The following is a 70,750-nucleotide window of genomic DNA, read 5'->3' on the forward strand; positions in this document are numbered from 1 at the left end:
GATACAGTGATGGGTAGAATATAGAAAGTCTATCTTCTCATGGGGCTCACATTCAAGTGGGAAGAGAATTTTAAAATGAGCAAATAAAGGGGTGCCCGGGTGGCTCAGTTGGTTAGGCATCTGATTCTTGATCTCAGCTCAGGTCTTGATCTCGGGGTTGTGGGTTCTACTTAATAAAAAAAAAAAGCAAATAAATATACAATTAATGAGAAGTGCTTAGGAGAAAAATAAATGAGGCTAAAGGGGTAGAAAGTGAAGAGGGGTACCATGTCAGAGAGAGTAGTATAGTCTTCAGGATAGGGTATCATCTGAGAGTAACCTAAAGGAAGTGAGACATCAAGCCATAGAGAGAGAGAGAGAGAGAATGGTCCAAGTAGAAGAAATACCACTGGGAAAGGCGACAGCATGCTTGGTATGTTGGAGGAACAGCTGGGAAATCAGTAGGTATGGTATAGAACGAGCAAAGAGGAGAGAGGTAGGGCATGAGATCAGAGGGGTCATGGGCCTTGTAGGAAGGGTACAGACATGGGACTTTATTCTGGCACCAATGGAGAGTCTTGATTTTTTTTCTTTAGAACGGTTCTGGCTACTATGGGGGAAACAGAATTTAGGACAACGGTGGAAGCTGCGATGCCGTTTCGGCAGCAAATGGAACAGTCTGGAGGAGAGACTTCAGTGCTAACCACAAGGATGGAGAAGAGTGGCCCCACTGTGAACATATTTCAAAAGTGGCAGCAACGTATTTGTTGCTGAATTGACTCGAGAAGAAAAAAATAGGTCAAAGATGATTCCATGAATTTTGGCTTGAGCAAATGGGAGAATTCGTGGTGCCATTTGCAAAATGAAGATTTGAAGGGGGAGCTGGTGGGGAGGGATCAAGAATTTGGCTTTACCACGGGTGTGCCCTGCCCCCCAGTGCTCTTACCTGGCCTCGCTAAAACCAAGAGCGTGCACTGTCCCAGCACTCACCCCTTGCATCAATAAAGCTGTGGACATGCCCCACCCTCAACACTCTCCCACAGCCTTGCTAAAACTGGTGGGAAAGTACGTTCATTCAGGAAACACCTAGTGATCGTCTGTCTATGCTGGCCAGAGGGGGCTTGTGTTCCTGGGCCCCCTGGGACTACAACAATCAGAAAGACAGTTTAGAGCACGCTCAGGACACTCATGCACAGAGACTAAAACACATATCCATTCTGCCTGTGAAAAAGGCCCATTTACTTGTGGATAGGCTTCGGGTTTGCCACACATTTAGAGGTTACAAAGGCACTCTCAGGGAATGTAGGCAGAAAGACATCATTTTTACAGTCTCCTGTGGCCTTGCCAATGCTTGCAGGTACTTCCCAGAAAAGAGCGTATATACTTGTCTGAAGCCCTGATTCTTTCAACTGTCATCCAGGGGATACCTCCAGATCTCCAGAGGTCAACAGTTGCAGTTCCACAGGACTGCATATACCTACAAGCTGCTGCCTGAGGACCTGGCCTCCAATCAGCCTAAAACTAGGTGCTAACTGAGATCACTCCCTCTGGAACACACTTGGCACACCCTCAACAACTGGAACCTACTGGAACCTATCAAGAATAAATCAGAGTACTTTGACCATAATAAAGGTACAAGAGACAACTAAGAAGTAGGGCAAGGTTGAAAGATAAGTTTCCCCTCCTACACAAGGCCACTGCTTCAAGACTGGGAGAGGCAGCTGTTTTGCATAATACATAAAAACAAACACAGAGAGTCGAGCAAAATTAGAAAACAAAGGAATATGTTTCAAACAAAAGAACAAGACAAAAATCTCAGGGGGAAAAAAAAACACACAAACCCTTAATAAAACAGAGATAAGTAATCTGTCTGATAAAGAGTTCAAAGTAATAGAAAGATGCTCGCTAAACGCAGGAAAAGGATGGATGCACACAGTGAGAACTTCAACAAAGAGACAGAAAATATAAGAAAGTACCAAACAGAAATCACAGAGCTAAAGAATACAGTAACTGAAATGAAAAATACACTAGAGGGGTTCAACAGAAGAACAAATCAACAACCTGGAAGACAGGGCAATGGCGCTCACCCAAACAGAGCAACAAAAAGAAAAAGAATTTTGAAAAGTTAAGATATCTTGGGGCGCCTGGGTGGCTCAGGCAGTTAAGCATCTGCCTTCAGCTCAGGTCATGATCTTGGGGTCCTGGGATCAAGCCCCATATCAGGCTCTCTGCTCAGCAGGAAGTCTGCTTCTCTGTCTGCCTGCCACCCCCCCACCACGACTTGTTTTCTCTCTCTCTCCCTCTCTCTCTAATAAATAAATAAAACCTTTTTTTAAAGTAAAGATACCTTAAGAGACCAATAAATAAAATCTTTTTTAAAAAAAGTAAAGATATCTTAAAAGACACCATCAAGCAGAATAACACTCACATGATAAGGGTGCCAGAAGGAGAAGAGAAAGGGGCAGAAAACTTACTAGAAAAAATAACGGCTGAAAACTTCCCTAACCTGGGGAAGGAAACAGACATCCAGATCCAGGAAGCAAAGAGAGTTCCAGATAAGATGAATTCAAAGGGGTCCACATGAAAACACATTATAATTAAAATGTCAAAAATAAAAATAAAGAATCTTGAAAGCAGCAAGAGAAAAACCACTTGTTACATACAAAGGGATCACCATAAAACTAACAGCTGATTTTTCAGTAGAAATTTTGCAGGCCAGAAGTGAGAGGCTTGATATAGTCAAAGTGCTAAAAGTAAAAAACTTTCAACCAAGAATACTCTAACCATCAAGTCTATCATTCAGAATTTAAGGAGAGATAAAGAGTTTTTCAGACAAGCAAAAGCTAAAAAAGTTCATCACCACCACACTGGCCTTATAAGAAATGTTAAAGAGACTTTTTTTTTTTTTTTAAGCAGAAAAGACATTAACAAGAAAACATACTAAAGTAAAAATGTCACTGGTAAAGGTGAATATACAGAAATGGTATGAACCACTTATAAAGACAGAATGAAGGTTGAAAGAAAAAAGTAGTAAAAATTAACTATAACTACAATAATTAGTTAAGAGATACACAAAATAAAAAGATGTAAAATATGACATCAAAAACATAAAATGTGTTGGGGGCAAATAAAAATGTAGAGGTTTAAAACGTATTCAAATTTAAGCTGCTATCAACTTAAGATAGCATATAAATAAATAATATATAATATGAACTTATTATATATACAGCCTGCTGTATGTGAATCTCATGGTAAAAAAAAAGAAAAGCAAAAACCACAAAGCAAAAACCTATAGCAGCTACACAAAAGATCATGAGAAAGGAACATAAGCATAACATTAAAGAAAGTCATCAAACCACAAGGGAAGAGAACAAGAAAAGAAGAAAGACAGAGAGAGGAACTACAAAAACAGCCAAAAAAGAATTACTTTAAATGTAAATGGACTAAAATCTCCAATCAAATGACACAGAGTGGCTGAACTGAGTAAAAACAAAACAAAACAAACAAAAAAGACTCATCTATATATTGCCTATAAGAGACTCACTTCAGATCTAAGGATGCACATAGACCAAAAGTGAATGGATGGAAAAAAGATATTCCCTGCAATGGAAATGTAAAGAAAGCTGGTGTAGCTATTTATACCTGTGTCAGACAAAATACACTTTAAAACAAAGACTGTGATAAAAGACAAAGAATGGCATTACATAATGATAAAAGGGTCAATCCAATGAGAGGATTTAGTTGTAAATATTTATGCATCTAACACAGCAGGACCTAAATATAGAAAGCAAATATGAACAGACCCAAAGGGAGAAATTCACAGCAGTACAATAATAGTAGGGGACTTTAATACTCCACTTACATCAATGGATATATCACCCAAAGAAAAAATCAATAGGGAAACACCAGTCTTAAATGACACCTTATACTAGATGGACTTAACAGTTATATACAGAACATCCCATCCAAAAGCAGGAAAATATAAATTCTTCTCAAATGCACATGGAACATTCCCTAGGATGGATCACATGTTAGGCCATGAAACAGATCTCCATAAATTAAAGAAAACTGAAATCACATCAAGCATCTTTTCCAACCACAATGGTATAAAACTAAAAGTCAATGACAAGAAAACTGAAGAAATCACAGATATGTAGGGATTAAACAACATGCTACTGAAAAACCAATGAGTCAATGAAGAAATCAAAAGGGAAATTAAAAGAAAATACCTTGAGACAGATGGAAATGGAAATAAACAATCCAAAATTGAGGGGATGCAGCAAGAGCAGTTCTAACAAGGAAATTTATAGCAATACAGGCCTACCTCTTGAAACAAGAACTCAAACAATCTAGCTTTACACCTAAAGGAACTAGAAAAAGAAGAACAAACTAATCCCAAAGTTAGTAGAAGGAAGGAAATCATTTAGAGAACAGCAAAAATAAATGAAATAGAGACTTAAAAAAAAAAAACAATAGAAAGGATCAATGAAACTAAGCTGGTTTTGAAAGGATAAACAAAATTCACAAACTTTTAGCTAGATTCACCAAGAAAAAAAGAGAGAAGTTTCAAATAAAATGAAATGAAAGAGGAGAAATTACAACTGATACCATAGAAATATGAAGGAAGGATCATAAGAGACGAGTATGAACAATTACATACCAACAAACTGGACAACAAAGAACATATGGATAAATTCCTAGAAATATACAATCTTCCAAGACTGAATCATGAAGAAATAGAAGATCTGAATAGACCGATTATTAGTAAGGAGATTCAATCAGTAATCAAAAGCTCCCAGCAAAAGTCCAGGACCAGATATCTTTACTGGTGAATTCTACCAAACATTTGAAGAAGATTTAATATGTATCCTTCTTAAACTATTCCAAAAAATTAAAGATGAGAGAACACTTCTAAACATGTTTTATGAGGCCAGCATTACCCCAATTCCAAAACCAAATAAGGAGACCATAAGAAAAGAAAATTACAGGCCAATATCCCTGATGAACATGGATGTGAAAATCTTCAGCAAAATATTAGCAAACTGAATTCAACAATACATAGAAAGGATCAAACACCACGATCAACTGGGATTTATTCCAGGGGTGCAAAATGGTTCGACATCCGCAAACCAATGGGATATACCACATTAAAACAATAAGGAATAAAAATCATATGATCATCTCAAATGCAGAAAAAGCATTTGATACAATTCAACACCATTTATGATAAAAACACCCAACCAAGTTGGTAAGAGGGAAAGTGCCTCAACAAAATAAAAGTCACGTATGACAAACCCACAACTAACATCATGTTCATATTCCTGAAAGCTTTTCCTCTAAGACCAAGAACAAAAGAAGGATGCCCACTTTCACCACTTTTATTCAACATAGTATTAGCAGTCCTAGCCATGGCAATTAGGCAAGAAAAATATATAAAAGGCATCCAAATGGGGGGTGGGGAGGAAATCCCACTATTTGCAGATGATTCAAATGATACTATATACAGAGAACCCTAAAGGCTCCACACACATACACATAAAAACCCTGTTAGAACTAATAAATGAATTTAGTGAAGTTAGAACTAATAAATGAAATTAGTGATACAAGAATCAATTTACAGAAATCTGTTGCATTTCTATAAACTAATAGTGAGCTATTGAAAAGAGCAATTAAGAAAACCATCCCACTGATAATTGCATCAAAAGGAAGAAAATACCTAGGAATAAATTTAGCCAAGGAGAGGAAAGACCTATACACTGAAAACTGTAAGCCACTGATGAAAGAAATTGACAAAGACACAAATAAATGGAAAGATATTTCCTGCTCACAGATTGGAAGAACTAATATTGTTTACATGTCCATATTGCCTGAAGCAATCTACAGATTCAATGCAATCCCTATCAAAATTCCAGTGGCATTTTAAACAGAAATAGAACCGATAATTTTAATATTTGTAGGGAGCCACAAAAGACCTGGAAGAACAACAATCTTGAGAATGAAGAACCAGACACAAGGCATTATGCCCCCTGTTTTCGAATTATACTACAAAGCTGTAGCAATCAAAACAGTATGGCACTGGCATGAAAACAGACACATAGATCAATGGAAAAGAAAAGAGAGTCCAGAAATAAACCCACATATATATGGTCAATTAATTTGCAACAAAGGAGCCAAGGGTAAGGGTAGTCTCTTCAATAAATGGTGTTGGGAAAACTGGACAGTTACAGGCAAACACATGAAAGGAATTCGCTATCTTATGTCATACACAAAAACTTACTCAAGGTGGGTTAAAGACTTGAATGTAAGACCTGAAACCATAAAACTCCTAGAAAAAAACACAGGCATAAGCTCCTTGACATCAGTCTTGGCAGTGAATTTTTAGGTTTGACTCCAAAAGCAAAGGTAACAAAAGCAGAAATACACAATGAGATTATATCAAACCAAAAAGCTTCTGCACAGCAAAAGGAACCATCAGTGAAACAAAGATGCAACCTACTGAATGGGAGAAACTATTTGCCAATCATACGTCCAATAAGAGGTTAATATCCAAAACATATAAAGACCTCAAACAACTCAATAGCACAAAACCCCACAAATAATCTGATTGAAAAATGGACAGAGGATCTAAATAGACATTTTTCCAAAGCAGACACAGATGGCCAACAGGCACATGAAAAAATGTTCAGCCTCAAGAATCATCACGGAAATGCAAGTGAAAACCACAATGAGGTATCACCTCACACCTGTTAGAACGGCTTCATCGAAAAGACAAGAAATAACAAGTATTGATGAGGATGTGGAGAAGAGAGCTCTTGTGCCCTGTTGGTAGGAATGTAAGTTGGTGCAACCACTGTGGAAAACAGTATGGAGGCTCCCCAAAGAATAAAGAGTAAAACTACCATATGATCCAGCTATTGCACTTCTGGGTATTCAACCAAAGGAAATAAAAACACTAATTCAAAGAGATATCTGCACCCCTATGTTCACTGCAGCATTATTCACGATAACCGACACATGAAAATAACCTAGAGTATCCACTGATGGATGAATGGAAAAGATGTGGAGCGTATATACAATGGAATACTACTCAGCCATAAAAAAGGAAGACAACCTTGCCATTTAGAACAACACAGATGGGCCTTGAGGGTTGTTAGGTTGGCCGGTGGTGCAGGTGGCAAAGAATTGCTCCAAGAGTAGACCAACACACAGGACAGAGTTGATTCACTTTCCAAGAGAGGAGAGGAGTCAGACATTAAGAGAAATGTCGGCCCCAAGTTCCTGTGAGGCTGGGCCTTTTAAGGGGTTTTCAAAGATGTGAGAGGGTTGCAGCTGCATTCACGGGGAGGGGCTGGTGGGGAGGGAGTCCCATTCTTGGCAGGGGAGAGCAGAAGGTGGCAGGTTTCCAAGGGGCTCTGTCCAGGGCTCCACCAGGATGCCGGTTGTGGTCAGGCTAGAGAAGATGTTTTGTAGTTGGGGTCTACTTTCCAAGAATGTAGGGCACCATGGCCTGGGAAAACAAAGTTAGAGCCAAGTGCAGACACCTGTGAGTTTTGCCTGGAAGCATGGTTGGGGGTGGCAGGGGAGGGCGCACTTTGAATAGACTCCTCTCAAGGGTATTATGCTAAGTGAAGTAAGTCAGGCAGAGAAGGACAAATACTGTATGATTTCACTTATACGTAGAATCTGAAAAACAAAAAGGAAGAAACAAACCAAAACTCATAGGCACAGATAACAGACTGTTGGGTATCAGGAGGGTAGAGGGTTGGGAGGTGGGCAAAAAGGGTGAAGGGGGTCCAATGTATGGTGACAGATGGCAATGAGATTTAGTGTGTGTGATCACCTAGTAATGTACACCAATATCAAATTATTATGGTGTACACCAGCAACTAATATAATGCTCTATATCAATTTTATCTCAATTTTTATTTATTTAAGATTTTTATTTATCTATTTATTTGACAGAGAGAGACAGCAAGAGAGGGAACACAAGCAGGGGGAGTGGGAGAGGGAGAAGCAGGCTTCCCGCTGAGCAGGGAGCCCAACGTGGGGCTCGATCCCAGGACCCAGCAAAAGAGGCTGCAGGAGTGGCCAGGGAGGCTGGGCTCTGTGACTGAGGGAAGCGAGTATGTCAAGGAGGGGGGCCTGATCAGCAAGGTCAAAAGCTGCTGGTAAACAGCAAACATGGGAAACTGAGGCTCCACCTTGGAACCGACAAGACGGACAGAAATGGAGGTGGTAGCTGACCTTGACAAGGTCATGATCTGTAAGCCAACATGCAGGCTGCCAGCTAAACATTACTGTCTCCATTTTACAGATACGGAAGCTGAGGCCAGGAGGGGCCCCGTGAGGCACCCAAGGGCCACATAACCAGTGAGCGGTGGGAACAGGACAGGCACGCGGATGTATCTGACATCACTCTACTCACTGTCAGAGTTGTCTCGTTCTGGCCATCCAGGCTCCTCACCCCTGCAGCCCCTGAGAAGGTGGCCTTGAATTTAGGGCCAAGTGAGCAGTGTCAGCATGAGGTCCTTTTAGACAGCAGCTTGATCCAGCTGGAAACATAAGCCTGGTGTTTCATTTTCGTGGTTTGTATTCCTGGAACTTACTAGGCTTTCTCTCAGCTCAGCTCTTAAGAAAAATGTCATTGATTCTCACTGGACCCACAGGTGAGCAAGTTTTGAGGGCCAACTCTGCCACCCTTGATGTCCAGTCCCGAATTCTGTAACCTCTCCAGCCCAGAGAAAAGTCCGCTGGGTCCTGCCAAGGCTTGGCCCCGCCTGCTTCCAACGTGCTCAGCGCCTTCTCTGGGTCTTCCTTGTCTATCATCCCCTTGAAACTAGGGCAAAACGGCAATGAGTGCATTTCGATTTCTTCATCTCTAGAGCATCTTACTGATTACGGTGAACGTTAGCTACTTTGGAAATGCATTTTTCAGCTTTCTTCATCTCTAGAGCATCTTACTGATTACGGTGAACGTTAGCTACTTTGGAAATGCATTTTTCAGCTTATAACACTATTTTATCAATATTTTATGATGAAAAACTTCAAAGAGAGAGAGCAAAGTTGAAAGTATTGTGCAGTGAACACCCATATGCCATCACCTCGAGTCTACATTTAACCTTTTCTTCTGCTTTCCTTCTATTCCTCCCTCTGTCCATCATCAATCTGTCTTATTTTTTTTAAGATTTTTTTTATTTATTCATTTGAGAGAGAGAACAAGAGAGAGCAGGAGCATGAGCAAGGGGAAGGGTCAGAGGGAGAGGGAGAAGCAGACTCCCCACTGAGCAGGGAGCCCAATTCGGGGCTCGATCCCAGGACCCTGAGATCATGACCTGAGCAGAAGGCAGACACTTCACCGACTGAGCCATCCAAGCACCCCAACCTGTCATTTTTTTTGACTAGTTTTCAAATAAGATGCAGACGTTAGGACCCTTCACCTGTAAACACTTCAGCGTGTATATCATTAACTAGAGTTTAGTATTTGCTTACGGCTTTCCTTTTTTGAGATAAAGTTTGCAAACACAGAAATTAACAAATCTCAAGCTTAACGTATGCTGAGTTTGAACAAATACATACACACTCGGGGAATTGAAACCTCCATCAAGATACAGAAAGTTGTCATCACCCCAGAAAGTTCCCTCATGCCCTTCCCCCACCGCCACCCCAGAGGCAACCGCTGATCGGATGTTTTTCACCATAGATGATTTTGCCTATTCCAGAATTTCCCGTAAATGGAATCCTCCAGCATGAGCTCTTCTGTGCCTGGCTTCCCTGGCTCAGCACAACGCTTTTGCAACTCACTAATGCAATAGCATGTTATTAGTAGTTCATTTCTTGGGGTTTTTTGGGGTTGTTTTTGTTTTTGTTTTTATTTTTTTTTGCTAGTAGCATTCCATTATGTGAATATATCACAGACTGTTCATCCATTCTCCTGTTCACTGCAATAATTATTTGGATAGGGGAAATGATTCTTTAGTGAATTTCTAGTTGGGATGCTTCTGCTTTTCTGTTAAGAATTCTCTCATCATTTAAAGCAAACTGGGTCTGAATCATGGCTGTTAGAAGCCGTGTCTTTGACATCAGAAATCTATGGATTGCTATTTCAGTGCCGACCATTACTAACTGGGTGACCTCTTGCCAGTCACCTCGCCACCCACGCTGCGTCTTACTTTTCCCATCTGAACACTGGGCATGAAAACATCTAAAGGATGTGAGACGCTTATCAGAATGAGAGTAGCTAGTTCATTCCTTTGCTCATTCAGGTAACAATAAGTAACAGGTGCCTGCTCTGTTCTGACCCTGCTAAGCCCTGGGAAAGCAGCAGGAATCAAAAGGAGGCAGGTCTTCATGGGGCTTTCAGACTCGGTGGGTTAGGGAGACACCAGACAGCTAGCTACACAGTTAATGATTTAATTGTCATTGTTATCAGCGCTGCAGGGGGAAAAGGGGCAGGTGCTGGGAGCCTGTAACAGGGTTATTCAAGAGCAGAAACAGGAGCCAGGGTTAAGTAAGCTTAAGGGGAAGCCTTCCAGGCAGAAGGAGCCGCAGAGCTCCAGGCTCCCTGGAGGGATGGAGCAGTATGTGCTGGAAGAACTGGAGAAGGCTGTCAGGAGAGTGCAGGCGGATATGGGCGGTGGAGGGGAAGGCCAAGGAGCATGGGACAAGGGGAAGCTGGCCAGACTGGGTTTTGTAGATGGCGTTCAAAGCTCAGAACCATAGGCAGCGAGAGCCGGCTGGACTGGATCCTTCACACAGGACTGTCAGGGGGGCGCTGTCTGCTTTGTTCACTGTTAACAGCCCTCGTGCTCAGAACAGTGCCTGGATAGATTTGGGGAAGGAAGGGAGAGTGGGAGGCTTGATTTAGCCGAGGTTTGGGACTTGGGTCTGACACAGGTTGCGGGCTGCATTGCAGAGTCCGGGTAGGAGGAAGCTCGCAATGTGCATGCATTTGCTTGGGTGGCCATTAGCAAAATACACAGGCTGAGTGGCTGCAACCACGGAAGTGTATTTTCTCACACTTCTGTAGACAGGAAGCCCGAGACCAAGGTGCCATCAACGTGGCTTTTTGGAGAGGTCTCTCCTCCTGGCTTGTAGATGGCTGGTTTTCACTGTGTCCTCTGACTTTCCACCGTTCCTGCCCGGAAGAGATCCCTGGTACTCTTCTTCTAAGGATGTCAGTCCTGTCAGATTAGGGCCCTACCCTTGTGACCTCATTTAACTTTATCTAAGGAGAGCCCCGCCTCCCAAAGCAATCACCACCGGGGGTCAGAGCTTTGATACAGGAGTTGGGGGGGCAGGGCCACAGTTCAGGCCACAACAGGGCGGACGCAGGGAAACCGGTTAGGAGGTTAGGGAAGAAATGCTCACGGCTTGGGTTAGGTGTTGGCACTGAGCAGAAAAGTCTACCAGCATCGGCGGTCCACTTTCACAGGGAGGGAGGAGTCGGAGGTGCCCAGGAGAACACATAGGTTTCTGCAGCGAGTGTTAGTGAATTGAGGGGTGGCCCCCGAAAAGATCTGTCCCCGTCCTAACCCCTGGGACCTGTGTATGTGACCTTATTTAGAAAAAGGGTCTTTGCAGATATCCAGGTGAGATCATCCCGGATTACGGGGGTGGGGGGTGGGGAGGCTACATCCAACAATCCAGTCCATGTGTCTCCATATAAGAGACAGAAAAATGAAGACAGGGACCAGAGAAGGCGTTGTGAAGCAACAGAGCCTGGAGTCACGTGACCACAAGGAGCACCCCCCCCCCCAAAGGTGAAAGAGGCAAGAAAGGAGTCCCCAGAGCCTTCGGTGGGGAGTACATCCCTGTCGACACCTTGATTTTGGACTTGCCATGTCCAGAAAGGTGGAAGAATACATTTTTGTTGTTTTAAGTCACCAGTTTTGTGATAACCAGCTATGGCAACCCTAGGCAGCTAATCCAAAGAGTAACTGAATCTCGGGTGAAGGTGTCACCTGGGAGAGGGGCGAGCTGGGGGGGGCCAGGGCTTGTAGGATGGGAGGGAGAGTCTAGATCGGGTGTGAAGGACCCAAGGGCAGCAGGCCGGCTCACCGTAAATATGCAATACCTGATGGCTAGTATCATTATTATTTACTTTCGGCGTGCCCTGGTGTTAGAAGAAGTGATTGCTCCCCTGGAACATACCTGATCTGCCCGGAATCTTGGGGTGGCAAACAATCTGCCAGGACACGGCGGAGCTCGGCTCTTCCCCTGCAACACTCCCCTTTGGACACCAGTATTTCCGGGTACAAAGTTCTGTTTGCACCTCTTCACCTCGAGCTGAGCCCAGCTCCACACCCACCCAGAAAGTCTCTGGCACAACCAGGCAGGTTGAACCAATGGAAACAGCCAGCCGGCCCTGCCCTCCTTCCCTTCTTCCGCCCACAGATCCACCATTGGTAGGAGTCCGCCATCTTGTGGACACCCACCGTCCTAACAGCCTGGTCCTAAATCAGGTCGGGATGAGAGAGAAGACGGCTCCAAAGTCCCTTCACGTTTCCCATTTCCAAGTACAGCTTCGTGTCATCAGGCTCCAAAGGTCAAGGGTTTGGGCGGAACCATCGTTCTGGTCTTTAAAAGAGCTAAGAGGCAAGCACAAGGGCGTGGAAGCAGGCCATGAGGGATTGCCCCTTCCGCGTCTGGTGGGTCTGCAGGTCATCCTTCAAGCCCCCCCTCTCCAGTTAATGGGGTGGGAGCGGCTGTTTGGTGGGAGAGAGAGCGTTGGGCCTACTTCCCTCTCCGCTTTCATAAACCTACAGGAGGCCTCTCTATGCCCCTGGACACGTCCAATTCTGAGTCACAGGTCAACAAGCTGGGGTCTTTCTCAAGGACTGTATTTAAAAGCTAGTGTGTGCCTCAGTGTCTTCATCCATTAAATGGGGATAATAACAGTACTTACCTGACTGATGTGTTGTTGGCATGAAATGAGTTCCTCTACACACAGTGCTTAGAGTGTTGCCTAACACCGCAGGCTCAGTACAAGTTAACTACCACAATCTACACACACAACCTCCCCCCTCAGCAAACCCAATCTTCCAGCAACTTTCTTACAGCATTTCGATGTATCCCCACTCATGGTTGGATACCACCAGTATCCAAGTAAGCCAGGTCCTGTGGGAGAGAAATACAAATGAGGGAGTTACGGTCCTTACCTCCTGCAATTCATGGGCTAGTCCGGCAGCAGGAAAGGTGCCCATACACTCAGAATGATGGCTGCAAAGTCAAAACTAAGTCATGCTTTTAAAAAGCAACAAGAGCAAGTGTAAGGAGAAGCAGAAGATGATGCTTGGTCCCACCTGAGGAGACCAGGTAAACTACTCCCAGGTGCTCACCCTCAAGGGAATCTGTCTGGAGCCGAGAGGGGGTTCTCATGTTTTATTCCCCCCATGGAGTCCCGTTGGCTTTATGTCCTCGGCCACTCACTCACGTGAGCTTCTTTCTCCCCGTGGCCACTGCCTACCCTCCCAGCCCAGCCAGCGTCACGTCTGTCCTGGTCTATGGCAAGTGGGTCCTAGCCAATCCCTGTGCATCCTATGGGCTCTCCCAGCCTTCACCTAAGTGCACCTCCCACCCTGCCACTCCTGGCTCAGTGTTCTGGGGGCTCTTCACAGCACTTGAGAGAAAACCGACCTCTTTAACCTGCACCCTTCCAGCATCATCTCTCTGCACTCACACGGGGCCCTGCTGAGCTTCTGGATTCGGGGCCTTCTGACATGCTCCTCTGTCTGCATGAGGCACTGCCCCACGCCTTCTCCACCGGCACTCGCCCTTCATCTTTCGGGGCACCCCCGAAAGTTCCCTCTGCAGGAAGTTTCTCGAAGCCCTTGGAAAAAAACCCAATTCCCCTTGTTGCACACATCCCCACAGCGGTCCGCGCTTTCCCACAACTCCCTGCTGGGATCACCAGCCTGTGTGTGTGATTATTGTTCAGTCTGTCCACACCGCGGGGCAAGGACCGTGTCTGTCCTGTTCACAGTCACATCCTCGGTTATCAGCATAGCGCCTGACACGTAGGAAGGCCTGAATATTTAGTGACTATGTGAAATCCATGGCCCCAGTGATAGGGAGCAGAGTGATGCGTTGAAATACATGTGGAGGGTACGCTGAACCGTACATATTCTCGCTCTGGTGTATGAGGGGACATCCAGGATTTCGGGGAACATTATCTGAGCCAGGTATCTTTCATTGTCAATCAGTGCGAATAAGCCGTAAGGCTTGCATACCATGGTCTTAAGTTTTGCTAATAGTAGAAACCAAGTCCTTTATGGAGACTAGACGGGTTTTGCAAAAGCAAATCAATCCTTGCCACGGTGAGACACACGTCTGATTTCAGAGACCTTGGGAGGAAGCGGTCTTTACAGCTGGGAGTAGAATCCCTCCATTGTCCAGCCCCACTCCCGGGCCAACAACAACGCGCCCCTTATGCCGACCCAGCAGACTGGAGAGAAGGCTGGAGATTCAGTGTGGTGGACGGAGAAAGGTGGATGGGACACTCTCTGGCACAGGGCAGGATTCTCGTTCCCTGTCATCTCTGTCCCCAAACACGTCATCCAGGGGGCATCACTCACACCCACGTTCTGCACGACTGATGATAGGAACAGCTACAAGGTCAACGAGTCTATACAGGAGAACGGCACTCTCAGGATGAAGCCGCACTGAGCAACTGACCAGATGGCTGGCGCCGACAGGCCAGCTCATTCTCCACTCTGTAGGCCAGGCGGGTGCGAGGCCATTCTCTCTGGAACTGGAGCTCAGGAATCACAGCAAGGAGAGGAACGGAGCTTGTGAATTGCCTCTGAGTCCCCATCAGCCTCCACGAGGATGGCCTGGCAAGGAAATGTGAGTGTCCGTGGCCAGGGGAGCCAAGCACCTCTCCGGCCTGTGCCCAGACGGGCTGGGCCTGCTCTTGCCCCCCGGATGGAAACGACTCTGTGGGTTTCCACTGCCTCCAATCCCCCTCTCCTGACACTCTTCTTTTAGATCTGTTCGAGCCCTAATCAGCTCTCCCTCGATCCCGTGGCCCCAGAGGCCGGCTGTGTCTTCGTGCGGGTTTGCCAGTCTCTGCTCGGTCTCTTAGCAGTGAATTCATAATCCCACTTGCAGAGAACAAGCAAGCCCCTCTCTTTGCAAGTCTTCTGAGGACAGATCCCCGTGTGCTGCCCAGTCCCCTCACTTGGCACCGGAGGCTCTCACTGCTGTCATGATGCTGTCGCTGACCTGGGAGCTGGGGGGCAGCCCAGCAGGATGAAGGCCTTTGGAGCTACCCCTTCTGCAGAAGCCAGCAGGAAAGCCCCTGCTCCCATCCACATGGCCTCACCCCTGCGGCAGTGTGACATTGCAATGAAAAAGGAAGATGAAGTGACTTGATGAAGAGGTCTCTGGGAGACTGGATTCATTTAAACTTGTTTTGTTTCTCATTACTTTTCAGATGAGGCCTCCTGTTCCCCATCTTTGCAAAACCTGGACAAACAGGATTTCATCGGCTTAACTACCGAATCATGATTTTACAAGTCACCATTCGGTGTCATGGGGGACAAAAACCCAACTCACATAGGCTCATATGTAAAAGCGGGACTTCATTGGCTAACAAAACTGAAGGGTGGAGAGGCAGTTCCCAGCGATAGATGTGGATGGTTCCAGAACCTCAACTGATGGCATCAGGTACCCGCACTCTTTATCTCTGAGCTCAGATCCCCACCCCCTTCAGGGAGGCTTGCTCCTGGTAGCCTCAGCATACACAACATCAGCCCAACACACTCAGCAAAAAAGAAAGCCCCTCTCTAATAGTCCAGCTAGGGTTACCAGTCTCTGCAAATACTGGGGACCCACTTATACTAAAAAAAATCATTCCCTGTTGATCTGAAATGCAAAATCTGTACTTTATCTGGAGCACAGGTCCCAGGACTGAAGCTGGCCAGTTTGAAACACATACCCTCCCAGACCCAGGGCGCTGTGGTCAGGAGGATGGGTTATGCCAACTGGCAGGCCAAGGTCACCTCCCTATCTTTGGAAAGGGGGCAGCATGGTCAGCCCTCTGAATATCCATGCCCCGACAGTGGGAGATGGGTCCCCTCCCAAATAACTGGGATGCTAACCCTAGAAGAAGGGGAAAGAAGCCTGCACACGTGAAAACAACCCATGTCCACACAGTGATCCGGAAGGTCCCAGACAATAGTGAAAAGTATAAAACTCCACGGTGGCTTTATGGCACACCATTTTTCACACCGTTCCTTCCTTGCCATGTACACTCCTGTTTGGTTGGCCGAGCAGGTACTAGAATCCCTCCCTATATGAGTTTGCTATCGCCGCCATGGCAATGGGGAGCTTAAGCACCAGACAGCTATTTTCAGACTATAATTCTGGGGGCTGGAAGTCCAAGGTCAAGATGTTGACAGGGCTGGTTTCTTCCGAGGCCTCTCTCTTGGGTTTGTGGGTGGCTGTCTTCCCGCTGTGTGCGTCCTGTGTCTGTGTCCTAATCTCCTCTTCTTAGAAGGTCACCAGTCATATAGGATTAGGACCCACGCTAATGACCTCATTTTAACTTAATTACCTCTTTTAAGACCCTTGCTCCAGTGAAAGGTGAAATAAAATGGAGTCACTTGTGTCAAGGGGTTTGACAAAGGGAGCCAGGAGATCATTAAGGAGGTGGGCCTTAAGCACATCCTCACTGGGTAGAACCCCTGCACCTGGCCAAACCACAAATATGCCAAGGACTCTGCATGATCACCTGCAGCTGGCTATAGTAATGGGCTTTTGCTTCGTGATAGCCTCGGCAACCAATTATGTCTAGCCAACATTTGCTTTCTGCCACCGACACCAATCAAAAGTCTTTGTAAACGACCTATGCAAGCATTCCCTCGTATCTTTGGAAACCCAACTGGTGTTCTCTCATGCGACACAATTTGGGCTGCGACCCGAGCCTGTGCCCCCCAAATTACAATTAGGGTCACAATGTCAACATATGAATTGGCACGGGGATGCAATTCAGCCTAAAACGCTACCGTCTCCTTCATTTATTTATTTATTTTTAGGTAAGGAATTGGGCAGTGAGGGTGGTCACAACTTGTTCCCAGTCCCAGGGCTGATTCGGCGGTGGAACTCACTAAGGAGCCATGTCCTCTGCCTGGGCTTTATCCTCAACGCGTAGCCAGCCCTTGGCCAGCCTGCATGCTCCCTTCCCGAAAAGCACTCAGCAAATCCACCCTCCTGAGGCCTGCACTCAGCACAGGGCCAGGCACCCAGCAAGTGATGTTCTTGAAATAAGCATTCCTTAAAAGGAATGAAACAGGAAAAAAAAAAAAAACATCCCTGAAGCATTTTAGGAGATTTAGCTAAAAGGAGAGGAGAACAGGAGCACGTGCTCATGATCTGAAGTGATAAAGACTCCTTAGAACAGCAAAAATGATGAGGCCTATGGATGTGTAAATGAGCCTGGGGAAGACTAATCAGAGGGTAAATTACAAAACAAAAAAAGACCCTAAAACAAGTGAGAGGGGAGAACAGTGAATATTTCAGTGTCTTTTAGTTCATAAGAAATTCATGAGCCACGCGTGTGGAAATTTTGTTGGTTTTGGTGGTGGGAAAGAATTGTAAATATGTATAATATGTAAATACCTTTTATAATAAAAGCCCATGAAGATAAATGAGCCTGTCTGCAGAAAAGCTGGGAGCTGTGTAAGATGCCAGAATTAACTGTCCTCACTAAGAAATTACCATAATGCTTACGGGGCACTGAAAGTTCCTCCCACTCTGGAAAGAAATGCATAAATACTAATCAGAAAATGCACACAGACCCGGCGCCTCTTTCTTTCTCCACAACCCTCCCTCCCCAAATCTCTCTCTCTTTTTTTTTTTTTTTTTTTTTTGTCATGTGAGGAAGGCAGCCTTGATGACCAGGCAGCAAAGACGGACTTACCGGGTTCAAATATGACCTCCTTCCACCACCCACGCCTTATGCTGAAAGTGGACTCCAACCACCTACAAGCTGACCTCAAACTCTCTAACTGATCGCTTTCTCCTTTCCAGCTTCTCTCTCAACTGGGGCAAAAGACCCTGCCGCAAAGCACCCGGTGATGGGAACCGAAGCACCGGTTCAAGCAGTAAGGACTGCCCGGAGCCAGCAAGACCCGGCCCACGACTGACCCCAAGACAATGACCCACCCGACCTGCACGCCCCACCCGCACTGCACCAGAACGCGCACACGCATCCCTGTCCCTCAATTTCCTTATGTAAACCTGGAAGGGTTTTCAGCACTTTGGAGACAGACTTTGAGTCTGGGGTCTTCCCGGCGTCGGCCTCCCTGAAATAAATTCCTTTGTTTCCCCACCACTCCGCTCTCTGCCTTTGGAGTTTGTCAGCGGAGTAGTGACCAAATCTGGTCTGTTTGGGGCCCCCGGAGCCAGGTGCTCTGCGCCCCCGCTACACTGCGATCTTGGCCAAGTCATCCAGCCGCTCTGGGACACGCTCTCCTCGTCTGTGAAATGGGGACACCACACCTTCCTTCCCCACGTTTTGGGGAACTCTAATGGGAGAAGTAGTAAGGCTCATGTAGTGCCACCTCCCTACCCGGCGAGCGGCTGCCAGCGGCCACTCAACACCTGGGGACCAGAGAAACTGGCGCAGGGTAGGTCAGGTCCCAGGGTAAGCAAGGGGCTCAGCTGGTGCGCGCATCCCCGCTCAGGCGCCCGCCGCGCGCCAAGCCCCGCCCCATCTCGACGCCGAGCCCAGTCCGAGCCCCGCCTCCAAGCCATCACCACGCCCTATCCCCGTCCTATCCCCGCCCCACGCCAAGCCACATCCCCCGGTGCCCCGCCCAGTGCCAAGCCCCGCCCCGAGCCGTCGGAGCCCATGGCGCCTGCGGCGGGGCGCTGGGCCCCCGTCCTGTGGCGGGCCTGCAACTGGCTCATGGCCGCGTTCTTCGCGCTGGCGGCCTTGGTGCAGGTCAGCGCCCCGGCCCCGGGCGGCGGGCGGCGGGCGAGGGGCCCGCGGGCTGTGCAGGGCGCCGGGCCTCGAGCTCCGCCCCCGGGCCCGGCGCGCGGTGTAGACTAGCGCGGCCCTTGCCGGCCGCAGGGCGGGCCGTGTACGCGGAGGACAGAGATTGGGGGTTACGCCCCGGGGCCCCCACCCCATGCCCCGGCCGAGACGCAGGTGTCCACGTGACCGCCGGCCCCATCGCCCGAGCCACGTGCTGGGAGGAGCGGAGGAGAGGACGAGCAGATGCAGCCTGGGATGGGGACCCAGCCTGGCTGACGGCCGAGGCCAGGCGGGAGGCAGACAGAATCCCCTGTGGCGCGGGTACCCTCCCAGGTTTGCTTTGGGACCTCCTTCGTAAGAGCTGTCCTTATCTTAAGACTGGAGGCCCTTACAGTACCTTTGTCAGACTTCTGTGCGGTTCTGGACACAGTCGCGTGGCTGTGCTCAGCCAGAAGCCCCCTCGACCACCATGATCTGCTAGACTAGGTCTTTTTCCCATTTTGCATCCTCGCTGCCTAGTGCAGCGTCTGGCATGAAACACATCACTAGGATGGATCCAAGAGCAGACCAAACGGAGGGCTGGAGCACCACAGAATGTCTGCTAATGCCTGATGTTTTGTCATTCCAGGTAAACGATCCAGACGCAGAACTGTGGATGGTGAGTATGAGCTGCTTTCCTCCGTTTCCAGACACTGCGGAATGGCACGAAACACACAGTTTTATCTATTTGGCCCGCTTCCCTGCCTTTTGTACATAAAAACTTAGAAATCAGATCATTTGTAAGCCCTTTTCCCTAAAATATCTGGGGAGAGGGATCAGAGTGGTAATGTAATGTGTGTGTGAGAATTCAGAATCTTACAGAGACATTTAGGGGCCTTTTGGCAGTATTCCCTTTGAATAAAAATGGGCCAACTGAGGACACTTTTCTGAAGACACACAGTACACCTCCTAAAGTCAACTGAGCCCTTCCTCATGAGTTCTTTTTACCCAGAAACTCCAACAAACACTTGACCAGAAAATGGCAGGCTTTGGGTTTGCAGTTCGTCTAATTCAGTGAGTTATGTTTATAAAAAGTAACTAAAGCCCATAAAAATCTACAGAATACATTTAATCAATGCTCTGGTTGAACTGTTTGGAGGAGGGGGAGATCATTCTGTACATTTTCTGAAATGTCTGGATTTTGCCCAATTTCTTTGAAAACAGGTACATAAGACTGTGCAATATCACCAATGAGATGATTTTCTGCTTTGGAATAATATTGACTGTGTAAAGATTAGCAACAAATGAAAGCATCTGGATCTGTAATGCAGAATTCTGGTCAGTGTTTTAAGTGCAGTAGAACTCATTCTGACATTGCTTATTGTCCAGATTCACATGCCTTTGCATCGAATCAAATTGCCTCTTCCTCAGCACTCTGGCCCATATCCTGAGTTCCAAATATTATTTCCCTGCAGACAAGTCTCCAATACCCAGCTTAATGTAGAATTTCCAACGCTGACCCCTCCAACACCCCAAACTCCTACAGCGTCTTTCCCTCCTAAACCCCCTCCTCCTCCTGACTCACTCCTTTCTGTCAACAGCAGAATCACCCTCGGGGTCATCCTTGCTCCAAACCACAGGCATCTCTAACATCTCTCGGTTCCTTACCACTGCCTTTGAGATCCTTTCAAAAAATAAAACGAAGAACAAAGCAATCCAGCAAAACCCAAGCTAGGTCTAACTGCTCATCTGTACGGTATGTGTATACTTTACCTCCCACTTCATGCTTAGGTGACATAGCATGAATAATAATAGACACCATGTCCCCACAGACATCCTACCTCCTTGCCAGTTTCACTCTCCATCACCTCCCACGTGGACTCCTGTAGTAGCTTCCTAATTCTTGGAGCTGCCTCTAATCCCCTGCTCTCCTTGAACAATTTCCACATTATCACTTCCAGCTTCAAAAACTTCCCTCATTTCCCAAGATCACTGAGTTACAACTCCCCAAGTTGGCACTCAAGGCCCACCACAGTGTGGCTCCAATCCACCTTCCCACCGTGGTCTTGGAACCCGATCCACCTGTAATACTACTGTGTCTTGCCCCTAGAATTCCTGTATGTCCTACCCAAGCTTCAAAGTTCATCTCAAATGCTGTGTCCCTCAAAAACTCCCTCTCCCTCTTTCCGATAGGTTCCAACCATCCTTTCTCTGAACCTTTAATGCTAACACATTCTGCTTTATGTTCGAGTTGGTTCTGTACATGCCAGCTCCTAGGAGACCAGGGACCAGTTCTTCCTTCTTCTTGGTGGTCCTCAGGCAACCTAATGCAGAGCCTTCCTATGGCAGCCCTTCCGTATTGACTCTTGAATGCACAAATGAGCCAATACTAAGTAAACGGTGCCTGACTCATTTTCAAGTCCCTCACTTCATCTTGCTCATGGAGGATGCCTGTATCAGGATGCATACAGGAGCAAGTAACAGAAAATCTGACTAGCATCAGGTTATAAACAGTAGAGTATCCTCACTTAACAAGAAGTCCAGAGGCAGCTGCTTAATGGCCAACAATGTCATCAAAGACCTAGGCTTTCTGGGTTCCTTCTCTGCCACTTCCAGTGTATGGGCAATATATTCTCTCACATCTACAGAGTGGCTGCTGCAGCTCCAAATGTCAGGCCCAGACCAGTGCATCCCAAGTAGGAAGAAACAAGGCAGGAGCAAAACATTTTTTCCTCCCATGCTTTCTTCCCTGTTATCAGGGAGGAAACGTTATCCAAGAAGCCCTTCAGACATGCTGCTGTTCAGTGTGTGCATACCAATACAGTTTAAGGTCTGGGATTCATCCTGCTTGGTCAGTGTCCCTGCAGAGTGGTTGTTAAGATGCCCTGAGTATCAGCCTTGCCCCTACAAGACTTCTTACATTTTATGGCTGGAGCATGATCACCCCTAGCTGAAGATACTGGGAAAACAAATTGGCTTTTTCTGCTTTTACAATGGCAGGTGGACAAGGGAGAGAGACATGAAGAATGAATGCCACGGGGGGGCACCTGGCTGGCTCAGCCGGTAGAGCCTGCGACTCTTGATTTCAGGGTTGTGAGTCCGAGCCCCATGTTGGGTGTAGAGATTACTTAAAAAATAAAATCTTGGGACGCCTAGGTGGCTTAGTCAGTTAAGCGTCTGCCTTCAGCTCAGGTCATGATCTCAGGGTCCTGGGATCGAGTCCGTCATCAGGCTCCCTGCTCAGCGGAGAGCCTGCTTCTCTCTCTGCTTGTGCGCACTCTCTCTCTCTGACAAATAAATAAATATATTTTTAAAAATCTTTAAAAACAACAAAAAAAAGAATGCCATGGTACTCAAGAACTATATAGTGAATTAAATATTGTAAATAAATGATACTCTACGTTTAAAAAAATACACCAACATAAAAATAAAAGTCCATTATAAGTGGGTTCTACGGAGTTCATTTTTGAGTATGCTGTGTATTAGTTTACCTTGTATACTAGAAACCATTATTTTCAGTCTCTTGGTCCTCAAAAAGAATTTTTTAATCTTATTCGAGATAGAGAAAAGCACTTAAGGATTAAGATGGCACAACTGCCGCGAGAAACCACTGTTTAGTTCAGAGGGTTGTTTTGTTCATATGTTTACAATATAAAGAAATAAGAAGGTCTCAGACCCCTTAATCTGTTAATGACAGATATCTGATACATTTGAGTACACATTTAAAAAAAAAAATAAATCTCTGCCGAACATTTCTTACAGAGAGCACAGGTAAGTGTTGTATGGTGTGCGTGCAACTTCTTTCTCTCTCTCTTCTTCTCTTTCTCAGTGGCTAGTCATGCAGGTTTTCATTAGGGGATAACTATCCCCTTGCTGCTCCAAGTATGGACCTCAGAACAACAGCATCCCGTGGGAGCTTGTTAGAAAAGCAGAACTTGGGCCACACCCCAGACATCTAGAATCAGATCTGCATTTTGACAAGCTTTCCAGGCGACTTGTATACACACTGAACTTTGGGAAGCTCCGGTCTTACCCCTCAGTAGCATGAATGCCTTTACCTGTGAGAGACGACCAGACTTGCAAATGTCCATCCTGGCCATCATTAGGGGTGCAGTAGGAGAGATGAACACAGGGTCTGTAATCCAGATGCCCTCTCTCCCCGGGATCAAGACAGACCTGTTTCTGTGGTGAAAACAAACCACTTAACATACACAGCTCTGACAGCTCCCAAAAAGGGAAGATGTCTGACATGCGCATCACAGTTGATACGGCGAAGCAGCTACGTTTCTTGGAAACTCACCATGCCTCCCGTATACCCACGAGGCCTATCCCACTTGCCCTGTGCCCACAACACACACGCCACAGCAGGTCTGACTACAGTCTGCTTGCTGAGCATGAGGCTTGAAAATGGGGCCTCCACAGGGCCCGCCCGTCTTCCAAACTCAAACAGCTTGTCAGCAGTTTCCAGAATGAAGAGCCCAATCTTGCCTGATGCAGACACTGTCAGTCAACTTTCTGAGGTCTCACCATCTTTCTGTGCTTCCTAGACTCCTCTGAACATCTAAATCGGGCATACTCCCTAACCCCTGTCATCTCCCTCCTTGCTAACAGGTGGTATACATGATACCTGCGCTGCTGAGCCTGCTTGTGGGACTTAACCCTCTTGTCACCGGTATGGACCCTGGATTCTGCATGGACACGCAGCAAACCAGATTTCTGACAATAAGGACAGACTCCTGGGAGAGAAACGGGGCCCTACAGGTCTCCTCGTTTCTGATGACAAGAAGGGTGAATTCTAATCTAGATCACCCTCACCCGTCTTCAGGCAGACTTCACAAGGACCTGCCACACCAAGACAGCCTTTTTAGCAGCTCAGAACCCGAGACCACTTACACTGCTGTAGAACAGGGGTTCTGCAGTACAGCCCATGAGAGAGAGGGCCTTGGTCACCATGCTGATTTCTTACGCCACCACACGAATGGAAAATCAGCAACAGGGCACGAACCTTGTGTCTCTCTAGTCAGTGGCCCTCAGTGTCCAGTACCACTCCCAGTAACCACTTTCTTACTTCGAATCCATTCAACACGTGTGTATACGGCCTGCTACTTGTTTAGGGAAATGGTTTATAATGTCCATACAAATTTCTAGGTTTTTCATTCATACATCTTGCTCTCCCTGACCTTCCGCTGTACCGTCGAAGTACATACAGCAATTTACTGCATGCTTTTATATGTTTTCCCCTGCTAGGCTGTAAGCCCCTTAAGAGGGGGGCTATGTCTAGCCCATCGTTGCCCAAGCCTCCCTGAAATATGGCCAGGAAGATGGTAGGTACTTAATGCTTGTTGAATGTGAATGGATGGCTCTAAGAAAGAGGCTTTAGCATATCGTTTCCTGCTTCTTGGAATATATATATACCTCCATCCCAGGTGGGTATACAGGTAAAAAAACATCGCTTAAAATAGCTGGTTTCTATTACCCACAGGCTGCTTACCTCAATGCTGGGCAAAACATAGTGGCTCTGCTTTTTAACGGCCCTAAACTCTAAACAAACCTTAAGTTGGACAGTTTTATACCATAGAACAGTGTCTTATAACCAAAAAAAGTACATTTTATATTGTGTGCTAACATTTTCTTATTAATAGGGACTGTCAGTCCTGATGGGTTACTCTTCACTGTCATGAAAATAGCTTCCCGACCAGTGGGCCGTCAGACTTCTTGGGCCTTAGGAGAAAGACCAGCGGTTCCCAGCTGGGTGGTGAAAACTCTTGTCCCCTGGATGCACGGGCTCCTTGTACAGGTGCCTGGAACTCTTGTCTGCATCTTTAAGGTGTATTAGTTCGGGCTCCATTAGTTGCAGGCAAGGAAGAAACTCAGCTCCAATGGGCTCTGAGCTGAAAAGGAGGCGTACTGGGGTACCTGACTGAGAAAGTCAGGGGTGGTGCTGGCTTCACACGCTGCTGGTGGCTCAGAACTTGAGCTTTCCTGCACCTCGCAGTCCCACCATATGCCACTCTGACTTCAGTCCTGGGTTCCTCGATGGTAGCCCGGCAGCTCAAAGTTCACTTCTTCGTGATGCTCCATCCAACAGAAGATAGAACCTGCTTCCCAGATAGTTCCGCAGAAGTCTCAGAATTGAGCTGTGGTTCCTGATCTGTCATCTGTTCATCCAGAGCCAAATCACAGTTGCTAAAGGGATAAATGCCAACTCATCAAGCTAAGGTCCAATGGTCTGGGACACATGGCCTGGGTGTGTGGGAAGGGTGGCTCCTCAAGGAAAATAAAGGGTAGTTGTCATAGAAAGGGGACACGTTGGACAACAAAACACTAAATGTCCACCTAAGTTTATTCCAACTGCTTTAACCTCTGTGATGTCCCTCAAAACAAAACTTAAAGAAACCCCAGCTTTTTTTTAAGAAGGCTCCACACCCAACGTGGGGCTTGAACTCATGACCCCGAGATCAAGAGCTGCACGCTCTGCTGACTGAGCCAGCCAGATGCCATCCCAGCCTTTTCTGAAGGCTTTACCTGAAAGCAGACTATGGCAGAGCAGATATAAAGAGATCATTTTTCTCTGGGCTGTGGTTCCATGATTAACAGCACGGGAATCTCTAATTTTAGGCAACTTAATTTGGAAGAGTGCCTCTGCAATACACATATTCTTTTGTATCGCGTGGGCTGTCGGCTTGGCTTGCCATCTCTGGCTTCACTCCCAACAGAACATCTTACATGAGGAAGAAGGCAGGTGAGCCGTGACTTTTGCTCCTTGGAAGGGGTGGGGTAGAACTGAGAAATCTGTTCCTCTGTAACCCCGTATCTGCACCACGATGACTCAGCTCCCCCAACTATACCCTGAGGAGCAGGGGAGGTATTAGCTCCTTCATAAGCTGAAGAAGCAGGAAATGAGCCAGGGTTCACACCCAGCACCAGGTACCACGTTCCGCAACCACGGCCAAAGGCAGTCAGCACACGCATTCTATTACTGTCAGGCAGTTGACCTTGGCTCCTTACAGTGAACAAGCAAGGACGCCATACAGTACTACTCAGTCCAGAATGCTGATCATTCCATCAGCATTCTGATTTAGTTGTGGTTCTGGCCAAAATCTCTACAAGTGTGATCGGCCACCTCAGAGGTCAGTATGTTAAGTCAACCTCTGTCAGCCTTGCCCAGCTACGTCCCATGTCATCTCCTCCCTTTGCCAAGGCCATGTGTTCCTATTTCATCACCTCTTCCTTTGCTTCCTCCCACCTTTGACTCCCTGGCCTCATGCATAGCCCCTTTTCCTTCCTGTCCATCCTACTGCTAACACTAAGATTTAGAGACGTAGAAGGTAATCATCCCTGGCAGGGTGCTACTTTGTTAGAGGCCCTAGTCCTTGGGAAACTGGAGAGCAAACCAGATTCGGCCTGCCCATGGGATCATCAACCCAATGGGTTGAATCAGTTCCACCAACTTGAGGCCCATGAGTTATGGTGGGCTTCCAGTGGTACCATGGCCAAATATAACTTTTCTACTCTATGTAAAATATGTGTGCTTTTAACACAGAAGCATATACCCACCCCAAAACCATGTCTGACTCATACTACAAATCATTCCTCTCCCCTAAGATGTGACCCAATCTCCTGCAGCAGGTGCTCCATATTTATGGACCTGAGTTCATCCTAACACTGAACACTCTAAAACAGTGTAAAATTGATGCCTGATAATCTGGGATAGTTTTCTTGGTTGTACTATATTCCTTCTAATGACCTGAAATAAGTGATTTATTTGTGTTTTTTGTTTTGCTGGGTTTTTTTGTTCATTTAGAAGCTGAGGAACAGAGATGGAGCTCACATCCGTCTCATAAGATAAAACTTATTTTCATATAAGGCGTTAAGCTATCTGAATAAAAGTAACTTTTGAATCATGGCCAGACTTGAAAATATTCTGTAGATGCTGTGTGTCTTGGGAGAAGGTCATTCAATAATCAGCAGAAGCTAGTGGTCATGGGAGAGAATGGAATGATACGCATCTCACTCATAGCTACTTCAAAAATCTGAAATGTGTGTTATTTTATAGGGAGCTGTTTGGTCTGGTGATTATCACAGTATGGATGGGCCTATGTCACAGTTCATCAAAGTAAGTTTTCAACTCATTAGCTAAAATCAGGTGTCTTCAAGGTTGGTCAGATCAGATAGGCAGGAGAAAGTATTGACATCCATATGCAGACAAGAATCTTTTGAAAGAAATCTTTCCTTTTCTCAAGGAAAGCCAATGGTAGTTGAATCAGAGGTTCATGATCACCCACACTTGTCTAAATGCCAGTTTCTGATGTGGCCCAGTGTAATAGGGAGCTGTCAGCCAAAAGGGTGTTCTTTAGGGAGAGGGAAAATGATCTCACAGAGAAGCTTAGAGATTTATGAAAGCATGAAGAGCAAAGAAAATATAAAAGTGTGGGTACATATAGATGAATATTAACTTTATAAAATAGTAGTCATAATGTTTCGTGGGGCTTAAACATGTAAAGAATAAAAATACATGACAACAGTAGCATATAAGAAAATAAACAGAGTGAAAGTGTTCTAAGAACCTTGAAACAGCAAATTAAACCCAAAGAAACAAGAAGAAAATAATCATAAAAGCAGAAACCAATGAAGTGAAAACTCAGCATAAAAAATGGAGGAATCAGAAGGCCAAATACTGGCTTTATAAAATGATTCATAGCTTCGATAAGCCCTGCCAAGACTACAAAGGAAAAATAATAAAAGTGAGAGCAAGGAAGAGGAAGCAAAAATAGAGAATATCAGGAATGAAAAAGAAAATGTTACTACATATCCGATAGATCTTGCAAGAATCACAAAAGGATATCATGAACAACTCCTTGGAAATAAATCTGAAAATGTAGACAAAATGGATAAATTACTTTAAAAATACAAATTAGCAAAACTGACACAAGAAGAAATTCTCCAGAACAGTCCCATAGCTATTAAAGAAACTGAGTCCTCAATTTAAGTTTTTGCTAAAAGAAAACTCTAGACCAGATGGTCTAACTGGAGAACTGTACCTAATATTTAAGGGAAAAATAATGCCAACCTTTAACAAACACTTCCAGAGAACAGAAAAAGAAGAAACACTTTACAATTCATGTTATGAGGACAGAATAATCTTGATACCAAAACTTGATAAGAACATTTAAAGGGGGTGGGGCAAAGAAATTACACAGCAGTCTCCTTTATGACTACAGATTGAAAAATCCTAAACAAAGCATTAGGGAATCATATCCTGCAATATATAACCCAACCACCAAGTTAGAGTTTATTCTAGGAACACAGTTTAACATTCAAAAACCAACCAATGTTTTCTATCACATTAACAGAATAAAGGAAAAAATAAACCATCTTCTCAATCTGTTCAGAAAGAGCATTTGGTAAGATTCATCATCTGTTCACAAGAGCTGTTGGTAAACAGGTGTAGAAAGGAACTGAACCTGATAAGTGGTATCAGCACCAAAGCTTGAGACTCAGTGGTGAGCAGCTGAAAACTTTCCTTCTGAGATCAGGATTGAGAAGGGATTAGCTACCACTGCCACTTCTGCTCAACACTGCTCTAGCTAGGATCGTAGCCAGTCCAATAAGGCAAGAAAAAGAAATAAGAGGCACAACAATCGGAAAAGAAAAACGTTCATGATCCATGGTGACAAAAAAAATCAAACAGAATCTAAAAAGTTAGTAGAGTGAGTGAGTTTAGCATGATTGCTGCACACCAGGTGAACGTACTGAAACCAACTGCATTTTTATCAACAAGTAACAGAAAATGATAAAAACAAAAAGTTAAACATAAATTAATAACCTCAAGAAATCAACTCCCTAGGAGTAAATCTAGAAAGAGGCAAAATCTCTATAAATAAGACTGTAAGACACTATAGGAGAAATTAAAGACCAAAATAAGTAGAGGGATAGATAAACTAATGAAAGAGTAGAATCTAGGAACAGGTCCACACACAAGCAGACCCTTGACTTATGACAGAGCCACGTAGCACTGCAGCTGCAGCAAAGAAAGGCAGACTTCTCAACACATAGTACTGGATCAATGGAAACTCATACGGACGAACTTTCCCCAGCTAACTTTCATAAACCTCAATTCCAGGTGGATTACAGCTCTAAAGTGAGAAGCAGAACAGTTAAGACTTTTAGAGAAGATGACCCCAAATCTCCAAGACCTTGGGAAGAAAAGCTTTCTTAAACATGACACAGAAATCATTAGGAAAAGATCAATTTTAACACTGCCTAATTAATCGGTGACTTCAGTTCCTCAAAAGACATCATTATGTGAGTGGGAAAAGCTATTTGCAATACACCCAAACAACAAAGATTTGCATTAAGAATGAAGAACTCCTGGGGACGCCTGGGTGGCTAAGTCGGTTGAGTGTCTGAGACTCTTTATTTCAGCTTAGGTCTTGATCTCGGGGTGGTGCGTTTGAGCCCCATGTTGGGCTCCATGCTGGGCATAGAGTCTACTTAAAAAAAAAAAAAAATGTGCTCACCAAATTCAATCTTTGTACTTGTTTCCAAAGCAACCCATTATTTTTATTGGATTTTTATGGTTAATAATTCCTGTATGTCTTTATAGGAATCCGGTTGGTGGAAGAATTCAGCTGGCCACTGCCATTGCAATCGCTCTCCTCCCATTTATCTCTTGGACCTACATCTACATAAACAAGGAGATGCGATCCTCCTGGCCAACTCACTGCAAGACAGTAATTTAAATGAAGTCAAGAATCCTCTTCTTCAAATGAGTATTGTCAGTCAATTGTTTATAAATGTGGTTGTAACAAGCCAATTTCCTAGGAGTTTATTTTAAAGGTAATTTGAGCTAATTTTAGAGGTGATAAAAAAAAAAATCCTAAGAACTTTGTGAGGATGCCTACAACACAGCATGAGATTGCATGGGCCTGGTAAGAGATGGGGGTCTGACATTCAGTTGTCACAGTGTAGTAGAAAAGGCAGCAGAACGCAAGTTCCAAAATGTGAATTCTAACTCAACTTATCACTACCTATATGCCTTGGGCAAATATATGAACCTCCTGGTGGATGTCTTCATCTGTAAAATAGGATTAATACCAGATCTCCTACTCACTTGTACAGTTGCAAGGATTGAACTGGAGAATATGAGAGCACTCCAGAAATACCAAATGCTTATAAGGGGCTACACATGATTAAAGCAGAGGAAAGCAGGGTTTGGGTGATAGGATAGACACAGAGGTTCAAGAACGGGCTGTGCCCCTGCACTGAACTCACTGTATGGGACCAGGGCAGCACCATGAACTAAATGGGGATGCCAAATGAACGAGTGTGTCTTAGAGAGAGAGGAGAGTTAGGTAGAATAAAGGAATTCGGGACCAAAAGGAAAGAGGCAATATTAAATGCATTGTAAATAAAAAATAAGACCAAAATCTGTACACATTTTTTAAAAAAATGAATGTCAAAGGTCACCCAGGGGAGAAGACCGTGCTTTCCAACGTGGTAACTATAGTACCATAACCATGATGCATACGCACACACACAACATGGGAACATCACTATGGTGCGCGTACATATATCATAACATAACATAACATAACCGTAACATGTTGCATTGAGCACCTGAAATGTGGCCAGATTGAGGAAGTAAAATTCTTTTTTCATTTTAATTTTAAAACATGTCAATTCAATTATTAGAAAACTTATAAATGTGTTTGGAACGCTTGTGTTTGGAACAATTGGACATGTGAATCTACTTCTTTAACTGCAGGTTTTATATCTAAATATAGATCAAGTATTTCGAGTGAAAATGTAATGTCAATGGATGGGTTATTAAATATAAAATACATCCTGGATTTTAAAGACACAGTACAAAAAGAATGTAAAATATTCTTATATTGATTACATGTTGAAATGATATTTTAGATATGAGTTTAGATATTTTAGAATTGAGTTTAATATAAAATATATCATTAAAATTGTTATGTTTCTATTTACTTTGTAAAATGTGACTGCTTTCAAATACTTCTGTGGCTCACATCGTATTTTTGTTGGATGGCGATTTTTTTACATCTACTAGCATCAAACACTGGAGTCAAGATTCCATTTCATGAGATTTAGGAAGTATTTCACTCAAAAAATATTCATATATATATATACATATCAGGAGAGGGGAATAAGTCAGGCCATTTGTCTATTTTTACAGCCTTTAATACAATATTACATATTCTACAAATATTTGTTAAAGGAGGTATGTATGGTTTTTGTTTTACACAATGGCCACTGGACAGGCAACATTCTCTGTTAAGACTGAGAGGAAGGAAAAGGAGAAAAAAACATCTAGTCGATATTAAAACAAATAACATGAAATTTATTTTAAGGGTCAATAAAATACATATAAAGGATTCCGGTGCTTCAGTATACACTTAGCTTGCATGATGCTTCTGGTTTTTATATCTCTTTTAATGTAACTACTAAAATCACATAGGAAAAAATGGACTCATTTGCAAATTCCATCTAGGATCTACCTATCCTCCATGTAATGCTTGATTCTGTGCTTAAAAGACAGAAATGTTGCAATTTAAAAAAAAATAGTGATGTTCAAAATATCCTTTCACCCCATCTGCACCTCCAGTATCACACTATGAATTCTGTGATGACACGCAATTCCCTTTATGTATCTATGAGCACGGCCTCCTGAAAGGAGTCTTTATTACTGAGATTGTTGTAGACTCCAGTTCTCAACTGAATTTCAGGAAGCTCGATGTCTCTATTATCCAAACCTCTGCCTTCCCACCCATCTTTTTTCTTCCCTCTGGTGGGATCTCCATCAGCCTCTCATTACCGCTGCCGGGACTGAGACACAGATCTAATCACAGCTTCCCTGCTGTCTGACAAGCCCAGTTCTAAGTGTGGGCTCATCACTCAAGGCTCTTCACGACACAGGCCTGTCGGCTCTTGTGCTACGTCTTGCCATAACCCCAGGCACCTTTCGGTGAAGCTTCACAGCGTTACTCCCCACTCCTCAATTCAGCATGCCCTTTCACCTCTGCTGATGCTATTCTGCCCACCTGTCGAAACCATTTTCCTCCTCCTTCAAGTCATTCCTCATCTCGTTAAACAAATTTAAACACCCCTCCACATTCCCAGGCCTTTCTTCCACATTTGGTATCTATGGATGGTAAGGCCGGCGAATGCAGGGAGCACGTGACAGTCGCCTCTCCCGTGGGCTGAATCATGGCCCTCGGGGACACCCAGGTCCTGGTCCCCAGAACCCAGGACCGTTACCTTGCATCACAAAACAGACTTTGCAGATACGATAGAGTTAAAGGTCTTGAGATGGGGAGGTAAGCCTGGAGGTAATCACAGCTGTCCTGATAAGGCAAGCAGAGGGAGGTTTGAAGAGGCCGCCTTGCTGGCTCTGAAGATGGAGGAAGGGGCCTTGAGCCAGGAATGGAAGGCTGGAAGCGGGCTCTAGAAACTGGGAAGGGCAAGGAAGCAGATTCTGCCTCAGAGCCCCCTGAGGCGGGACAACACCTTGAGCTCAGCCCAGGGAAAATGGTTCAGACTTCTGGCCTCCCGAACTGTAAGAGAGCATGTACATGCTGTCTGAAGTCACCAACGTAGTGGTGGATTGGCCGAGCAGCCGCAGAGCACAAACACACCTCAGTACCCCCAGAGCCTGGGCACTCGGCAGGCACGCTGACGCTGACGAGTACTGCTTTTTTCTCTCCCGATGTTTTTAGGCCCTGAGTCAAACTTTCTCTACATTTCAACAGTCCCTTTACTATCCAGTAAGTGTTGCCACAAATAAGACTTAGCACATAGGACAACCGAATTAACGTGCCCCATTTGTCTAGAAAGGGAGTCAAGAGTAAATTCATCTACCCACTGTGGTCTCTAGCTGCTGGACACGAGCTGCTGCCCAAAGAGACATCAGTGGGCACACAGCCGCACTGGCCCTTGGTCTTGCTTTGCTCAAGAGTCACAAGGCCACCGCGTGACTTCTCGGGAGGCCCCTCTCATGGCCTCACGTGGGAGAGACTACACATTCACCTGTGAAATAACTTATTTGTTGTTTACACAACAGGGATACAAGCCTATAAATGTACAAACATGATGGGTATTCTGAGCAAAATATCCAACGTTCATTCACACAGCAGGATACACAGAGAAAGTTTACCTGAGCTGATTTTATTTTTTTATTACGAATTTTAAGTTACATAGTTAATACATGAATACATCCTCCTTGTAAAAAGTAAAAAAATGTCAGATAAGGCTAAATGAAGTCAGTTTTGAGAACTATACCACCCCGTTCTGTCTCCTCCCTGGCTGATTCAGGCTGCTTTCATTTTTCATTCATTTTGTTTCCAATCCTCAGCACTGGATAGATTATCCAAAAATGACATTTCAGAGTATCGCATGAGCTAACCCACACTGAGGCCATAAATACATTTTGTTTTGCAAATAGAATACTACACAATGAGCCTGAGGATTTGGCGGGGGCGGGGGGGGGGGGTAAATAAAAACACAACGCTCAACCACCACTCTCTAGAACGGTAAACAAGATAAATGGGACTAAAGCTGGAAAGCGTTTTCCTTCTTATAATTCATAATTCTGTCTGGAACTCGGCCTCTCCCTTTCAACATCATTTTGTCAGGGTAGACATAAACGGTGCCAAAAGCCTGGCTGTCCGGAGCCGTTTCAATAACCCCTTCTAGGTTGATGTGGTGCACACCAAAAGGATCCTCAGAGTAGCCACCATCGTGAGTGTGACCAGCGAAGAAACACACCACACACTTGTGAGACCAAATGACTGCCAGGGCATCTCTGTAATTCCAGGCCAGGCACACACTGTCAGAGGCCTCTGGGTAAATGGGAAGATGGCCTGTTAGTTAAAGAGAAGAAGAGTTAGGAGCCAATTAGGAAATGTCTCTTTCATCAAAACAAATGGCGAAAAACTAATATGCAGAAAAAAAAAAAAAAAGGATATCGCTACTTATTTCAAATAGACTAAGACCAGAGAAGCACCAAATAATCCGAAGCCACATCTCTGCAGCATACAGAAGGGGGGGGGGACAGTCCACATACACGGGGAGAGGCCACTGTCCAGGCAGAACCCCTGAGATTCCCTACAGCCTACAGTATCTGAAGACGCACAAACCCCAAGAAAAACTGAGGGCATCCCATGCAGAACTGTCCACGAGGGTGGCCAGAAGCCAGGTAGATGCCGTGCTGGAGTCCAGTCTCTTGAACACGAGCGCTGGGTACACAGAAAGAGGTACCCCTAAACTTGAGAACAGTTTAGGGATGGGTCATGGGTTAGAGATCATTTATAGAGGCACTCAATGCTTTAAAACGGATTCATGCCACTTTAAATGCCTCCATGAGATCCTGGGAGCCGGAGCCATTTTACAGATGAGAAAAGCAAGGTAAAGCAGGGAGTATTTATACTCGGTCCCACAGGACATACGTGGAAGTAGAGCCAAAGGATTTCAAATTCCTGACGCCAAGACACACATGGGGTCACGTCATGTCTCACTCTGGAGCGCAGGCACAAAAGCTCCCTCGGCTTTGCTTCTTGCCCTGAAATCACTTTCCTGTTTTGTTACTATTTACTTGTTACCGAAATTTATTCTGAATTTTTCTTATGAGTATTTTTACTGTTTAATATCTATCAGTTTGTAATACAAGTTACAAAGGGGGGTGTTAACAGATCCCCAAAGAGTCAAAGGAGTCAGAAGAGCTTACAAGTGTGTGTGCACTTGCGCGCACGCACACACACACGCACACAACCACTCTTGAAGCCGTGATGACAGCTCAGAGTCCAAAGGGGCCAGCGACTCTCCAGATCGAGAGGCCACACTGGACTCCTGACACAGTGACCTGCTCCCCCTCCTTGAAACACTGGGCTGCCAGGACACCACCAGTCCCCCTCGTCTTCCCCCAACCTCGATGGCCACGAATTCTCACTCCCCTCTGCGGGCTCCTAATCTCCCCCACTTCCTACTGGGAGTGCCTGAATGCTTGGTCCTTGGGCTCCACTTCCCTACTGACACCTAATGGCCTGGTGACCTCGTAACTTCTCCAATCTAGTAAAGTGGCTGGTGATCTAGTAAAGTATCAAATGTCTCCGACGTTCTTTCCACTCCCACATGCTTATACCCAGCCCAGACTTCCACTCTGAATTTCAGACCCGAACATCCAAACTGCTGACTCAACATCTCCACAGATGCCTGATGCGTGTCTGAAACTTAACCCTACCATGGTCGAACTCCAGAACTCCCCACCCGGCACCCCCTCCTGCGGCAGTGCCCCGTATGTCAGCGAACACGTCAGCAAACAGCATGCCAGCCTTCCAACTACATGGCCAAAACCCCACAGGTGGAGGCGAAATGACTTCTCAGTCCCCAAAATGCAAAGTCAAAGAGCAAACTAAAATGAAAGAGAATCGCCATTAGCCATTTAAAACTTTGTTATAGAAAACCTGACGCACTCAATTGCCAAAGGTTTGTTCATCCGGGTTCTGGGCTTACAGCGACAGGGAGGAATTTAAGAGGCGGCTAATGTAGACATGGGCCCTGACGGAACAGGAAACGGGGGAATCCAGGACAGGGCAGGAAAGGAGATGGGAGGGACTCGAGTCTCAGCCAGAATCACATGCTACTGACACAACTAGGTCATTTAATCTCCCAGTCTCCCAATCTTTGAACTGAAAGGGTCGACGATAAGACGTGTAGGTCCCTTTCAGCTCCAGTATTCTCGGGAGTGACAGGCACAGCCTGACACTGGGAAGCCAAAGAGCAGAGACACGTCAAGAAGTGTTCCGGTTCTAGAGACCACCTACTGTAGCGCCAAAGAGGGTCACAACGCGCAATAACCGCCGGGGAATCCTGTACTCTCCGAGCCTGGGATGCCACTTGGAATTCCCATGACAGCACACACACTCCTACTCCATCTACACGTTTGCCCCACATCGGGGAAAGATTCACAAGTATTTATGGAAATATACTTTTAGACCATCAACTATCAGAAGAGCTTGTCATTTTCAAGGGGTTTTCACGTTCGTCATTCCATTTGGTGCAATCCAGAGAAAAACCACAGTTTGTAGGTTCAACATTTACGCAGACTCATACGGCTCACAGAAGCAAATGCACACAGACCAGCCTCCCGTCCTTGGGACCCCAGGCACAGTCCTCTCTGTCATTCTGCCACATCAGTTCTAAAGCGAGGATCTAAACTCAGTGCCCAAGCCAAGTACACCAGCCACACTGCAAATCCAAATTCAGTCCCCTGTGTGCGTGCACACGTGTGCAAACACCTGCAGCTGAGTATATGTTAAGCACCTCCAGATTCGTACGACCTGTGATGACAGCGTGTCTGGAAAAGACATTCTAGGTGGAAATAACAGCAATCTTACTTCCTTGCAAACACATGGCAGAGAGTCTAGAAGTGAAGTACTCACTGCCAGGTGAGTCTCTAACGCGTGTCCTATTACGAGCTTCGCTTCCAACTAGATAGCAGAGGCCCCCGGCCGGCAGCCACCACACTGACGGGCAGGCGTCCTGAGGCTGAGGCTGGGTATGGGGCCTGGCCCGAACTGCTCACTCAGATATCACAGCTGATCCGTGAACAAAGGTTTAGACTGCGCAGGTCCACTTATCCACACATTTTTACAGTAAATACAGAAAATACAGTGAATGTATATTCTCTTCCTTGTGATTTTCTTAACATTTTCTTTTCTCTAGCTTACTTATTGTAAGAAGGCAGCGTATAATACATATAACATACAAAATATGCATCAACCAACCGTTATCGGTAAGGCTTCTAGCCAACAGTAGGCCATTTGTAGTTAAGTTTCTAGAGTCAAAAGTTGTACGTGGATTTTCGACTGTGAGGGGGCAGCACCCCTAACCCCCACACTGTTCAAGGGTCAACTGTACTATGTAAAATGATCCCATGTGCTGAAATTCCACTCAGAAACCTAAAAGGCCAACGTACAGGCACTAACACATGGCAAGATACTTTTTCTATTTTGCGGTTCTTTCCTGACTCAGCTGTAAATGTCAATCTTATACTCAGGTTCTCAATAAAGAAAGGTAAGCATTCATTTGACAGCAAGAAGACACCATGACATAAATATCATTAGTACACTCTCAAACCCCACTTTCCCATTCTCTAAAATGCTGGCGTAATCAAGTAATTTAAATACTTACTCACAATCACCACCTTTTCCTGGTTTGTGTCAGAGAACGTAAGAACTTCATTCAACCAGTTCAGCTGCTCTTGGCTGAATCCTCCATTAAACTGGACAAACTGGGGCTCAGAAAGTCCTGAAATGAATGCAGTATGTCAGACACATCCGATGTCAGCTTCTTCCTCCTTTGGGCATGCACACTTGGCTAATGTGGGGACACCTGTACTTTTCTGTAGGAATGTGCGGCAGAAGTTGACTTAAAATAAGAAACCGCAAGAATTTACAGCAGCAGACAGATAAATGGCCTGTACCCACCCAACTGCTTACCTCGCTAGCTCCACGTTACACTGAAAACAAAACACAGGCTCCTGTGTCCACGGGCCACACAAAGTCACCTTGCGCCCCACTGGCCTTTTCCTGAGTCCTTTAAGGATGCTAACATGTCACTCTGCTCATATCTTTCCATCTGCCCCGCTCTCTGTCCTGAATACTCCGCCCACCCTGCACTTCCCAAGGATGATGACTCCTTCCAATCATTTAGGTTTCTGCTTAAATGTTTTTCTCCCTGGAGAGGCCACCTCTGACCAGCTAAGCTAAAACACTACCCTGAGTCCTTTTCTTTAGGCTTACACATAATTTTCTCGGTAGCACTTATGGCTGCAGACGTAATTCTGTTTGTTTCATTTATGGTCTGTCCTGCCCACCTACTTCTCTTGCTTCCTCCACTGCATCCATCCAAAGAAAAACAAAGGTGACACTGTCACCATTGTTTCCGGCTCTGAAGAGCTAGCCCTGGAAAAAGGGCCCGGCCCAGAACAGGCATTCGGATACCCGTTAAATAAATGAATCTTGAACCAGCGGCAGCCAATCCACACGCCGGGAGAAATCCTGACCCTGAACAACAGTGACAATATATTTTACCTTAATCATCCATCTTCCTGCTGAATAAAAGGTAGCTGAAGAATGGAAAGACAATGGATTAGACTCTCAGCTCAAAGGAATAATTCACCTTGCGGACTATTCAACTCCGAATTTGGATTGTGCTCCCTCAGTATCTTCAGACACTGCTGGTATTTTGGAGAGGACTGATCCACACCTAAGACGCTCAAGTCGTAAGCATCCAGTAAAATGAACCGGAATTGAGGGAACGGGACAAAGTGATAAGCATAGTAATCCTCCGAAGGCACAGTCTCGGGATGGTGCACAATCTGGTCTTCTAGAAACTTTGTGTTAAGTTTAGAATTTGTTAGGTAGTTTCTGCTGAAGTTATAGAACTCGTGGTTCCCCCACGTGTGATGAACGGGGACTTTAAGCATCTGGAACGTGTTCATAACAAGTTCAAGCGACTTTTCAGACACTTTGTACTGTGCGTTATACCCGTCAATGATATCTCCAAGCTGAAGCACGCAGCGGGGCGGGCTGCCCTCCCCGTTCCAGTGCTCGATAGCTCCCCGTAAGTGAAACAGACTGTGTCTGTAGTATCTTCGTCTGTTTCCTTGGAAGTTATAACCATCTTCTAAATCAGCGTATTGGATATCTGCTATCACCCCAAAGGAGAAGAGAACTTCCGAATTCTCACTCAGGGTTCCAGGGTCGGGCTTATCGTCCATAACCTTCAAACGGGTTTCTAAACAAAATAAAGAACATAACTACACTATAAACATCTTACTTTTCTAAATGGGCTGCAGAGAATGGTAAATAAAGTATTAACAGTTAATCCACCAGGTAGCGTGGTATAGAGAAAAGCACATGGGCCTTAAAGTCCAATTGTCCTATGGCCAAAGTACCAAGTCTTTGAAACAGGTCAGTTTTCTCATCTGTAAAATAACCTCTATTCTTCAGAAGAGTAATTTACAAAAGAGTATTATCCTATTAATGAACAGGTATTCTAAATCCAGAAAAGTCAAATTCACATCTGGTAGCATTTGTAATTTTTAAGAAATACACACTAGTTTGTTACACGCTTACACACACACACACACACACACACACACAGTACTTTCTTCCACAAACACCAAAATAATTCTATCAAAACTTCAGGATTCTTTTTACAAAAAATTACATATTACACTCATTCATTGTACTTTATACATTAGATTCCCACTACAGATTATTTCATGTCAGGCTGGATCTTTTGTCTTCTTTGGTGGGTGGGTCACTTGAAAGAACTTGCTCATATTTTATATCTGGGATAACAGGGGGGAGGAAATGAAGAAAGAAGGGAATCATTTTAAACAAAAACTAACTATAATATTGATGTGACCATCTTCATTTCTGACAAACGGTTCCTGGTTCTTCAGTTGTTGGATGCCAATCTGAACCAGCTTTTTTTAACCTGAATCTTAACTACCCTGTCCCCAAAACCAAAATGGAAAATAAGTCATCTTTTCTTCTCACACGTGATCTGTGCCCTGCCACACTAGCCAAGAATAAGGGATTTAGACCTGAAAGCTATTATTTTACTAGATTGTTTACAATCTAAATTTATAATCACTTCTAATGCCCCAAAAGAGCCAAGAACACTAAAGATTAAAAATAAAAACCAGGGGCGCCTGGGTGGCTCAGTCAGTTAAGCATCTGCCTTTGGCTCAGGTCATGATCTCAGGGTCCTGGGATCGAGGCTTCCTGCTCATCGGGGAGTCTGCTTCTCCCTCTCCCTCTCCCCCTCCCCCCTGCTTGTGCTCTCTCTCTCTCGTTCTCACTCTCTTGCTCTTTCTCTCAAGTAAATCTTTAAAAATAAAATAAAATAAAGGCCATGATCCTAAATGATCAACTATTCTTATTATAAAGTCTACAGTAGTACACTGTGCTGTGGGATCAAAGCATATTAAAGCCTCACTGTTTCTAAAAAAAACCTCATGTGGAATTTCTAAAATTACTTCTCGACTCCCGGCCTCCAGCAGCCCACTACAGCTACTGAGTTCTCTTCAATCACCCAAAGATACGTGAAACCCTAGCTGACAGAGCACTGCTGTCCGAGGCGGGGGTGACAAACTCTACAGCCGGCAAGAGGGCCAGGCGGCAATCTGACTTCCTTGAGAATTAGGGGCCTCTTTTCATTCTGAAGCTGTTGTCACTAATGATACACATTCTATGTGATCCACCCAATTGTGAGCTTCAGCCACCTTCCTCTCTTCCTTAATCGGGTTTTGTATAACTAGCCCTAACAAAGGTATAAAGCAGCATTAGAAAAAAGTTGGAAATCCTGAAAAATGGCTTGGTGTTCTGACACATTTTTTTCGTTTGCTCGTTTCGTCCTGCAGTCCCCATCTGAAAACCCAGTAGATATCAAGCCAGCTGATGTGTCTGCAGGGTGGATGAGATCGTCTGGTTCGAAAGGTGAAGAACTCAGATACAATAAATATAGAATTCACCTAAGTTACATGAAAATCTGTAGTCTTACTAGGTTTCAAATGTTTGCGATTCAAAGTACAGATTAATAGGAGATTTCAACCAGAAGTTAACTGGGTACATGTATCACTGGAACATTATTACCAAAGCTTAAGAGAAAACAGTTTCTGGGGAGGCTTTTATCCTTTGCCAAATGAACTTGTTTGTTTTCGTCTCTAAACTCAGAGGCTTTAAGGTGATAATCTGTACTGCGGATCTCTTAAGGGGGAGCTTTTAGTCCCAATTAATTTGATCTTCTAGGAGAAGCTATTATTTGTGCCTGCCTAGCCAGTATTCATTTCCTGTTCTTCTGGTAACAGCACCCCTGGTCTCCCCAGGCATCTATACAATCCTCGCTCTCAGCGCCTGCGCTGTGACCTTGACCCCTGGCAGTGCAAGTGTTGGAAAGGGCACACACGTGACCCTGGCCTATAAGCGCCCAGTTTCCCTCTGGTCAGTTCGGGGTAAGCATATAACCCACACGGGAGACAGTGAGCATCAGTGCAGGGGCTTTTGCTGCAGCTACTCGTGCGAAGCTGACGACAAAAGCCTGAGCCGCTGGGGAAGGTTACCTGAGAAGGAAGGAAGCATATTTGAATGATGCAAAGAAGTCCTGGAAACATGAGTTGAACACCTGGATCCACCTGTCTCTGTTAGAACTGCTCTTGGTCATTTAGTTCTATCGGCCATTAAATTCTCCTCTGCGGCCCCCGCGTGGCTCAGCCGGTTAAGCGTCCAACTCCTGATTTCGGCTCAGCACATGAGACGGAGCCCCGCGTCGGGCTCGGTGCTCAGCACAGAGTCCGCTTGGGATTCTCTCTCCCTCTCTCTCTGCCCCTCCTCCCCCTCGTGCTCCTACACGCTCGCTCTCTCTCAAATAAATAAAACCGTAAATACATAAACAAACATAAACATAAACAAACAAAAAATAAACAAAATACGTAAACACACATAAACCGTAAATAAACAAACAAACTCACTCTCCTCTGAGTCAAGCCAAACTGAACTGGCCCTAAGATTCCTGTCGTATTCTACAAAAAGTCCCATCAGATACACCTCCCACTGGAATACAGTTCAATTTAGAGAAACTTAAGGGTAAACTAAGATTTGCCAACCTTTTAAAGAAAATTAAGCAATGTGCAGAGAAGCAGCAAGGGCCACACACTTCAAAACAGTAATGTGTTTTGGGGTAGAAAAGAGATCTGCAATGTCAAAGACATATGGCTTTTAAAAATAAGGCTAAGGGCAGGGAATATACGGTTTTATGAAATAAAGAAATTATTTTTTAAAACTGAAGCGTAAACTGATACTGCTATCTGTTAAGAGAAGATATGAAGCAAGGAGGAGGGACAACGCCACATGCAAGGAAAGACCATGAGGATCAGAAGTGAGTTAGGCAGGTCTCAAGACCTCAAGTGGGCAGGGAACGGATTCTCCCAACTAGTTCAACATCTTTTATTGTATGGTTCTGGGAGGTGCCAGGGAGCTCAGAAAGACTGGTCCTGGTGGCCAGAGAGAGAAAAAAAAACCCAGGACACCTCCAGTGGGGAAACACACAATTAATAAACATGCCAATGCCATGAACTTTTCAAAATACCCTCCATCCTCCACCAGACACACACACAGAAGTGGGTGAGTGGAGGGTAACTGTTGAAGCTGGGAATGGGTACGAGGTTCACTCTTGCTGCTTTTACGCGGGTTTCAAGATGTCTAGAGATGTCTATAATACGAGGTTTTTAAAAAGTGTTTTTAGAGAAGATAAAGTCTGAACGAATTAGAAGACCTAAAACCTAAGACCTCTGAAAAGAAAGGAAAATCCCAAGTTTTACGTGAACTTTGTTCTGAAAGTCTGGAGCGCACCATTATGCGTGAAGTTACCTAAGTTGTAGTTAAGAGGCAGTGGGACGGCTGCGGAAAGCTTTGAGATTGAAAACCTGGAAGGGAATTGTAGTCCCAGTTTTTCCTACAGGGAAACAACTCATCGGCACTTGTGAGATTGAACTAGCATATACTGTACAAGAATCTACTTTTGTAAATCGTAAAGCACTACCAACATGTTATTTTTTAATTATCTGAAAACATATCTGCCTAGTCAACCTCCAGATAACTGAAACTCCTGCAACATTTTATAGACCAGAATAGTATAGAAAACTTCACCAGAGTTTCAAAAATTCTACTAACGAACTCCTACAAAAATTCACAAAGATTTCCAAAAATTCCGACAGAAAGTCATGGTGCAGGACGAGCAGCCAGCAGTCTGTGAAAACCTCCTTAGGCATCAATGATGTTTAACAATAGGAAGAAACACCCAGGGATGCTTATTTGCTGGAAACTTGCTACAAGATGATACTAATAAAACTTCTGCAATAAGACGGCAGAAGGCCAAAGCTCCTTGTAGAAGCCTCTCACGCATCTACCATGAATTAGCAACTGAAGACAGTCCTACACTCCTGCCCAAGAAAAACGAAGGGGTGTGGGAGGACACAGCAGGACAGTAGCAAGGAGAGAGGGTCAAAGGGAGCTACTGCAACAGAGACACGCCCAGGCCGAAGCCAGAAGTATCTCAGGGAAGGGGGCAGGTCAGGTAAGCAAAGTCTTTCTATGCAGAGCCCATGGGACAGGCAGCCCTGGAAAGGAAAAGGGGTGGGGGGGGTAGTGGGAGCAGTCTGGACTTTTAATTGTGCTAAGGACTGCAATGACAGGAAAGCTGAGGCTGGAAATGTTTGTGGCAAGGGACAGGGGGCAGAAGCAGACAAGTTACAGTGCTGGGAAGGTCACACAAAGTTAGGGCCTAGCTGTCCCAGTCAAGACAGCCTGAAGTTACCTCAAGCACAAAATCTGACTGGCCTCGTCACTATGGACAGAACAAACATCAGATGATATTATGTATATTCTGTCTCTTTCAAAAAAAGGTATCCATATCGAAGGAAAAAAACTCATTTGCCGATCCTGGTGGTTTAAAAGTAGTAATGAAAGTGATAGGTTTACGCTAGACATCTTTTTAGGTATCTTTTAACACTAGATTTCACGGGTCGGAGAAATCGGGCTCAGAGGTGTTATCAGCAACTCGTCCCATGTATAGTTACAAAACACCTCCTTTGCATCAGGAACGGTTTTAGAAGCTAGTATTTTATCTAATATTATACACTTAATATGAAGAAGTTGTATAAAAATGCCTTGGCAAACAAATTAAGGATAAACCTAGTAAAAGAATCACTTTGGCAAATGAAATTTAACAGACCAGCTAAAAACAACACTGAATTTTAACTTATACGACTGACATCATTAATATCCAGCGGAGCAATGGGAAAGATGAACAAAAATTGTATATGCTCACCGCCTGAACGAGTAAGGTATTTTTGTGTCTTTCTGGCAATTGGAAGGAAAACTTCTCCCAGGGCAAAAAAGAAGCGGGTAAAAAAAAAAAAAATCTCACCCACGGGTAACCTCAGGACGGAAAAATTAGTTTGACTGAGAACGATGTGAAGTGCACCATGTCCTTGGAGCAGAACTTGCAGAAAATTCCAGTTCACCTCGGGAATGAAGAAACGTGGGTATCAGCAGAGTCCAGCTCGACTGTTAGGGAGGAGCCCACTTACTTGGCCAGTTATGCCGGCTCCAGTCCCACAAGCACTCGGGCACGAGCTGCTGCTTCTGCTCAGGGGAAGCTCCGGGATCTGAAGTTAGGGAAGAGAATTAGGCTTTTTTCCTCCCCGCTTTGTCTGTGTGTTGCCGGCGCGGAGGTGGGCAGGCAAAGGGCAGGCGTTAAGGGGGCAGACACGCTGGGAGGAAAACACAAGCACAGAGGATGCGCGTGCAAGCTGCACCTTCGCCAGCCAGGAAGAAGCAGCCCAAGGATGCTCTGCGCCCAAGAATATGCGGCTGTCCCCGGAGGAGAGACGCGGTCCCAGGTGAGGACCTGAACCCTGGAAGCCCCAGCGCGGAGGGGAGCCAGCGAGGGCGTCGTAGGACGCGGGGGCCCAGCCGACTGACTCAGGGAGGGGACACGGCGCAGAACCGGCTACTTCGTGCGGAGCTGCTGCTCCCCGCGAGGTGACAGCGCCCGGCGCTCACCGCCCCAGCCACTCCAAGGACCCCTGTGCTCAAGGCCCGAACGGTCCGAGACTACGCCAAGTGCAACAGGCCCGCCGGCACCGCAGGAGGGAGGCAGCGGGGTCCGCGCCCTGCGGCTCCGGGCCGGCCTCCAGGCGGACGACGGGGCGACGCGGGTGGGGACGGCGGGAGAGGGGCTCTCCCGGCGGTGACTCCCGCGCCCGCCCTGCCGCCCGCCCGCCCGCGCCGCGAAGCCCCAGCCCAGTCCCGACCGGGCCCGCCTCCAGCCGCGAGGAACCACCTACCGCGCGTCGGCTCCACAGCCGATGGGTCCCTGGCTACCGGCTGGGCGACCTCGCCACCAACGAGTGGAGCGGAAAGAGCGGCCCGCTCCGACTTCCGGAGGAAGTGGAAACGGCGCCGGAAGTCGGGGGGCGGGTCAAAGGAGGCGCGGTCTCCCGAGTGCATGGCGGGGCTCTGGCTGCTTCCCGGCCCTAGCATGCGGCTTCCGGGGGGCCGACTTTGGCGGCTCCTGCCCCACGGGCTCGGGGGGTGCGCCCCGGCGGAGGGGGCCGCCAGAGTCTGGCTCAGGCAACTCGGCGCGCGGCGAGAGGAGGCGTGGCGGACCTCGGAGCTGGCTCGCAGCGGCGGGGGAAGCCGGCCCTTGAGCACGGGGATGCCGCCCCCTCCAGGGTCGTCCGGCCCCGAGCCGAAGGGTCGCAGAGACCCCATGCGCCCCTCCAAGCCCGGGGTGAGTGCACACCTGCAGCCCTCTCTGCTCGTCGCGCCTGCACACCGCCCTGCGGCCTCCCCGGCCCGCTCGGTGGTGACCTCGGAAATGGTCCCCAGCTCAGCCTTACCGGCGGGGGTCACAGACTCTGCTCCCTCTTTTCCCTTGCTTCGCCCGTAGTCCAGCCCGAAAGGGAGGACATGAGAACTGGCGCCTTCCCCACGCGGCTGGATTCTCGGGCTTGGGTTTTAGTTTTGCGTCCCCTCCTTCCAAAATACCCCGAAAATAGGGTTCGTGTTTGCCTGGAGGTCTCGGCCTTAAGTTGACCATGATTGAGGAGTCAGAGCATGTTTATTTCTGTGAACCCCCTTTAGAGGTTCGGTGTGTATGTTGAAATTGAGCAAAATGTGGGTCGTAGTTGCGTGCCGGGTATATGCCTTTTTCTTCGGTTTCTCTCAGGTTCTAGTTCTGACCCCACTGCCCGCTAGTGTTGGGTAAGAGAAGTGGGCTTTAGAAGCTGGGGGAGGAAGGTTAATGAATGAGGCCGAGGTAGTCGACATCTTACTAACCTTGGGACTTGAAAAAAGAGGGCAAAGGAATTAATTTGCAAGAAGCTCCATTTCTACTTACTTTGGCTTTGTTACTTCTGGAAGCCAGAGTTAGATCAACCTCCCGAATTTTATTTATGGTCCCAGTATCAGCACAATCACATAATTAACCGGTTTTGAAATCAGCAGTTGGAGTCAGGGTCACCCTTAGTAACAGTCATGGGACTTGAGCTTTGGGTGTCTTTCACATGAAATGCACTTAAGGACTTCCTTTCCCTTTGGGGACGAATGCTTCTGTAATTGTGATCACAACCCAGGTGGAACTGCACCCAGACACTGTTGGTACTTTTTCACCCCAGAGTAAAGTGGAAACATTCCTACATATTTAACAGAATCAAGACCTGTATTTATGTATATTAAAAGCCACGATAGTAAATTGAGAATGGTTAAATGTTTGCGTCTTACTGGTGTTTTTATTGGAAATCTCTGCCCCAGTAGCCGGTTTCCTGGAAGTCTTTGGCATTCACATTTGCAATTGGTGGCGCTTTATTGGCCGGAATGAAGTACTTCAAGAAAGAAAAGACAGAGAGTAAGTAGATATCTATCCTCCTGTCAGCTCGAAATAAAATCCTTTTCTAACATCTTTTATTTTGTTTTTAAACTTCTTATCTTGAAATAATTTTAGATGAACAGAATAGTTGTAAAGATGGCACAGAGAGTTCCTATGTACCTTTCACCTGGCTTCTCCTACTGTTAACAAATTACATAACCATGGCACATTTATCAAAATTAAGAAATTAAAATTGATGCAATTCTATTCACTTGATTTGGAATTCGGCAGTTTTTTCCATTGTCTTTTATCTGGTCCAGGATCCAGTCCAAGACACCACTGTCTAACAGTATGAAAAGACTTACCGTGGACAGGTTTGGAGGTGGGTGGTGAAGCCCAGAGGCTACAGAGATGACCAAGATGCAGTCCAGCCACTGAGGTGCACGTGACAGGGAAGCAGACGCAGAATCAAAGGACTTCACTAGATGAGGTTCTGCCAAGCCAGGGGGAAGCCCAGGATGCTCTGAGGGCCAAAAAAGGGCCAGCCCCTACTGCAGACCACTGAGTATCAGCAGAGGGAGAGGCCGGAGGCCGACCACGGATGATGAGCGGAGATTAGGAGAACCTGGTCCGGGGGTGCCGGGAATGGCTCTGGATTAGCACGGGAAGTGTTTAGAAATTGTTTGCAAGAACTTTATACTTTAGTGAATAGTCCGGTCTTTTAAGATTTGGTTTAAAAGTTTCCAGTAAACCTTTAAAATATCACTTAAATCTGTTTGGGTTCTTTAGAGATCTCTTGATGCCATGTTACAAAGGATGTGTTTAAATCTGCAAGAATTCATAGGCTTTAGAATCTTAGCAATATAAGATCCGTTACTGATAAGTAGATGTGTTTCTTTTGTATAACAATCAGTGTTTTATTGATGTGATTTTCATACTCTAATGAGAAATTAAGTTCCTTTAGTTTCACAAAGAAACAAATCTGAGAAGCTAGGAAAGTAATGGCAGAGACAGTTCTAGGATATGCAAACTTTTGACTTTAGTTTGGAATTTCGCCTGCAATAGTATTTGTTTAATAAAATTATTATGGAACTATTAAAAGTATTTCTAAATTATCTGAGTATTTGCTGACATGATGCCTCATCAGATGCTTCACTGTGTACATTTTACAAACAAGTACGTTCTCCCAACATAATCATAATGCAGCCGTCAAAATCAGAAAATTAACATGGACGTGTTAACTGCCATTCAGCCTTCAGACCTCATTCAAGTGTTGCACCTTGATGTTCCTTATCGCAAAGGGATCCGGGTCAGAACCATTCTTATACCTCCTTGTCTCTTTAGTCCCCTTCCATCTGTAGCAGTTTCTCAGTCTTCCTGTGACTTTCATGACCTTGAACACTTTTGTTATTTTGTAAAATGCCTCTTAGTTTGAGTTTGTCTGATTTCCTCACGATTAGATTCAGGTCATGTCCTTTTGGCAAGAATATCACAAAAAGTGATGCTGTGTTCTCACTGCTTCTAGTCTAGTACCATGTGATTTCATTTCGTCGCATTACTAATAATGTTCAGGTTGATCATGCATGAGTCAGCCTTCTCTACTGAAAACGTAGTTAATGTATATTTTGTGGTGTGTATTTACATATATGTAAATATTCCAGTCCCCACCCAATTCTCGGTGTTTCTATGTCCATACCAACTTGTGCTTTCCTATGTATTCCAAGAATTGTAATCTATATTCTCTTTATTTTGATGCTCAGATTGTCCCACATTGGTCCCTGGGAGTCTGAGCGACTTCCTGTTCCTTTTGACCTGCCTCCAATGTTGAGTTCTTCCTTAAATCTGGATCTTCCTGTACCTCCTCTTTGGTGGCCCCAATACCAGCCATTTCTCCAAAAAGCCCTGTTTCCTTTTAGTGGAGGAGGATATTTAGAAGTCAGGAGATGCGCTCATCGCTTCCGGGTTGTATCTGCTCCAGGGTCCTCTCCGTGGACCGAGCTAGAAACTAGATGTAGGTACTTGCATCTCCGTTTATTTCTGTATCTGTATGTATCTCAGCCACAAGTTCACACCAGCACCTGCAGTCTCGGCTCGATGCTGCAGGGTGCGTTCTGATTCTCTCCGTCCATCTTTCTACCTCTGCTGCCACGTTTGACTCTTATTACCTTTAATCTGCTTATTTATGGTTCATCCCTTGTGCGTAAGTAAGGTCCCGTGGCCGCTGTCCCCGCCCCATTCAGATGCCCTCCTCGGGACACTCAGGCTCAGACTCCAGACGGCAGCCCCTGCCCAGTTACGGCCACGCCTAATGACTTGGCTGAATTGTTCCAGAAGAGACAGTGGCATCTTTACCGCTTTTTTTTCTTGGAGTCCTTACTACACACCATAGCATTTGATTTGACTTTGTTCATTGTTGGATACTTAATTTTCTTAAAAGATTTTTTAAGCTGATTGGAAACAGACTGTTCTCCACAGTCTGTGCCCCCACAGTTAGGAGTATAGAACTGACCATACATCAGGCATTTCGGTGCTTGTGGTTAGATTGACTTTTGTAACGTGCGTGTTTGTATCTCTTCAAGAGCTGGAGAAAGAGCGGCAGCGAAGCCTGGGGAAGCCTTTGCTGGGGGGCCCGTTTTCCCTCACAACACATACTGGAGAGCCCAAAACTGACAAAGACTACGTGGGTCAGTGGGTATTGATTTATTTTGGTTTCACTCATTGCCCTGATGTCTGTCCAGAAGAACTAGAAAAAATGATTCAAGTCGTGGATGAGATAGGTAAGCCATCACTGACTATAAAAAGTACGTTTACTTAATGTCCTTAACATTACCACGCTTTTCACATTCTCGTGCTACTGTCGGGTTGGGTGTCGTGATCATTTGGGTTCATTGTTAGAACATAAAATCTCAGCATCGCGCTTGTTCACTGCTTTGAATCCTGTGACCGTATCCTCTACCAGCCGGAGCTTGTAAATGCCGGGAGGTCTGGTTTCCCATAACTCTGCATTGTGCCCCTTCCCTGATTGTAGACACCCATCACTGACCCTGCCATCGTGCATGTGACACACAGACTGGAAAGTCACTGGTACGGTCTGTGCTGTGCAGTCAGCTGCATTTATGACCAATGAGGAAGCAGGGTATGTCCTTCTTAAAATAGATTGTTTCAGGGGATCCAGCGTTTATTGATGATTATTGCCCTTGATGATTATTGCGGGGGGGCAGACTGCAAACATCAGGTTGGATCAGGACACGAGAGAGCCACACGATGTGATCCAGGTAACGTGCACAGACTGGTGCAGGTGTTCGGTAGGATAATTATCTGGTTCCTGCACAGATACTATGGACATCTGCTCCTCCTGCAGGCCGTCCCATCCCCTGCCCCGCCCCACCCCGCCCCCTGCACTCGAATCTTCGGTGTCCCTCTGCTTCCTGAACGCCTTGCTGAAGTACTTACTACTGCTGGTGTTCCTCTTCTCCCCTAGAGTGTGAATACTGACCAGTGAGAACTTTCTTTCAGATAATATCCCAACTCTGCCAAATTTAACTCCACTTTTCATCACTATTGACCCAGAAAGGGACACACAAGAAGCCATCGCAAATTATGTGAAAGGTATGTCTTATTAATAATATTTACATCTCAGGGCACCTGGGTGGATCAGTCAGTTAAGCATCCAACCCTCGACTTCAGCTCAGGTCATGATCTCAGGGTCCTGGGATTGAGCCCTGCGTCAGGCTCTCTGCTCAGCGGGGAGTCTGCTGGAGATTCTCTCTACCTCTGCACCCCCCCCCCCACCCCCTCACACACATGCTTTTTCTCTCTCTCTCAAATAAATAAAATATTAAAAGAATAATAATACTTTACATTTGTTTAAGCTTTTAGAGTTTTTGAAAGATCAACTCATTTGACCTTACATGCCTCGTAAAATAGGACAAATGATATTATCATCAGGTTTAGAGAAGATGAAAAGGTGAGGCTCAGTTGTGACTTTGGCCGATAAGCAAATAAACAAGTTTCTCAATTCCCAATGCACAGCTCTGTTTATTTGGCACAGAAAAGACTGAACTTGGCCTTCATATATCAACAAAGCTGACAGAACGTTGAGTAGAGAGTGAGGACACATTGCTTCCAATTCCAGTTCTGTACCTCATTCTCTCTGTAAAATTAGGACAAACATAAATCCTGGGAGTGTGTAGATTGGGAGATTAGAGATTCTATACAGTTTGAGGTCCTAACACATTTTATAAATCCAGAACATATATTATGACAGAGACACATGTATAACTTTTCATGGGAAAGTTGAAACATCTCCACGTGCAAGTTAAAACCTATGAGAGGGCATTTTTACAGACTTAAGTTATGGTAGAATTAAAGATGAATGCTTCGGTCCTTAGGAGCTTGGGCAAGTTGCAGAATTTCTCGGGACTCTGGTTTCCTCCGCTGAAAAATGATGATAATAAAAATCTGTTTTGTTGTTATAGGAGTGACGGGAACGTGGGTGCTGAAAAATCAGGAATTGGAATTTTAGTTTTAATTATGGTGAAATCGGTTTAGGCTACTGGTCAAAGGGACCGATGAATAGTTTTACATTTAATTTTACATATGACACATTGTAACGCATATCGTGTAAAGCTTTGAGGTTATTTAAAAGTGTTTTGTGAAGGCCCTGCTGTACCTTCTGTTATTTAACATATTTACTGAGATATAATTGACATACACTTAATACGTACATATATAAAGTCTACAGTTTGTTACCTTTAGTCATATGTCTGCACTTGTGAAATCATCAAGCAAAACTGGACGTTCCCGTCACCCCCAGCGGTTTCCTTGCACCCTTGCTCCTCCCTCCCCTATGCCCCCCTCCTGTCTCCGGGCATCCACTGATCTGCTTTCTGTCGATGTAGGTTAGTTTGCATTTTCTAGAAGTTTATGCGAACAGAATTATACACTCTTGAGTAAAAGCATACAAGTAGGTTATTGGATCATGTGGTAGGTGCACGTTCATCTTTTTAAGAAACTGATAAACAGTTTTCCAGAGTGGTTGGACATTTTTACATTCCCACCAGCCGCGTGTGAGAGAGCTCTAGCCCCTGCCCATCCTCACCACATTTGATATGGCCGGCCTTTGTAGCCACTTCACTAACTGTTCGCTGGTCACGCGTCGTGGATTTGCTATGCTTCTCCCTAATGACCCTTGATAGTAAGCATCTGGGACGCCTGGGTAGCACAGTTGGTTAAAGTATCCAATCTTGGTTTCAGCCCAGGCCTGATCTTGGGGTCATGAGATCAAGCCCTGTGTCAGGCTCCACGCTCAGTAGGGTCTGCTTGGGATTCTCTTTCCGTCTCCCACTGCCCCCCCCCCACTCGTTCGTTCTCTCAAATCTTCAGAAAAAAAAAAATATTAGGGGCGCCTGGGTGGCTCAATCGGTTAAGCATCTGCCTTCAGCGCAGATCATGCCCACGGTCGTGGGATCAAGCCCCGCATCGGGCTCCCTGCTCAGCAGAGAGCCTGCTTCTCCCTCTCCCTCTCCCTGCTGCTCTGCCTACTTAGGCTCTTTCTCTAGGTCTCTGTCAAATATATAAATAAATAAAGTCTTTAAAAATAAAAAAATATTAAGCATCTTTTTGTGTTCTTACCACCTGTATGTCTTCTTTGGTGAAGTGTCTTCATATCTTTCGCTCATTTCTATGGGGCTGTTCATTTTACTTGTATTTGTTTATCACGTATATTCCCAATATGAGTCTTTTATCGGGTGTATGATTCACAGATATTTTCTCCCAGTCTGTGGCTTGTCATTTCAGTCTCTCAATGTGGTTTGAAGAGCAGTTTTGTTTTTGTTTTTTTTTTGTTTTTTAAAGATTTTATTTATTTATTTGACAGAGACACAGCAAGAGAGAGAACACAAGCAGGGGGAGTGGGAGAGGGAGAAGCAGGCTTCCCGCGGAGCAGGGAGCCCGATGCAGGGCTCGATCCCAGGACCCTGGGACCATGACCTGAGCCAAAGGCGCAGACACTCAACAACTGAGCCACCCAGGCGCCCCAAGCAGTTTTCAGTTTTGATGAAATCCAGTTTACTAGCATATTCTTATATAGATAAATCTTTTGGTTTCATTTGTAAGAAATCTTTGCCCAGCTAAAGGTTAGAAAGGTTTATTTTTTCTTGAAGTTTTAGAGTTTTTATTAGATATTTAAGGTGAATTTATGTTCACAGTGTGCAGGTTTAGCAGGAATTTGAACAATGACATAGTTATTTGCTAAAGCAGGTGTGACTCATTGGGTGACAAATGATCTCTAGTGTAAGTGTGTTATGTTGTCACCGGTTGGTTACTGCAGGTTAACCAAACCCTAAATTTCCCCAGATGAGGGGAGATGTGAGTTCTCATAACTGAAATGCAAGAACTATACAGTAATATTCTTAACCGGCACATACATACATCTGTTTAAACTCTTAGAGTTTTTGAAAGATCCGTTCTTTCAAAATTCTTTACTAGTTGAATTGGAACTGGGGGGGGATTTAAAAATATTGAAGTTCATGTGTAGAAAATTACTGCGATTTCAACAATTTTTTTAAAAAGATTTGGACATGCAACTAATAATGTAGACTTCATTCGCTTTTCTCTCTACTCAGAATGGAAAAGAAAAACAAGCCATCCTGCTTTTTTCAGTATCTGAACAGTTTTTCAATTCAGGATGAATTAGAAATGACAGTAGGGTTTTTTTTCTCTACCTTTGGAAGAATGTCGTGCTGTTAGGTGTTGGACTGTCATCTCTGTAGTCTGATGAATCCAGGTGTTTTAAGTGACTTCTACCAGCTCACTCCCATGAATCCCAAAAACCGAGCAGCAGATGCATGCAGTGAGATTGTTTGCTGGAAAATGATATACAGATGTTGGCGTGGGATGACTGAATCCTGAAGCAAACCTTTTTTTCAGGACACAGTGAAAAACTGTACTGCTTAATTCATGACAATATCTGTCTATAAACGTTACATGTCTCAGAAGTATATCTAAGTATTTAAAAGCAACTAAATTAACAAAAAATGTGATTTAAATAATTAGAATCCATTCCCTTCAGATCTTTTACAAGATTGTTTTGAAAGGATCTGACTTACATGTTTACAAAGAACCAGCTTTGGATTTCGTGCTTTTCCTCTACTGATTTCCTGTTTTCAGTTTCATTGATTTCTGCTCTGATTCCTTTCTTCTGTTCACTTTGGATTTAATTTGCTCTTCTTTCTCTAGCTTCCTGAGGGGGATAATTAGAGTCCCAATTTTAGGTCTCTTTGGTGTACGAATTCAGTGCCACAAATGTCCCTCAAGGCACTGCTTTGGCTGCATCCCACAAATTTCGACAAGTTGTGTTTTCATTTTCACTTAGTTCAAAATACTTTTCACTTTCTCTTGAGATTTCTTCTTTGACCCATGTATTATTCAGAAGTGTGTTTCATCTCCATGTATCTTGGGATTTTCCACTTATCTTTCCATTACTGACTTCTCTTTTAACTCCACTGTGGTTTGAGAGCATGTCATACGGTTTCTGTACTTTTAATCTGTTGGGGTGCATTTGATGGCCCAGAACGTGGCCTGTCTTGGTGAATGTGACTTCTTTATTATGGAGGAGAATTTGCATGTGTTCTGGGTGCATTTATTTTCCTGTGAATTAGGAGGGAGTGTTCAGGGACCCCCAGAAGACAGGGGTAGTAGAGCTGCCTTATAACTGACGCTGGCTTTTAAAGTCGAGGTGGGGGGGGGGTTTGCTTGCTGCTCATTTTTCACTGCGTTTCTCGTTTTTTATTCAGAATTTTCTCCCAAACTGGTTGGCCTGACTGGCAGCAAAGAAGAGATTGATCGAGTGGCCCGAGCATACAGGGTGTATTACAGCCCTGGCCCCAAGGACGATGATGAGGACTACATAGTAAGTAAATGCTCGGGTGTCACCCGGAGGCTGGCGCTCAGGCCCCGCACGGTCCTGCAGCTCGAACGACTGGCTTCAGAAATGAAAGAAAGGGGCGCCTGGGTGGCTCAGTCGGTTACATGTCTGCCTTCCGCTCAGGTCATGATCCCGGAGTCCCGGGATTGAGCCCCGCGTCGGGCTCCCTGCTCAGCGGGGCGTCTGCTTCTCCCTCTGCCCCTCCCCCTGCTTGTGCTCTCTCTCTCTCACTGTGTCTCTTTCTGTCAAATAAATAAAATCTTAAAAAAAAAAAAATGAAAGAAAGGCTGAGATCAGTACAAATTCCTCAGAAATTGGGGATATTTGAAAGGACAATAGAAGTATCGCTTTTTTAAGAATGCTGGTCTAATGTATATTCACTGTTCTCATAACTGCATTGCGTGTTTTCCGTCTTAGTGGCCCATAAAATTATGGGAACATACACAGTGAGTGGTATTTTAGATTGAGTAGAACGTGATGCTTGGATACCACATTGGAAATAGAGAGAAGCCATCATTTGGGGGCAGTGCTTCTTTGAATTCCAAACATTGTACAGGTTCTGCCTGTGTGCCCAGGGAAGAGCGTAAGAAGCGGTGCAAAGCCCTGGGGAAGTGCATTTTTGGAATGCATCAGAGTTCTGAAAAGCAAGAGAAAAGAGCGAAAGCCACGAGAAGCTAGACTTTCTGGAAGGCTTATTTTCCTAGGAACTATATGCTTTGCACAATTACGTGTTTATATTTGCTTCCTGCTGTTGAAGGATAGGGGGTAGCGTTGTGCTACCCCCACCCCCCCGTGCCCTGGCTTCTCTGTAACATTGGTTGAGCAAAGCGATTAGTCATAAGAGTCCATCTACAAATCGTAGTTTGGGTCGGAGCTCTCTCAGATCAATGGCCAACCATACCATCAGGTGGCCTTCGTGTTACGTAAAATACTTGGGAACATCGGGTTGTGTGGTCCGCGTTGACTGGTTTGTCCTGACTCAGCAAGAACACATCATTTTCACAGTGCCTGTAACCAGTAGCGACAGCTACGTGTCCTGCAGATCATAAACATAAACGTGCCTTTGGGCGCTGAGATTTGTATTCAGTCATAAAGTAGTCCTGCAAAGAATCCAGAATGTGAATGGTAACTTTTTTTCATTTTAAAAATTAGAATACAGATAGGTTTGCCTTTTTTTTTTTTTTAAGATTTTTATTTATTTATTTGAGAGAGAGAGTCCGCGTGTGAGCCCTGGGGAGGGGCAGAGAGAGAGAGAAGTAAAGCAGACTCCCCGCTGAGCAGGGAGCCTGACCTGGGGCTCTATTCCAGGACCAGGAGATCATGACCTGAGCCGAAGGCAGACGCTTCCCCAACTGAACCACCAGGTGTCCCTGCAGATAAAATATTTGTCTCATAGAGACTTCTTGGACCCTCTGGAATTCATGCTAGACCCCATTTTGAGAGATACTAGTCTACTGCCCTAAGAATTTGACCTTTTGATCAGAACCAGTGAGTTGTACGTCTGAAGCTAATATAACGCTGGATATTATTAACTGCGCTGGAATTAAAGTAACAACAACAAAAGAACCAGTGAGGTTGTCGCTATACATTTCCTAAATCAACCAGTAGGGGGAGGCGCTCTCCAGCTTGTGAGGTGTTTCATTGGTACGCCTTTTGTGCCTTGAGGCCACAGATCTTCATCCACAAAATGGTATGGGAAGCTTCTGTCAAGACTTAAGGGCCTGCAGGGAGTGAGGGAGTGTCTTAAAGGCTGAGATGTAACCGAGTGAGGTTTTCTTAATCTCAGGAGCCACAGAAGGGAAGCTTCTGACTTTCGAGCGCCCGTGGAGTCTTCAGACAGATAGTACGTGTAAAGTGGGCATGCCAGACACTTAGGATTCCGTCGGAAGCTAAGCGTGTACATCACTGCTTTATATATGTGATATTAACCTTAGTCTGTGTTACATAAGAAGTGTTTTTGAAAAACACTACAACTTGGGGCACGTGGGTGGCTCAGTCCGTTAAGCATTCGACTCTTGATTCTGGCTCAGGTCACGGTCTCAGGGTCGTGAGATGAAGCCCTGCGTCAGGCTCTGTGCTCAGCGGGGAGTCTGCTTGAGATTCTCTCTCCCTCTACCTCTGACCCCGCCATGCTCTCTCTCTCTAAAAAAATAAGAAAGAAAAACACTACAACAGGTCTTCAAACCAAGAAAAGATGTTCAGTTCCAGTCAAAATGAAAGAATGGGAATTACACAGTGTAATGCCACTTTCTGTTAGATCAGCAGAGGTCAAAAGTTTGAAATATTGTTGAAATCTAGTTTGGGAAAAGAGGGAATACACTGTTGGAGTGAATTTGGAAGAACAGGCATCCACCCTGCGTGGATGATAGGAATTTAAGTGATACACCCTCTTCGGGGGGCAGTTTGTCACATTTAAAGTGGAATACTTTTTACTTCAGAGATTCTGCTTTGGGGAATTTTTCTACACCTGTACCCTACAGCACTGTTTTTAGAGAAGACAGGAAACCAAGCAACCGATTTTTTAAAGGCTACTGTGTACGTACTCCAAATGGTGTCCAGTCCCTTGTCAAATGAGAAAGCAGCTACAGTGCGTTGTTACTCCCACACAGAAGGAAGTAGTGCCCGTGGTGAAAGAAGTAGACACACAGTAATAAATGCAGGCAGTTTCCCTGGAAGCATCCAGAAGGAACTGGTTACAGTGGTTCCCTCTGAGCACAACGGAGGGACTCTGGGCATCTGGAACAAGTGGCAAATTTCTGCTGCCTACATTTACTGTATATTCTCATGCGCATTTTTATGTGCACATGTTACCTTTTCAGAACGTAACGTGTCCAGAAAACTCACCCGTCGGAAAAGCCGCAGAGATTGTGGCAGCGAGCTGGTCGAAGGAGTGGGCTGAGAAAGTGGACAGACCCGGGTGTAAGCTTAGGTCTGGCACTTTCTAATGATTTAACTGAACTCTCGAGCCCTTTGGATCGTTTGTGGGGGAGGAGGGTACCTGGCTCCGGGACGAGGGCAGCGTGAGAGAGAGCGTCTCAGTCCACGCCAGCTTCCTTTCTCTACCGTAGGGACTACTCGCGCTTTAAAGCACGCTGTGTTAGAGACACGCGGCGATTCGCTCTGCCCACAAGCCACTGAACGTCGAGACATGACCATGACCGGTTGGGCAGATGCGTATGGAACAATATTTTCACTCCATATTAGAAAGTAACTTATATTGGGTGCCTGGGTGGCTCAGATGGTTAAGCGTCTGCCTTCGGCTCAGGTCATGATCCCGGGGTCCTGGGATCGAGTCCCGCATCGGGCTCCCTGCTCTGTGGTGAGCCTGCTTCTCCCTCTGCTTCTCTCTCTCTCTCTCTCTCTCTGACTCTCATGAATAAATAAATAAAACATTTTAAAAAAAATAACATATTAAGCACACTCGTAAGAGAAATCTACTGGAATTCTAGTCTTTTAAGGGAGAGAGAGAATAGAGTGGGAAAAAGGGAGAAGTAGGGAGAAAGATGGAGGCCGGAGACTCTACTGTGACTGTTGGATGTGCGGAGAAGCGCAGCTCCCCCGTCCTCCGTGTCCTCCTGCAGTAGGTTATTCCAAGACATGAAATCAGCAGCTGTTTGAGCTCTGGGCGCATTCCTTCCTTATGTGCGCAGGCGAGTGGCTCTTTCCATTTGCTCTCTCCTTGTGAGTGTGTGTATATAAAGAAGTAATAACCTCACAGACCTCTAATGTGTGGCGGGTACCTTTGGGGATGGCTCCAGTTTGGTGTGTGTGATCGGATTTCTGTCTGTCTTTTTGTCTTGCCAAATAGCAATCAAGCCTGCAATAAATTCCAAGGACTCTAGGCGCCAAGTCTTCTGCTCATTTAAACTGGGATTTGGTGGAGGCATATAAATAAAAACATTGATGACTAATCTAAGCCTAAGTTAGAGCTAGGAATGTTTTCAGAGCTTTGCCTGGAAAACATAATAAATTGAAGGTGACTCCTTGGGAGGTGTAGCATTTCCGGCTCCTAAGGAGTTACCAGGTCATCTGCTTCTGATAGGATCATTCAGCGTAGTAGATACAAATTTCCTAGCGGGGGGAACCCTTGTTTTCATGTTTCTGTTTGCAACCCTGATAATCAGGACTAAATATTATGCTGAAATTTATAGATTACATACCTACAGAAGTGGTGGGTTTTCTGGATTCTCCTAAAAGGTGGTAGGCAGCATTTAGGAACAATGAGGAATAATATACACACACACACACATTTATGCACATATTTCTTCCTAAAGCAGTACTCAGTTGTTGGAAGTAGACTCTCGGAGACTGTGTGGACGCACCTGTCACAATGGAACCACGAGAATTCCAAATTCTACCTGCTGTTTAAAGCAGTAGTCAGTGCGGAGTTCTGGAACACACAAGATTTTAGATGTTTGTCACCGTGAATTTATTACAATAGGCTTAGACCCATCCTGTAAATGACAGCTATTACAAAGGCTGTTTAAGTTGAAAATAGAGCTACCATACGATCCAGCAATTGCACTCCTGGGTATTTACCCCAAAGATACAAATGTAGGGATCCGAAGGGGTACGTGCACCCCAATGTTTATAGCAGCAATGTCCACAATAGCCAAACTGTGGAGAGAGCCAAGATGTCCATCGACAGATGAATGGATAAAGAAGAGGTGGTATATATACACAATGGAATATTATGTAGCCATCAAAAGGAATGAGATCTTGCCATTTGCAACGACGTGGATGGAACTGGAGGGTGTTATGCTGAGCGAATTAAGTCAATCAGAGAAAGACATGTATCATATGACCTCACTGATATGAGGAATTCCTAATCTCAGGAAACCAACTGAGGGTTGCTGGAGTGGGGGTGGGGGTGGGAGGGATGGGGTGGCTGGGTGATAGACATTGGGGAGGGTATGTGCTATGGTGAGCGCTGTGAAGTGTGCAAGACTGTTGAATCACAGATCTGTACCTCTGAAACAAATAATGCAATATATGTTAAGAAAAAAAGAAGAAGAAGATAGCAGGAGGGGAAGAATGAAGGGGAGTAAGTCAGAGGGGGAGACGAACCATGAGAGACGATGGACTCTGAAAAACAAACTGAGGGTTCTAGAGGGGAGGGGGTTGGGGGGATGGGTTAGCCTGGTGATGGGTATTAAAGAGGGCACGTTCTGCGTGGAGCACTGGGTGTTATGCACAAACAATGAATCATGGAACGCTCCATCAAAAACTAATGATGTAATGTACGGTGATTAACATAACAATAAAAATTTTAAAAAAAACCAACAAAGGCTGTTTAAGCATTAACGTGGAATTTTCTCCTGCAGTATTTACTCAGTAGAATAAGCAGCGTCTTTCAGTAATATTTTTGTCCTTTCTCTCCCTCCTCCCCCCTTTCTCTGCAGGTGGATCACACAATAATCATGTACTTGGTTGGACCAGATGGTCAGTTCCTAGATTATTTTGGCCAGAACAAGAAGAATGCAGAAATTGCAGGTTCGATTGCCGCGCACATGCGGGAACACAGGACGAAGGGCTAGCCAGAGCCCCAGTGCCGGCCGCGTGTTCTCTTGCGGAAGAGGAAGAAAGCTTTGTCTCCCGTAGGAGCCAAGATACACCTATATATACACACGCACACACACAAATGCAACCTACAGAATGGCCTTCGCACCCCAAGAGCATCTTGTCTACTCTCTGAGAGCAGTCCAACCCAAACCGCCGACAGGGCATGTTACCCTTGGGTTTCGCCAAGATAGTTCTTGGACCTGTAAAGATGCAATGGAACAGTCCCTTGAGCCCAGAGGACCAAGTTAGCATGAGGCCAGTGGAGGGGACATCGGGAAGCAGGAAAGGCACAGCAGGTGCATTTCCCCACGTCAGCAGGGCCCTCGGGTCAGCGTTGCTGCCCCTCGGGTGCCCCGGACCCTTGTCCACAGTGTGGGACTGAATTTCCAGGAAGAGTGAAATTTCCATAGTGCCCTTGATTTTCCTCTTCGAGTTCGTGGTGGCTGCTAACAGTCAAATCAGGCCCTTGGACGTTCGTGGTTAATCTGTAGACCTGAAAGCGCACATGTCTACAGTCCTGCGGGTTAGCAGATCTCACGCTCTGGTTTGCGTTGTGTTCCCCTGGCAGTACCTGCTGAGTTTACTAATGAAGAGGAAATCTATTGCTAGGTCAGTTTCTCTAGGAATCTTTTATGTGATTTTTATTTAAACGTGCGGGGTCTTCAGTGACCTACCAAATGGAGGCAGGTCGTCTTGATCATGGCTGTAACACAGGGTACTTGTCTGCCTGGACTGGGTTGCAGTGGGTGTGAAATAAAGGTGTGCTGAGTTTTGCAAGCATGACTTTTCTTATGGGTGAATCGTGGGTGCGCGCACAGCAGCACATAGCCCTCGGAGCAGAGACCCACGGCCTCGGAGGGCCTCTTGGGTGCTTGTTAAAGCCCCGGTTCCTGGCCAGAGCTGGATTCACGGGGCCCGGGGTGGGGTGTGGACCCCTGCGCTTGTAAGCAGCCCGCAGGCGGCCCGGCGTTGGCAGCCTGGGGCCCGTGCCTGGTGAGACTTCTGTGGGGAAGCGAGGCTTTGGTCTGGGCAGGTGAAAACGTGACCAGCTTTTGGTGTGACCGTCGGAGTGCTGTGCACACAGCCATCCAGGAAGATGACTGTCGAGTGGTGGGACGAATCTTCCCTTTGTGAACTCAGCTTCCCTGGGCGTCTGGGCTTGACCGTCGCTTTCCTCCCCCTGAAGCTGCTCCCCAGGGCAGCTCTGGAAGGTCTTCAGTCAATCCTAACACATGCAGGTATCCTTTCTGGTCAGGCGACAGGTCCTTACGCAGCACTTGGGTTTCACATGCACGTGAGCCAGGCCTGCCTTGGTTCTTTAAACTCTCGCTCATTACAGTAAACCTACTAAAAATACAACGAAGTAAGCGAAAAAGAAAAACCATAAACGGCAGTGGTTCTGTGGGCTGTACTGTGTCCCCCCAGGATTCGAATGGTGAAGTGCTGGCCCCCAGCACCTCAGAGTGTGGTGGTATTGGGGGCAGAGGGTCTTTACAGAGGTCTCTGAGTGTAAATGAGGCCGTGAGTGTGGGCCCTCGGCCGGTGTGACCGGCGTCCCTGAAGAAGAGGAGACCCCAGCTCCACGAGAAGCACCTCCGCCGACCCCTTGCTCTCAGGCTCGGAGGCCCCAGCGCCGTGGGAAGCTGGGTGTCTGTTTAAGCCCCCGGTGTGCGGGGCTCCCTAAGGGGCAGGCTCCCTGAGAAACAACCACAGATTGAGTTTATGGCAAGTCCAGGCTAGAACGCCTTTGCTAGGAACCTTGTCAAGGAGGCGAGGGACTTCACCAAAGGACCAGTCTCGTGTGACAAAAAAGATGCTAAATAGGGGCGCCGGGGGTGGGGGTGGGGGTTGCTCTGTCAGTTGAGCGTCTCTGACTCTTGATCTTAGCTCAGGTCTTGATCTCAGGATTGTGAGTTCAAGCCCCAAATTGGGCTCCACCCTGGGTGTGGAGCTTACTTTAAAAAGAAAAAGAAAAAAAAAAGGTACTAAATATCTAAAATGCCAGACATCAGAAAAGAGGGTCTGTTTTAAGCCCCGGAACATTTGTGCAGATCGCTTTGCCGACGGCTTGCTCCCGATAAAACACAGTCCTCATTCTCAGCTGTTCCAGGTTAGAGCTGGTGTCATGATCCAGAAAGGGACCAGCAGCTCTTGAAGAAACATATTTGCCCCTCATTCCAGTGTCAAGTTTAAAGGCTTAGAATCAGGATGTTAGCAGCGGGGGAAAGGGCCTCGGAGATGAGGTCCAAATCTCTTTTTACTCATGAGGGGACAGTCCCTGGGTTCTGAACCTAGATTAGAACTCGGGTCCCCATGTCCAGTCAAGCCCCAGTGTGTTCCCTGCCATGGGGGGGGGGGGGTGGCTTAAAGTGACCCTTGGAATCCAACCAAACCTGGGGGTGTTGTGTGCTGGGCAGGCAGACTTTCAATCATGAATTTGGGGAAATCGGAATCCAAGGCTGCCTTACAACAAAGTATCACTTGTAGATCTTTACCTGGGTGACAGAGTACTCACGCTGGACTCTTCATAGAGTTAATATTTTTAGAAACGGCCGTTGTTTATTTGAGAATTCTAAGAGTCCAGCCCGTGCGGGAGGCTGGGAAGTATTTAATGCATCTGGCTGTCCACGAGGCAGCCCATCACCTGAGGTCTAGGCGCTGACTCACTGAACCACCCATTCGGTCCGTCTGCAGTAAAACACTCATGAGTTGGGAGGCTGACGTGAACCCAGTAAGGTGATTTGAAGTCGAAAATGTATCTGTACTGAGATATTTTAAAATATTTCTTACTGCTTTTAAATGTGTGAGTAAAAAATGAAACTTCTCAAATCATCCATGATCCCTCAAATAATATCTTTCTTAAAAATTTTTCATATAGTACAATTTAAATCTCTGCATGTGTGTGTGAGAGAGAGCTACCTTTAAAACAGCAGTCACCCATGCAGACATTTTTATTCCTTAACACCTCTAGAACTTAGGAGGTCATCATTTGCTATCCATTTTTAAAAGATATTTTAAAGGTGATTGATTCTTCCACAATTTCAGTATATCTTCAGTAAAGAAAATTTGGAATATACAGGGCGCCTGGGTGGCTCAGTTGGTTAAGCGACTGCCTTCGGCTCAGGTCATGATGCTGGAGTCCCAGGATCGAGTCCCGCATCGGGCTCCCGGCTCAGCGGGGAGTCCGTTTCTCCCTCTGACCCTCCCCCCTCTCATGTGCTCTCTCTCTCTCTCTCTCTCTCTCTCTCATTCTCTTTCTCAAATAAATAAATAAAATCTTTAAAAAAAAAGAAAATTTGGAATATACAGAAAAGTTGAAGTAATTTTAAAATCACCATTATTCCAATACCAGGAAACAATATTGGGATGCATTTCCCTTGAATCATCAACATGTTAAAATCTCTTCTTATGCCAGAAACTCACGAGTATACCTCTTTATAAAGTGAGGCAGGACACTGCAGGCTCCATCCCCTCTTCCCCACTGCTCCCTGCCCACCCCCCACAAGCACCTGCTGCTTAGTGTTGGGTGGGCATCTTCCCAGAGCCCCGAGGGTCCAGTCGGGCTCAAGTTACAAACTCGAAGCTAAACGTGTTACTACTGTGACTCGCACAGATGTTGCCCGGTTTTTATATGACTGGTAATTGTTATTTTTTTGTTATATTATTGCGTATTGGTTTTATTATTGAGTTTGGTAAATATTGAAATTAGCCCAGTATTCCTGCCAAGATTAGGTGGTGGATTAGCCAGAGAAAAAGTAGTTTTCAGGGTGATCTTCACTTGTCTTCTCAGTGCTCCCCTGACCCCCATCTCACGAGCGCGCGCACACACACACACACACACACACACAAGCGTCTGCCTTCAGCTCAGGTCATGATCCCAGGATCCTGGGATTGAGTCCCACATCAGGCTCCCTGCTCAGCACGGAGCCTGCATCTCCCTCTGCTTGCTGCTCCCCCTGCTTGTGTTCTCGCTCGCTCTCTCTGTCAAATAAATAAAATCTTAAAAAAAAAAAATACAATGCAAGCTAAATTAACCCTTCCAAGCCTCTTCTCTTGCCCGTGGCCTGGGGATACTACCAGCAGGGCCGCCGGGCGGGTCCCCTCTGCAAAGCTGTGCAGAACACCAGCACATGCCTAGCAGGTGAGGGCTGCCATTATTTTGGTCTCGGTGCAGGTGCCGATTTGGGGCTTGACAGATGGTGTGGACAAGTGGGTTCGGTTATAAGTGCTTCCTGCCCTCCCTCGGTCACTGTTCCGCTTCAGCCCGCCTGGGGGGATGCTGACTCCTGACAGGCTCCCGCCCGTTCGGCCCCCCACGCCCATGCCGACACACACCTAAGCCCGGAACTGGAGTCATGTTGCCTTCATGAACCGTTCACACCTGCTTGGTTAAATGGCATTCGAATTTAGAGACAAGGTTCTTGGAAAAACCGTAAAGTTCGAACCAGAAACCTGGAGCATTTGGTCTTGACACAGGAACACCAGGGCACGGTCATATGGTAAGAGCCGGCAACCCATTGGGGTTCTTGCTCAAGGCACAGAGGCCCCATGAAGCCCCCTTATCTTTAGTGAGGCAGACAGACTATAAACAAATAGGTTCAATGGCATCAGAGAGTAGTAAGTGCTATGAAGAAACCAAGATCTGGGGAGTGACAGGGAGGATGGGCATTAATTGGTCATGGGAGGGTCCTTTGGGGGGTGACCATCTGAAACCGTGTGAGTGAGCCATGTGAGTGTCTTGGGGGGGGGTGTCTTCCAAGACCAGGGCCGTGACCCTAGTAAGAGCAGCAAGGAGGCCAACGCCACAGCAGCCTGCTGAGTCAGGGAGGACGGGACAGAGATGCTGAGGAAGGGGCTGGGGGTCACATGCTGGGCAGGGCCAGGACTCTGGCTCTACTGTGAGCGTCGGGGGGCAGGGGGAGCCCGGGAAGGGCGGAGAGCAAGAGCCTGGCCTGACTCATGCACGCAGGGCACCCGCTGTGATCACTGCTTTGGTTCATGAGAGGAGTCAGGGGGCTAATGTCTCCCCTCATGGGGGGGGGTCTTAAAAGTCATGCACCCAGTGTACTCTTCCAGGAGAAATCGCTGGCCACTTAATCGAAAGGAAAGTTTTCTTTTTTCTTTTCATTGTGGAAATTTTAAAACCTAATCAAAGCATAGAATCGTTTAGCAAACTTGATATGCCCAGCGCCAAGCTTCGATAATGATCGCTGTGTGGCCGATGTTTCATCTACACCTGCACCCACTCCCACCCACCCCAATCCCACGTGTACGCCTCTCTGAAAGATACCAGCTCTGTCTTCACGAAACAAAGTCACAATCCCACCATCACCTCACAACAAGCTGTGTGTCTTGTTTCTTGTTTACTAGTAGCCAGTACCCCATCAGTGAAAGCTCAGGTCTACCACTGGATACTTTGCTGCAAGGAGCCATGACACCATTCATCCTGGAGGCCTGTTCTGTCCGTGTGGCACATGGGGCTATGTGCCCACGTCTGCGCTCAGCGTCAGGAGGACACGAGGGGGTTCAAGGGCCACGGCCCCTGCAAGCCCCCCCACCCGCCGTTCCCACTCAGGAGTGGTGGTATTTGGGTTGGACCAGATTAGAAAGACACCCCCCCCCGTCTTAGTTGTTTCATTTGTACGACAGGAATATTTGAGCACTAAGTGAGGTGCTGTGAGAACAGGGAAGACTAGTGGACAGTCATCACCTGGACCTGGGCGGTTATTGATCGCAAAGCACGAGGGGACAGCTTGATCCCGGTGATGATATACGCATCTAAAATGATGAAGCCACAGCAATGTCCACAATAGCCAAAGTGTGGAAAGAGCCAAGATGTCCATCGACAGATGAATGGATAAAGAAGAAGTGGTATATATACACAATGGAATATTATGCAGCCATCAAAAGGAATGAGATCTTGCCATTTGCAACGACGTGGATGGAACTGGAGGGTGTTATGCTGAGTGAAATAAGTCAATCAGAGAAAGACATGTATCACATGACCTCACTGATATGAGGAATTCTTAATCTCAGGAAACAAACTGAGGGTTGCTGGAGTGGTGGGGTTGGGAGGGATGGGGTGGCTGGGTGATAGACATTGGGGAGGGTATGTGCTATGGTGAGTGCTGTGAACTGTGCAAGACTGTTGACTCACAGATCTGTACTTCTGAAACAAATAATGCAACATATGTTAAGAAAAAAAAAAGAAGAAGATAGCAGGAGGGGAAGAATGAAGGGGAGTAAGTCGGAGGGGGAGACGAACCATGAGAGACGATGGACTCTGAAAAACAAACTGAGGGTTCTAGAGGGGAGGGGGGTGGGAGGATGGGTTAGCCTGGTGATGGGTATTAAAGAGGGCACGTCTTGCATGGAGCACTGGGTGTTATGCACAAACAATGGATCATGGAACACTACATCAAGAACTAATGATGTGGGTGCCTGGGTGGCTCAGTCATTAAGTGTCTGCCTTCGGCTCAGGTCATGATCCCAGGGTCCTGGGATCGAGCCCCACATCGGGCTCCCTGCTCGGCGGGAAGCCTGTTTCTCCCTCTCCCACTCCCCCTGCTTGTGTTCCTGCTCTCACTCTCTCTCTCTCTCTCTGTCAAATAAATAAATAAAATCTTAAAAAAAAAAAACTAATGATGTAATGTATGGTGGTTAACATAACATAATAAAAAATTATAAAAATAAATAAAATAAAATGTATGAAGCTATAAACTTAAGGTGTAGGCAGTTGATTGCACGTGATCTGCAGTTTTAAAACACAGAGGGAGGGAAAGAGAGTTCCCGCGAAGGCGGGCTCGAGAGAAAACTGTGATGCGGAGAAGGGCTCGCTGTCGCAGGGACGGTGACACGAGGTGACCGCTAGCTAGCTGACCCAGGTGGGCGGCGGACTGAACAGAGACCACACGGAAGGTGAAGCCCCCCCCATCCCCAGACCCCGAGAGCTTCAGCAAACCCAGACAAGCCATGTCAGCAGGGCTGGGCCCCCATGGGCAGGCAGGCAGGGCCACCTCGCTGTGCTCGCACACACAGTGTCCTTCTTCTGCCACCAAAGGTACAGGAAGGAGCCCGGTGACTGCACACCCCCCGCCCCAGCTGGCAGAGAGGCAGAGAAGCTTGCTCTGAGGCTTCGGAGGCTCTCTGAGCCCAGGACGCAGCGGGCAGCAAGAGGAAGGAGGGAGCAGGCCTGTGGCATGTGGCAGGCCTGTTCCTCGCTGGCTGTCCCCATGAGCTGCAGCTGGCTGGTGTCAGTCAAGCCGGGAGGCCGCCCTGATGATGCCCGTGCCGGCCAAGTCCCTTTTTAGGGACTAACCCAGGGACACTGCCCTTATACTTGAGCCATCTGAGGGATTCTTGGGCGGGTCTGCAGTTGGCGGCCGTTACCCGTTTTCTACTGAAGATGGCTCCAGGACGAGGGGCCAAGCTCAACTCTGCAGCCGTGGGAGGGCCGCCTGGTCTCAAGAAGTCACACTAAGAGCCTTGGGCTCCTCATCTGCTAGGCGGCGAGGTCTCGGGGGCGGCCTTGAGGCTGTTCTGCCATCACGTGGTCAGCTGTGGCACAGACCCGTCCAGCACGTCCCCCTCGGGGAGGGCAGCAAGGACCCAACGGGGAGCTCGTCTGCAAGTCTGTAGCAAAACCAATCCTAGAACCTCCGCTCTAGCCTTCTACCCAAGCGTGGCCCCAGGGGCCGGCAGCCTCGCATCACCGAGGGCTTTCTAGAAACGCAGGGTCTCGGGCTCCACCCCAGACTTCCTGAATCAGAATCTGCATTTTAACAAGATCCCCAAGTGATTCTTACACACGTTAAGGTCTGAGAACCACCGCTCTGTGGCCTACTAACTTATCCCCTGGAGCCTACTAACTTTTCCCCAACAGGGAAGAAAGTAAAAAATAATAAAGTAATTCATCTTCCCCCCCCAACTGCCGCCAGGAAGCTCTTTCTTTATAATTAATTTTGCTGCCAAGGCACACGTAACTTGAAAGTGTCTCTCAAGTAAACAAATTCCATTTTCTGGTAATGATTTGACCGCTCCATTTTTCAAATTTTAATCAAAGACATAGATCACTCCCTGTCAGAACTTCTCTTCAGTGCAGGATGCCAAGGGTTTCTTGGTTGATAGAATTACAGCAAAAAGCAAAGAGATAGGCTGTTGGGTTAGCCTGGGAGGCCTTATCAGGGCTAAATGCAGTATTTCCACTTGGGCCCTTCGGAGCACTGGATTGACTGAGGACCCTTTGCCCTCCAGTCTGCCCCGAGGCTGATGAGAATAGCTGATGTAATTAAGTGGGACTGGGAGAGACTGAATCTGCCTGTCTCCTGGCCACCTCAGGCTCTGGTAAGACTCGGAGTTACAGAAGATAGCGGAGCCACGGAGTCTGCAAGGATCAACTTTCATTCTCAACAGGGTCTGGCATTTAGTGTATAATTTGGGTATACACATGACATACATTTCACCTATATATCTCAATAAACCTTACTTTAAAAAAATTGCAATGGCATTTTTGGGGGGCTCAACAAAAAGATTCAGAAATGAACCTGGCAAAAATAAATGTGAAAAATAGTTATAGGAAAGATATAAGAAAATACAAGAAGGGAGTAAAAATAAGAGCAAGGAGAAAGGACTTGCCTTGCCAATATTAAAATATATTGCTGAGCCAAAAACTTGTAGTGAGTATACAGCATTTACCAGATCAAATCACAAACAAGTATGGAAACAGAGACATGTCTTGTAAAACTCTCTAACAAAGGTGGTATACTGGATTGGTGAAGATTAGTAACAATTAGTACTGGGACTCAGTGAATTTAATGAAATGAGAAAAGGGAGATTGTTACTCTATATCTTCCATTCAAATGGACATAGGTGGATTAAGGATTTAGGTATAAAAAAATATAAGTACTGGCAGGAAATACGTGTGAATAGTTACCCTACTGGGGGTAGGTCTCCCCCAGGTGCCATGGCTCGTGTCCTGCCCACATGCACCTAATGGCAGCAGTGGCCCGTCTCCTGTACCACACGGTCACACCCATGCAGCCCAGAGTCGGCCAGCTCACAGGCTGGACCACTCAGCTCCTCCCTCAGGAACATGAACAGAGGAAGGCTGAGCTGGTCGGCAATGGGAGCAACCACAAGGCTTCAGTGAAGATGGACCCCAGCCAGGCCAGAGGTGCTTGCCCTGCACCACTGAGCCACGTGCACATGGAAATAATGCATGCACAGGAGTGAGCAAACAGAGTCTGCAGGCAGAGCAAGGAGCAGGCAGACGGAGACAAGCAGGAACCCCAAAAGAGAGATTTCCTTGAGCGGCATTCTCCAACCTTTTTGAGTAGCAATTCTTTTAAAATAAAAAATGTGACAGGCATCCTCTAATATATATACATTTATTATTTATAAATTATATACACATACTACTGCATGAATACACCTGGCAAGTGGTTGCCAGATGTAACCCATTAGAAAAAAAAAAAAAAAAAGCCAGAAAAATGAGAGGCTGAAAGAGCAAATAAATGGTATTTTTAGCCTGGGTGATATATACATGGGTATTTTATTATTTTATAAACTGCACATGTGCATGTTTGTATATCTTATGTATGTTTGCCCTATTTTCCTATAAAAATTTAAAACGTCTCCCGGGCTGACAAAATGCTAAGAAGAATGTTACTCACTGAGTGTGAGGGTATGGAGAAATGGACCTTCCCATGGAACGAGGGGGATGTAAAGTGTGGCAGGCTCTCTGGACAGCAATTTGTCATTGTATCGCAAGCCCGCTCATCCACCTCTATGCATTTATCCACAGAAAGAACCGTAGAGAATGCACAAAGATTTGGTCACTGCAACGTTTTTGTAACAGTAGATAATAGTGTAAATAACAGAAAGCAACCTAGGGGACCAACTCTCAGGGATCTGTAAGGTGCCCAGCTCCAGGGGATAAATAAACCATGGTCCATTCTGATGGGGACCCCCATGGACCATTGAAAGGGAGCCACTGATTAATGTTGAATGATATGGAAAGACATCCAGTATATACTTTAAGTGAATAAGTAAGCGGCAAAATCTCGATCTCATTTTTTGTATAAACCCCAAAAATACATACCAAAGTGATATTAACAACGATGGTCTTATGGATTATTTTTAGTTTCTTATTTTTGAGGATCTATTTCCTAAACCCCCCTAAACAAACATATTTTAATTTCGTAATAAGACAGTGATCTTTAGGGAAAATATCCTACTTTCAGGAAGACAAGTAGTTCATCCCCGTGTCAATTTTAATCAAATAGTCATTGCTTCCTAGGAGACAATGCCAAGGATCCTGAAGCTGTGGCCGGGCTCAGATAGTGCGTGCTATGATCCGCTAATGATGTCTGCAGGGATCATGGGAGGTGGAAGTAAGCTACCTTGACCTAGTACCCTCCAGCCGTGACACAGAAACGCTACAGTTTATCAATGTGGCCTTGTGTTTTGGGTTGCTTTTGACTGGGGAGAGACACGGCCAGAGTCACGTTCCCAGTTCCAGCCCGGGGGCGTCTAGGAAGGAAACGCTCTTAGTAACACACCGTCACAGGCACTTGGGACGTGGATGGAGAAAGACAACCCAGCTGCCTCCCGCACGCCATGCACATGCTCTGAGGGTACAGCCAACGCCCTCATCCAAGTGGATCTCTCTGGTGCTTCAAATCACAGAAGCAAAAGACAGTAGCGCTAAAGAAATGTAAGGGATCATTTGATTCTACTCCATTTTTTTTTTCTTTTTACAGAAGAGGAAACTGAGGAGCAAAGAGTTAAGACGTTTTGATTTGCATAGGAGAAAAGTCATTCCTCCCAGAGTCCTGAAGGTTGCCCCCAGGACCCTGCAA

At 45.9% G+C, this 70,750-nt stretch overlaps 3 protein-coding genes across 14 annotated transcripts; 2 read left to right on the forward strand and 1 right to left on the reverse strand.

Moving 5' to 3' along the window:
- Positions 1-18,824: 18,824 nt before the first annotated feature.
- Positions 18,825-30,797, forward strand: TMEM220 (transmembrane protein 220). The gene is made up of 6 exons (XM_028125156.2): positions 18,825-18,925; positions 19,587-19,616; positions 23,549-23,609; positions 25,556-25,679; positions 26,994-27,053; positions 29,544-30,797. The coding sequence occupies exons 1-6, from the start codon at positions 18,833-18,835 to the stop codon at positions 29,677-29,679; spliced, it is 504 nt and encodes a 167-aa protein (XP_027980957.1). The 5' UTR covers positions 18,825-18,832; the 3' UTR covers positions 29,680-30,797.
- Positions 30,798-33,111: 2,314 nt separating this feature from the next.
- On the reverse strand, positions 33,112-44,954 carry ADPRM (ADP-ribose/CDP-alcohol diphosphatase, manganese dependent). 12 transcript variants are annotated; one of them, XM_028124974.2, is made up of 5 exons: positions 44,880-44,943; positions 44,121-44,198; positions 38,141-38,780; positions 37,151-37,267; positions 33,112-33,822 (listed from the first exon to the last, which is right to left on the reverse strand). In XM_028124974.2, exons 3-5 carry the CDS (start codon positions 38,739-38,741, stop codon positions 33,512-33,514), a joined length of 1,029 nt encoding a protein of 342 aa, XP_027980775.1. In that variant the 5' UTR covers positions 38,742-38,780; positions 44,121-44,198; positions 44,880-44,943; the 3' UTR covers positions 33,112-33,511. The 12 variants fall into 12 exon arrangements, with proteins under 12 accessions (XP_027980775.1, XP_087884094.1, XP_027980777.1 ...); XM_088027968.1 differs by having other exon boundaries at positions 38,141-38,758; positions 43,958-44,198; XM_028124976.2 differs by having other exon boundaries at positions 38,141-38,758; positions 44,880-44,937.
- Positions 44,955-45,002: 48 nt separating this feature from the next.
- Positions 45,003-60,668, forward strand: SCO1 (synthesis of cytochrome C oxidase 1). The gene is made up of 6 exons (XM_028124979.2): positions 45,003-45,325; positions 46,351-46,441; positions 48,982-49,179; positions 49,919-50,011; positions 54,199-54,314; positions 59,732-60,668. The coding sequence occupies exons 1-6, from the start codon at positions 45,041-45,043 to the stop codon at positions 59,864-59,866; spliced, it is 918 nt and encodes a 305-aa protein (XP_027980780.1). The 5' UTR covers positions 45,003-45,040; the 3' UTR covers positions 59,867-60,668.
- Positions 60,669-70,750: the final 10,082 nt, after the last annotated feature.

Source organism: Eumetopias jubatus, unplaced genomic scaffold (genome assembly GCF_037043125.1).
Source record: "Eumetopias jubatus isolate StellerSeaLion01/CBP00866 unplaced genomic scaffold, mEumJub1_p1.0 scaffold_10, whole genome shotgun sequence".
NCBI classification, from domain to species: domain Eukaryota; kingdom Metazoa; phylum Chordata; class Mammalia; order Carnivora; family Otariidae; genus Eumetopias; species Eumetopias jubatus.

What these genes read in the sequence shown, in the direction of transcription:
- TMEM220 (XM_028125156.2), top strand. Translation starts at nt 18,833, where the DNA reads ATGGCGCCTGCGGCGGGGCGCTGGGCCCCCGTCCTGTGGCGGGCCTGC. An exon ending in CGCTGGCGGCCTTGGTGCAG is followed by an intron (nt 18,926 to 19,586) that starts GTCAGCGCCCCG and finishes TTGTCATTCCAG; the next exon opens with GTAAACGATCCAGACGCAGA. An exon ending in CTATGTCACAGTTCATCAAA is followed by an intron (nt 27,054 to 29,543) that starts GTAAGTTTTCAA and finishes ATGTCTTTATAG; the next exon opens with GAATCCGGTTGGTGGAAGAA.
- SCO1 (XM_028124979.2), top strand. Translation starts at nt 45,041, where the DNA reads ATGGCGGGGCTCTGGCTGCTTCCCGGCCCTAGCATGCGGCTTCCGGGG. An exon ending in CAAGAAAGAAAAGACAGAGA is followed by an intron (nt 46,442 to 48,981) that starts GTAAGTAGATAT and finishes TATCTCTTCAAG; the next exon opens with AGCTGGAGAAAGAGCGGCAG. An exon ending in ACGATGATGAGGACTACATA is followed by an intron (nt 54,315 to 59,731) that starts GTAAGTAAATGC and finishes CTTTCTCTGCAG; the next exon opens with GTGGATCACACAATAATCAT.
- ADPRM (XM_028124967.2), bottom strand. An exon ending in GGAGTTGAATAGTCCGCAAG is followed by an intron (nt 37,268 to 38,140) that starts GTGAATTATTCC and finishes CATTCATTTCAG; the next exon opens with GACTTTCTGAGCCCCAGTTT. An exon ending in GGAAAAGGTGGTGATTGTGA is followed by an intron (nt 33,823 to 37,150) that starts GTAAGTATTTAA and finishes TTTAACTAACAG; the next exon opens with GCCATCTTCCCATTTACCCA.